This window comes from Brassica napus, chromosome C3 (assembly GCF_020379485.1).
Source record: "Brassica napus cultivar Da-Ae chromosome C3, Da-Ae, whole genome shotgun sequence".
In the NCBI taxonomy this organism is placed as follows: Eukaryota; Viridiplantae; Streptophyta; class Magnoliopsida; order Brassicales; family Brassicaceae; genus Brassica; species Brassica napus.
Window position 1 is genome coordinate 66,578,797 of NC_063446.1, and position 54,322 is coordinate 66,633,118.

Genomic DNA, 54,322 nt, shown 5'->3' on the forward strand with positions numbered 1-54,322 from the left:
ATCCTTTTAACGACCCTCTTGGGATGATTTGAGGGGTGTGGAAAAGGAGTTTCGTCTATTCGGCATAGGATAGTTATACCATTTCCACGATACATATCAATCTTGCTATTCATATCCCTGATCAGGGAGCTTGTAACAATAATAACCATAGAAAGACAAACAACTTATCAGAAACTATACCTACAGTATAAGTGTTAGGATTTCGTTACTTACGCAAATTACAAACTACGAACCTTATCAGCTGATGGAGAAAATTTCTTTATGATCAAGTAAACCTTTCTCTCCCAAAGCTGTGTCTTTAGATTGGGAAAGCTTTATAAAGAAGATTTCTTTTGCTTCAACCTGCACATGAAGCAATATGAGAAACCACGTAAAACGTTTAATTCAGTAATACATACAAATGTCGCTAAAATTGTTTTGTTCGATAAGCATGTATCAGAGTCTCAAATGAATAAAACCGGAATTCATGTAACCATAAAACAACATTGGTGAAAAACTCACCTTTGTTAATCAAATAGAGGAGTTTCGTGATGACCTACCAAATTTCATTTGGAAACATCTGGTAAGATAGCATATAAAGAGAGGAGGATAACAAAAACAACAAAGAAGACGTAATACAAATGATTTAGTGTTTACCTGCAATCACCTTCTACTGTCTACTATGATTTGCTGTAGTTTCAAACCTCAGAAATAGAGGCTGGCTTCATGTCGCCATGTTCACCTTCCTCATTTTTGGCTGTGAAGATATGATGTCGTTGGAATATGTAGTATATCAACGGCAACATAAGGCCACTGACTCCACTGGAGACTATTATGTAAGACCATTGGAAAATACGGAGTTAGATACTTAAATGCATGCTGCTAAAAACAGTTAATTAGCAAAGAACTGAATTATAAAGTACCATCCAAATCTTCTGCACCATGGATACTTTTTATCATTCATTGATCTGTGATTCAACCTACCCATAGAAACAAAAACAATGTGAGGCACATAATGACCAAAACACCAGTTTTAAAAAACATTTAAAGATATTAGAAGACAGCGAAACGTTAAAACAGTCTTGAAAATGAACTCTCAAAGCCATAGTTAGGTGCAAAGAAAATAAATAAGAAAAAATAACATATAGACACCATTTGAGAGAAGCAAAACAGATTCATGGCACATATACTCATTAACATACCAGGCACTGAATCGGATTTCTCCGCATGTGATTCAGTTGAGTCCTCGATAGGTTCCAAAATGAAAACTTTTTTTTCTTCTTCTTATTGGTTATGGTGCAAGCTGAGATGAGAAAACCATTAAAACGACGAAATCAGACAAACAAATTTCAAAAGACCAAATTTAACTTGAGCTATATCATAATATGAAAGGATCTCTTACACAACAATTTACTCCTTAATCATCTTTCACCTCCTTCATCTCATTATTTTCATCAGCCATTATTGCTACAGAAAATAATTAGAAAAAAGAAAGAAAATAAACATCAGAAACCAAAAAAAACTGAACTTTTTCAATCTCTTTACTCACCAAAGAGAGAATGATATTGTCGCTAATTGGTAAGAAAATCTCAACAAATGAGAGACAATGAAGAACACGAAGATGTAGGAGGAGAAGCGGAGGCTTTATGGATTAGCCTATCTAGGACTTATGGGTTGAATTGAATTAGGAAGAGAAACTGTGGGAGGTGAAACAAAATTATTAAGAAAGTATTTAAGAACATAAGTAAATGATCGAGAGTGGCTTGTGATCATGTCAGAGAAGTTACCATGATTTGCAAGGAGTGGAAGCGCAAGAGTCGATCATCAACATTGTTAACGTCTAAGAATATCAGGGTCGGAGATGTGCTTTTTAGATGGGCCAATTATGAATATAATGAGCCCACAGGAATGTCTCGTTCAAAATCTGGTCGACTGAAGCTTATATGACGTGGCAAAATAATGCTCTTTGATTGGTTGAATTTATTAAGTGACGTGGATAGCTTTAGAGTGGAGGATTGGCAACTTTTAGTATTGTAAGATAATACAAAACTCAATAATACATAACTAAAATAGAATATATATCACTAGAAACAAAAAGAAGCCCTTTTGTCAAAAAGAAGAAGAATACATATCACTATTAGAAAAGGGAAACTAGAGCACATATACTTACAAATAAATAAATTAAGTTTGTACTCATAACAATCTAGAGGCTAGAGTGTTATGTGTATTGTATAATATTACATTACATATCCTTGTTCAACCACAACTGTTTGATCATACATGCATTTCTCCTCTTTTTCTTTCCTTTTTTTCTTCTTCTCGCCTCCCAATTTTGTTTGATATGTATATTTTGTATCATATATAATTTAACCAAATAAATATGTTTTTAAAAATATACAGATTTTTCTATACATGTTATAACTTGATTTTTTTAGAACAGATTTAAAAAAAACTGTCGGACAGAAGATTGTACTATACTATATCTGAATCGTGTTAAAATAAAATAGTAAATTTGATTTAACGTATATTCAAAACAATATTTTGTTAATTCCTATAGTATAATATTCTATTTATCGCAATAGTATAACTCTCTCTCTCTCTTATCTGCATATCAATTGGTGACAACTTGTATTGTGGATAATTGTTAAAGGGTGAGGTCTTGGGTTCGAGGAACGACAAACGTACCAATAACCTACGTGAGGGAGTCAGTGAAGGCTCACAGATGAAGAGTTAGGGTCGGTGATTTGTAGGGCCAGCCTGAAGCCCACGAAACGGGTTGCCACAGTGACATTTCCATTGCCAACTCCAATTACTTTCACTGGAAGAGATAAGACAAGCTCATCAGTGCTCTATTAGGAGCGATATTAACATCAATCTAACCCCTTCTGTCTCGTGCTACAACTGCTTCCCAAATCTGGGAAACCCTTATATCTACGCACGCAAAACCGAGCCGATGGTATATTAAACAACTAAGGCAACAAATCAAAGACTAGAAAAAGAGAAACAAGACAGTGGATGAATATATGTAGGGCTTTATCACTTGATTTGATCAACTCGCAATTCTCGAAAAGGGTTCATCATGAAGACCAAATGAAGTTTGTGACTGATGGTGTGTCACAAGACTACAAGACTGTCGCTTACCAGATAGATAACACAGATACAACTCCTTCTCTCACGGAGATTCATAAAAGATTTCTCAATCATGAGGCAAAAATCCAGTCGTTCAATCCACGAACAACACTTCTCCCTACCTCAGCCAACATGGTTTCACACTGAAGCAATAACACCAACTATCGTGGCTCCTACAACAGCAAGCAAAAAAACAACAGGAACAGCAACACAAGAAACAACAACTGGAAGTACCAAAACAACGAGAGGACTGAGATATATCAATCTCGTCCATACCTAGGGTGGTGCCAACTTTCTGGCACACAAGGTCACAATGCAGTAGCTGCTCTCAACTTCAGTCTTCAACTCGGAACAACAATGACATGATTACCCCATGGCAGCCAAGAGAGAATGTTTTTGTCAGACCACAATACACAACCAACAACTGGCTTCTTGATTGTGAGGCCACTCAGCACATCACAAGTGATCTTACAAACCTATCTTTTCATCAATCCTAAGCCGGAAGTGATAAATTTCTCATTGGCCATGGTTCAAGCTTAGCGATCTTGCACACTAATACCCTCCATATCTCGTCCTTTATCCTTAACTAATATATTATGTGTTCATATTCATAAAACCCCCATCTTAATTTACCGATTATGCAATTCCAACCATGTGTCTGTTGAATTTTTCCTGACTCATTTCCATTGAAAGAACGCAGCACGGGGGGTCCCATTACTCCAGGGGCAGACTAGAGACGGTCCCTACGAGTGTCCAGTAACTTCATCCAACATTCATTCTTTTTTTGCTTCACCATCACCAAAACCAGCTTAAATAAATGGAATGCTCGCTTAGTCCATCCAAATTCTTCACCATCACCAAAATGGAAGCACGGGGTCCCATCACTGTCTTTTTTGTCTGCTATCTTCTACCACTAGACCCTTTTTCCCCTTTCAAAATTCAATTTTCTCACTTTAGGTTCTGAGATCAATACAGTGAATAACGTATTTCCAGAGACAAAAAAATAGAGATTAAAAGAAATGGTGAAGACTCGAATAAACAGGACAACTTGTCTGTGGAGGTAAAATGTTTGAAGTGGCTAATAGACTTGCGATGCTCCAATGTCTATGATATATCTCCCAAAGTAAAAATCTAGACACTCCACACTAAGTGTAATTTATTAGTTGACTTGGTTTGATTTATGTTAGGGTTTAATCGACAATACATTTTTTGTTTGATTGCAGACGTATGTTCAATATCTTGAATAGTAAAGGCATTACAGAATCTGGAGAGAACAAGAAGGTTTTACTCTTGATGGAAAGTGTTTGTTTGCATACCACACAGCTTATATCAGGCTGAAACAAAAATCATATATTCAATATGTATTGATCGGGTTTAGCATCCTTTTCTCCGGAGAAGCGATCCGTCTTATCTCCCACCTCTTTTTTAAGAAGTGTTTCTCTCCAAACGTTAAATGGAGGTGTATGCCCATATTATAATCGTTTTTATATCTTGTGTAGCAGTCCGTTTGGAGCCGAAGATGCAAAAGATTTTGTTTTGATGATACTCCGAGGTGCGGATTGGATATCAACGTTACATTTCAAAGTGATTTTTTCAAGCTTCTGACGCTGGCGAGAATCTTGTTTCGATGCATACGAGACTCTCTCTGAATTTGCAGTCATTTTATCTGAGAGGTTTCTCTACATATCCATCGTTTATGATTTATTGTATTTTGATGTAGAGTTTGGTTAAACTTTCTTACTAATCATAGTCCTTACTTCTTAAGAACTAATGAAAACCGTGTTACAAAACCAAACAACCACTCCCATAGTCCCATGTCCACCAAGATGATCATATATACATTAATTAGTTCATTTTTCTATGATAAGTTGAAGTTGCTAAAATATTTTCCCTAGAACTAAAAAATTCAGAATTAGAATAAGTGATGTCTCGAATTAGTTTTATGCCTAATTAGGAAAATATATTTTAAAGTTAATGATATAGTTTTAAAGCTAATATTTTATCTATATATATTAAATTTTTATATTGAAAATAAGTAATGAATGGCCGTTTGGTGTAAAAAATAAAACCTTTTGAAATTATAGATTGTAAATTCACAAGTAAGTAAATTTTCAATTTTAAGTTTTAATTTGTACATCTATTTAAAAAATGTTAGATTTTTATTTTAGGAAGCCTTATTTGGTTGCTCTATTTGCACACGCTAGAAGATTGCCCCCGTCGGAACATGGGGTTGATTGTTCAACAAAATCATTTGAAATAAATTAAGAACAAAACACATGAAACATGAGAATAGAGAACTCGACAAGTCCAAGATTCAAAAAGACTTCTGATAAAAACTGAAGATATTTGAATTTCAATATTGGAAATTTGGAATAGATTCTATTGGGCTTGGAGGCTTTGAATCAAGGAGACACCGTAACTTATCGGAAGAAACTTAGAGCATTACTCCACTTATACTTCTCATACTTCTCCGACAATCTATTCATTATAATATGAAGGGTTTTTTTTTTGAAAGATTGACTCAAAACTCAAAGTAAAACCTAAAATTAACTCATATTTTTTTTGGATTTTCTTTTGTTCTATTCACCCCACAAGCTCATATAATTCACGAAAATGCCATCAATTTTTTTTTATTTTTTTTCCGAAAATGATATTTTTATTCTCTCACCCTCATTATCTTCAAATAATTACAAGATTGTCATTGTCATCAATACCCCAACCACCATGAACAACCAATTTGAAGCTCTTAATGCACCTAAAATCGATTTACACTCTCTCTTTCTCACTTGTTATGAACTAAAAACAACATCTCTTTCACTTTGCCTCCAAATTCATCCAAAAAACTCAAGCTTTTGATTCAAAATTTTTTTATGGTTGATAGAGCCATTCAAGCATACTACTCTTGGTGGGTTACTTTCGTTTGAGATTCTGGTGGTTGGAAAAGACTTTGTGTGCTAAGGAAGTCATCTCACTAGTTTAAGGTATGAAATTGAAATTTTTTCCAGATCTGTTCGTGTAGAAGACTTGCCCGTAAGTAATCTGGCTGTAGAAGACTTACGGGTAAGTCTTCTGGTCAAACGGATGACTTACTTTTAAGTCGTCATCTTTGTTTGTTAAAAAAAAATCTAGAGAATACCTTATACGACTTACTGATAAGTCGTCTAGGATAAACGGGTTAGTTTTGTATTTGACCGAATTGTGTCAGATATTTGGCTTTTCCTGGATGACTTACTAGTAAGTCGTCTCCGGGAAAACAAAAATTTTAATATTTTATTAAAGCTGGACGACTTATATGTAAGTTGTCGCAGGTTACTTTTGTAATTGGAAAATAAAACTTAAATATTTAATTTTTCCCAGACGACTTACGCGGAAGTCGTCAAGTAAGACGACTTACTTGAAAGTCATCTAGGATAAGCAAAGTCGTCCAGATTTATTTCCTAAATTATGGTCAAACCTTGCTTATCTCGTATGACTTTCTCGTACGTCGTCTGCCTGGACGACTTTCAAGTAAGTCGTCTGGGTAAAGTTAAATATTTGAGTTTCTTTTTTCGAATTGCAAACTAACCAGAGAAGACTTACAAATAAGTCGTCTAGCTTTAGTAAAATATTGAAATTTTTGTTTTCCCGGAGACGGCTTACTGGTAAGTCGTCCAGAAAAAGTCAAATATCTGACACAATTCGGTCAAATGCAAAACTAACCCGTTTATCCTAGACGACTTACTAGGGTTTTTTTTAACAAACAAAGCTGGACGACTTACTTGTAAGTCGTCCTATTTAAAATTCAATTGCAAAAGTGACCTGTTTGGACAACTTACTGGTAAGTCTTCCAGACGACTTACTGGTATGTCGTCCGCGTCAATGTTTAGTAAACTTTCATTTTCTCTATGTTTACTAATGTGTTTTATTTTGAATTTTTGTAGATGATGCGTCAGTTACATGCAGTGTATGGAGAATGATTGTTGAAAGATTGTCGTTGGGATTTTGTGGTTGATAATGTCAAAGGAGCGAGAATCATTTTTTTGGGGGAAGGTTCGACACATACTGAACTTCTTGCAATGGCTCAAGAAGATTATAACCTGGACATGAGCACATAATCTGTGGAGATAACCTACTCATTACCAGCAGAAATGATGCAGGCTCTAGACACCCCTCCTATTCATGTTACAAGTGATAGACAAGTTCGAAACTTGCTCGAGATAACCAAAACGCATGGAGTACGGCTTTGTGTATCAAGACGTAGCAAAGTGGAAACGGTTTCGGAGTTCAGGGAAGAAGATGATGATGATGATTTGGTTGGAGATGAAAATCATGATGGGGAGGAGGATGCTGGTATCTCTATTGTTGCTGAAGCGGACGAGAATGTGAGGATTACAGTGTTTATGGAAAGTTTGAAGATGAGGATGAGGAAGATGATGATATGTGTTTTGAAGATATTAAAAAGATTGAAGGAGGAAGATCGAATGGTAACATTATCTATGTCAACCAGAGTTTTGTTAGCAAGGATGCACTGCTTTCAGAGCTGCGGCTGACAGCAGTGAGGTTTAGGTTCTCCTTCAGAATATACAAGTCAACGAAAAATCTCCTTGTGACAACATGTCCGGTTAGTGGTTGTCAATGGAAGGTCAGAGCGAGTGTGAAACATGGGAATACACGTTTTGGGTAACAAAGTATGTGGAAAAACATACATGCTCAGTGGGAGACCGGCTCGCTCAGCGGAGACACTGTACTCCGAAGTATGTTGGTAGGCTTTTCATTGATCGTGTTGGAATCATTGATGGGTTGAATCCGCAGCATATCACTGATGCAATGAAGAACATGTTTGGCATGACGCTTGATTACACTACTTCATACAGAGCAGAAGATGGGTATTCGCGTCTTCATCATATCTCGAGCAAATTTCCTTAGCAAATCCTGATTCTATCACGGCTATAGAACTTTATTCTATCAATAGATTTAAGTATCTATTTCTCTCTTTTGGAGCTTCTATCAAAGGTTTTAAGTATCAGAGAAGGGTCATTGTGGTGGATGGGACTCACCTAAGTGGGAAGTATGGAGGTGTTATGTTAGTTGCAGCCGCACAAGATGGGAATTTTCAGATATTTCCATTGGATTTTGGGATCGTAGATGCTGAAGATGAACCTTCTTGGGAATGGTTTTTCACAAAATTAGCTAGTTGTGTATCTGATGAGCAGCCTCTGGTGATAGTCTCCGACCGGCACGCGGCCATTAAAAGTGCGTGTGATAAGGTGTTTCCTTGGGCAACCCGAGGAATATGTTATTATCACCTTCAAGATAACATTGTCAAAAAGTATAAAGGGAAAAATCTCTTGTACTTGGTGAAAGGTGCTGCTTATGCTCATACGGTTTCAGATTTTGACCGGTACATGGCTGAGATACGGAGTGCAAACCCGGACCTTGCAACGTATTTGGAGAAAGCCGACGTCAGCCTATGGTCAAGGGTTTATTGTCTGGGGGACAGGTACAACATAAAAACATCGCTGAATCTATTAATTCCGCTTTGAAGCGAGCTAGAGGATTTCCGGTTCAATTCCTGTTGGAGTTCATAAGGGGAGAAGCTAGGAAAGTGGTTTTGGAAAAGGAGAGAAGATGCTTTGAGTCTCCCAACTCAACATAGTCGAGGTGTTGAATACTTTCTTGTTGTTCGATCGGAGATAGCGGATACGATGACGGTACAACCAATTGATGGATGGCGATTCTTTGTGAAAGGTGGCAAAATGGACTGTGTGGTTTATTTGAAACATGGAAAATGTGATTGTGGTGTCTATGCAGTGAGAAAATACCTTGCTCACATGCTATAGCTGCTGGAGCATCTGTTGGTTTGCATATCTCCACACTTGTATGTCTAGTGTACTCAAAGGATTTTCTGTTTGCAGGATACTCAGAGAATATATATCCTTGTGTTGGACAACAAGTTGAGGAACGCACATGCTTTCCTCCGGAAGTAAAGCGTGGTCCGGGAAGACAGAAGAAATCAAGATGGCAATCTTGGTTGGAGCTATCCAGGATGAGAGGACGCAAACCCTGGTAGCAACACAGGGTTTATAGATGCTCAAAATGCAAGGAAACTGGCCATACGAAACCATAATGTAAGTCGTCCAGTGTTTAGTCTTTCAGAAGACCTTCAATTAAGTCGTCCAGAAGGTCGTCCAGTTAGTCGTCCAAGGTTTTTTCTTCCAGAAGACCTTCAAGTTAGTCGTCCAGTGTTTAGTCTTCCAGAAGACCTTCAATTAAGTCGTCCAGAAGGTCGTCCAGAAGGTCGTCCAGTTAGTCGTCCAGGGTTTTTTCTTCCAGATGACCTTCAAGTTAGTCGTCCAGTGTTTAGTCTTCCAGAAGACCTTCAATTAAGTCGTACAGAAGACCTTCAATTAAGTCGTCCAGTTAGTCGTCCAGTGTTTAGTCTATGTATTAAAAATTTATGTTATGAACTTATCTGTGTCAACTTCTTTGTCAAATTGCACTACCAAACAAATTTGAGATGGTCTTGCCCTTTATATTATCCGAAATATTGTTACAAAAGGTCACTGCTCAGAAGACTTTCCAGATTACTTATAGTTAAGTTGTCTAACATTCCAGACGACTTAACTGTAAGTCTTCTGCGCAGAATATAGTTACAAAATAGGGATCAAATTCAAATACAAAATAGGGATCAAGTTCAAATATACACATCAGCCTAATCTATCATACAAAATAATCTAACGTAGCCTGTTTATCACCCGTCATACGCACCCAGGTTGTCATCATTGTCTTGTTTTCGAACTCATGCGCGGCAAGAAGCTCTTGAAATATATCCACCGCCATCTTATCCCTCATAGTCTTCCCGTTGGCCTTAGCAAAGTCTTTTTTACTAAACTTTATCCCAAGAGCATGACATTCAATGTACTTTAGAGTGTACACGCAACAATCACCAGCTTGGGCCGGAGTCAGAAGTCAGAAGATATCAGACGACTTACTTGTAAGTCGTCTACGTAGAAGACTTACCAGACGACTTACAAGCAGTGTTTTTAAAACCAGACCGGAAGCTGAACCGGAAATATTTTGGGTCACGGTTCAATATGGTTCGACCGGGTTAAACCTGGTTCAATATTATGGTTTAATATTTTTTAGTATGTAAATATAAAAGTAATATTAGTAAAAATGATGCATAGTTAAAATATTAATCAATTTTGAACATAAAATATTATAACTATAAATTAGTTTCTTGTTTATATGGATGATTTGTAGATTTTTGATAGTTTTAGTGGTTTTTATTGGTTTAATATCTTTGAAATATAATCCGGCTATGTGGCCGGTTCATGGTCGAACCAATTACTAGACCAACTCGGCTATATAACTGGTTCATGGTCGAACCCGGTCCAACCATCGGGTTGGTCCGGTTTTAAAAACACTGCTTACAAGTAATTCGTAGACGAATTAAGTCGTTTGGTAAGTCTTCTACGTAGACGACTTACCAGACGACTTATTGGTAAGTCGTCTACAAAGAATACTTATCAGTAAGTCATCTAAGTCATAGCAGAAGACTTACACAGTCCTCCAGCCACTCTAAGGAGGTTCAGAGGATTTGAAACCACCAAGTTCTACTTTTACGTGGTTTTTTATCGAGAGGTGTTCTATAATGACTGCAAACACAAAATGTTGAAAAGCAATCAGTTTTTGTAGACAAAAGCAAGCTATTATGGGAAAAGCAAACACTTACGGACAAGCTTTCAACCAATCAGCGAGCTCCTTCAACTTCTTCTTGTCAATTGGTGCAAAAGGATTATAGCCTGGATAAAGCTTTTTGTTTGGAATGATCACTCTGGCCGTGTTATTTGCCGTATAAGGAGATTGCTGTGAGGCAGCAAGTTTCATTGTTCGATCACTCTTTGCACGGAAAAGTGCCAAAGCAACATCCCTCTTTTCCCGATATCTAGCATCCTCCTTCTGTAAATCCAAAACAGTGGGTTGATTTTTGTCCAATAGAACAAGGCTCGGTTCTGGAGCTTTATCTTTCGAGGAACTAGCATCTGCGGGCACAGCTACGGGCACAGCTGCGGGCACATCTGGACCTTTACCCTCCGCCAAGCTCTTCCTTCCCGCGTTCGTCCCATTAACACTTTCACTCTGCAATATACAATAATAACCAAAGATCCATTTCAAACAATAATAACCAATGAGTGTCTTCAAACATGAAACAAAATACATATATAAAATCCATACACTATAAACAAAGCACACATGTTCTGACATACAAGAAACAAAGCAAATGCAACATTTCAGTTCTTATTCTTAAGACTTTGTCTAGTCAATCTCTTGTTGGGAGAGGATTCGTTACTAACCCCGGGTTCGAGCGTCGGTTTAGGTGGAGAGGTAGTGTTTTGAGGTGATGTCCCTTTCCATTTTGTGGTGATACCAACCTTCTTCTCCACAGCTTCCACCCTTTCTGACAGATATTTGATCTCCTTAAGGCACGTCCCAAACCCTTCCCTCATGGCATCAGCTATTTCCTTGAACATGGTTTTAATATCCTCTTTGGTCAACCCACCAACAGTCGTAATCACCTCTTCACCAGCCTCTGCAGCTGCCTCTTCACTAGCCTCAACAGCTGCCTCTTCACTAGCTTCTGCAGGTGCCTCTTTACGAGCTTTCTTCCGAGGTCTTGGACTGTCTTCCTTCACTACCTTTTTCTTTGTTGGACTCACAACCGCCGCCTTTGTATTGACCCAAGTACCGGTGACTTCCCAGCAATCCATGGTCCACTTCCACGGTTTATTCACAAACATGAGTTTAATTATGTTCTCCGCGGGTGTGTCCTCAACATCAAACTCCCATTTGGGAAACATTTGACCAATGTCCTTATGAACAAAGTTGATCACCCTAGTCTGCAGTAAATAGAAGTTATGAACTTAGATATTTGACAGATTAAGAAAGATAGAAAGAAAAGACTTCGCAGACGACTTATAATTAAGTCGTATGGAAAGTCTTCCAGTTGGATGACTTAGTAGACAACTTATAATTAAGTCGTCTGGAAAGTCTTCCAGCTGGAAGACTTAGTAGAAGAATTATAATTAAGTAGTCTGGATAGTCTTCCCAGAAGACTTAATTATAAGTCTTCTACTAAGTCATCCAGCTGGAAGACTTTCCAGACGACTTAATTATAAGTCTTCTGCGAAGTCGTCCAGATTGAAGTAAATACCTGACTGAGGATAGCCTCTTTAAACTGTCTGCATCCTTTGCGACCCTTGTAAGCCAGTATCGGTGGAGACGGATTGTTTGGGAGAGGATTACCAAAAGTAACACCCAATTCCGGAAGAGCTGTGTACACCCAGACCTAGAGAGCTTACGCAAACCCATTAATAGTGTAACAACCCGAAATATTTATGCCCTCCACAGAGTCCATCAGCACCTTAAACGCGACTCTCCCCCATGGATAATTCTCAAACTGTTCTAGCTCCATCACTAGCCTTGCCAGACTAACCCGTGTAGGGGTTTAATACTTTCTCCCTTCAATGTATCCAGTGAAGATGGCAAGGTACGCGAGCCGCTTGCGATCATCCCGAGACCACCCTTCGCATCTCTCAAGTGCTGCTATTATTTCCTGAGTAGATGGCCCAGCTTCGACATGAACTCCCAACTTCTCCCAAAAAGAAGCCAACTCATTTGTAACAACAGAGTGGGGTCTCTCAAGGTCCTCGATGTACTCGCAGTATAGACCAGTGAGGTTTTCAAACTCTAATAGTGAAAACCTCACAGGTTGTGGACCAACGAGACTCCGAAGCTCATACTTCTTCTTTATGTCTAGCTGGAAACCGAGCATGTAGTGAACCAGCCTTGAAGCCCAATCAAATCCCAGCTCTTGGAACTTGATCAAAACTCCCAAGTTCGACTCCTTCAGCTTTTTCATATTCGTCATCATGAAGAGCTTTCTTTAAAGCAGCATGGAACGTCCAACAAGTATGATACGAAATGCTATGCACTGCGGGGGGCTCTTCCCCTAATGTATATATCCTATGGGGGAGTTCTGGCATCTCCATTTTTTTTTGCCTGCAAAACAATCAAAGACAACCATCTCAAACAATCAAAGACTTATAATTAAGTCGTCTGGCAAGTTTTCCAGCTGAAAGACTTATAATTAAGTCGTCTGGCAATTTTTCCAGCTGGAAGACTTTCCAGACGACTTAATTATAAGTCTTCCAAGACTTCCAGTTTTATGTTCATCTTTTTCTCAATCAATCACTCGACATTAAGAGATATAACTTACCGGCGGCGGAGTTCAACGAGAGGCCTCTGAGAGAATGCACGCTAGGGTTTCCTCTCGGATCTTAAATAGAGGAAGCGGCTGTGAGAACGGTGGTGAGAACGACGGTGATAACGGCGGAGAGATAACCGGCAGCGAGAACGATGGATTAGAGAGAATCGACGAAAATCGCCTTCGAAATCGCCTTTGAGAGAAACGGCGTTAGGGTTTTCTGATTTTCGCGAAACTGTGAATAAAAAAAAAGAAAAACCCCTTATATATGGCCTGTAAATAATCCGGTTAGGTTTAAAAGTACATTGTAAAATTAAAGGTTCGGTCCGGTTTGGACGACTTACTAATAAGTCGTCTATTGAATACTGTACATCAGACGACTTACTAGTAAGTCATCCCAGACCCTAAATTTAACCCCTAAACTAAATTAACTAACTAACCACGTTATAAAGTTGTAGTTCTTCTTAAATAGTGTTTACTATACACAGAAATAAACACACTTAGGTAAATTTTAAATTTTTCAAAAAAACATTTATGCATTCCAAATTCTAACCCTAAGAACACATACAATACTACAACATATGTTGGCAAAACCTAAACTAAAGAATATCATGACTCACTACTTTCACTTATCTATGTTGAAAACAATTAAATTTTGTTATATCTTAATTTATCTCTTAGAACATATGTTAATTATATGAGTTCAATTTTTCACTTATCAAAATATTTTTTACAAAAATTTTAAATTATTTCTAAGTAGAACTAGACCAGACGACTTACGGGGGTTAGAAACGTAAAAAAAATTCGGTTTTTTTATTTGTTCACAAGGGACTGGTTGTAATTTCAATAGTCTTTTAGGTTATTTTTGCATTTGATTCAAGTTTGGGTTTAACTTTGTGTTTGAAATCATATTTGGCAATTTTCCCTAATATCAATGCATCGATTCCAAATTTTGTTTAACAATTTATTCATTTTCTTTTAAGTTCTATCTATTTATAAAGTTAACAACAATGGTATTTTTCTTCCAAAAACTTTATCTTGCCTATCAAATTTTATTGTCTTTTTTAACCAAGTATCTTCTTTATTACAAAAGATATATAAAGAAAAATCATCTCCATAACCAACATTCTACTCCGTTACTTCCACCAAAACAGTCTAAATCAAGCAACGGAGTAGAATGTTGGTTATGGAGATCTGGTGGTAGTATACGTCACAGGATAATTGAGCTGTGTCTTCTTCACGGAGAAGTTACAGTGGAGGTCGTCTCATCCCATGCACTGACTTACGGAGCAGCGTTGCTACCTTTAACGCTTTGGACTAGCCGTGAGAACCTACCTCAATGATTCCATATATATATATTATATATACATAGATATTTATTTATTTATCATTACTTTTTATTTCTTCAGTTTTATGTTTCATTGTTGAACAATTCTGAGTTTTTGTTCAGCGCGTAGTGATGAAGGTCTGTCCTGGTGGACACTGAATTTGTATTTAGTTTCATAGTAGTTTATGTTGTATATTTTGCGTTCATTTTTTTTGTTTAACCAGGTGTTGACCTTGCGGTCCACCACCTAGGCCCGGCGCCAGTCTTCGTTTGGGTCTTGCGGTCCTGGACACGCCTCCCCCTCCCCGCAAGTCGAACAGCCTACTTTCCAGCCCCCTAAGAGGCAGTACCGCTGGACTACGAGGTCCTGGGTTATATTTTGCGTTCATATCATCATTTTTATCTGCAATGTGTCGTAAATTCTAAATATTTTTTCATCCACCAAATAAATATATTTCAGTTGATTTAAATTTTTCGTTTGATCAAAGTTTTGATAATTTTAAAATAATATATTTTTATATTCGTTAGTAGATACTGTAAAATAAAAAAAATTCAGATTTAAAAAAAAAAGGAAGATTTAGATTTATTTTCCAATTCGTTTATTCTTGAAAATATCAAAAGACATCATATGTGTAACTTTTGTCGATTAAGCGGCATCAATCAGTTGCGTACAGCAGAGGTAATTGGTCTCGGAACAAGTCAATACTGACAGCAGACACAAAGTACGTAAATCATCGTTAAACCAACTAACCGAACATTCCTACTCATCAAATAGTTTAATCACTTAAAGCCAGATCACCAGAAGCTATTAGGTTCATTTAAGAAATTGATTGCTTTTATTGACTTAGAGTATTCTGTTTACGTATTCAGAGATTGGATTGCAACGAAGTTAAGAAATATACTAGGTTTAACATAACGTTTTCTATATTCTATCACGTACAGTTGTAGTTCATGTGCTAGTTCATGTATTAAAAGAAGTATCTTTTGTAAGAAATTTATTTTAGTAAAATACCAAATGCGTTTATTAAAATTTTAGTAGCTAAGGTGCTAAAATTTATCCCCACGTTTTACTGTCTCCTTAAAATGCCAACGAACTCTATGGACTTCACTTGCGGACCTGTGGTCTCCAACTTCTTTCCAAATCAATGTTGACTCTTTACTTTTCGTACCAAAGCATATCCACATATTATTTTACTATCTTTTCTTGTTTTCCAATTTTTAATTATGGACAGTCACCTTCTAGCAAGTTTTTTTTTTTTTTTCATCGACTTAAACAGACTCATACAGACTCTGTAAACCAAACTGGAAGATATTGATCCATGTGAACGACGAAAGACGGCTGATTCCTGACACAACCTGCTAGGCTGTCCGCCTATTTTGCGTTCTTGGTACATGGACAATCTCTGATCAGAAAAAATTTTCTTTCAGAACTTTAATATCTTCTAAATAACTTGCGAAAGCTGGTCATTCTTCTGGTTCTGAAACCATCTTCACCAATTAAGAACAATCCGTTGCAAACGTAACCTGAAACTGACGTAAGTTCCTCATACATTCCATTGCCCAGAGTAGTGCTTCCATCTCCGCATGGAGAGGAGAGAGACTAGCCCGAACATTCCTCGCCCCCATCAGCCCATCAAAACCTTCTAAAGTACTGAACCAACCCTGTTCGGAGAAACCATCATTCTCTTTCCAGGAACCATCTGTGAAACACCTTCTACCTGAGATTAACGGTAATGACATAACCTCTGCCTGTGATACTGTCCTCTATTCCTTTGCTATCTTCGCTTCAGTCCAAAGTGTGGACTCTATTTCTGCCAATTTAAGCGTATCCATAGGATCAATATCCAGATTGCTAAAAAAATTATTATTCATTCCTTTCCAGATGTACCATAGAATCCATGCAAACTGATGATCATCTAATTGCGGAGAAACTCTCCAGAAAAGATGATCCATGTTTGTAAAAAGAGACCTTGTTGGGAAAATAGCTGGATTTGATTATATCTTTGTAAGAGCCCAAACCTGTAGTGCTGAAGGACATTCAAAAAACACATGGTTAATTGATTCCTCGTCAGCTCTGCATCTTGCACAACATATATCACTAGTTATCCCTCACGCTTCCAAATTTTTCTTGACTGCTACACATCTTGTTACCAATTGCCATAGAAAATGTTATATCTTTGGTGGACACTGTATTTTCCAGCAGAATGACTTCAAAGCGTCTACTGAAGGTCCAAACATTACTGGTGATCTTTCCCTGTCTGGGTAAACCCGTTGTACCTGATATCTTGATTTGACCGTATATTTCCCATTATTTGTGAAATGCCAACCATCTCTATCTACCATCTGGGTTCTACTCAGAGGTATATTTTCTATAATTTTCACATCATGTGGGTCCACTAAAGCCCGAATTGCCTGCAAGTTCCAATTTCGCGAAGTAGGATCAATGAGATAATCCACTGTGAGGTCTGGGTAATGATTGTGTTGGTTTTTATTAGCTGGTCTCGGGCGAGTGGTTGGGAGCCAGGGATCATTCCATACCGACATAGATGATCCTGATCCCACCCGTTTAATTAGTCCTTTGCTTACCAGATATTTATCAGATGTGATACTCCGCCAGCCATATGACGGAGAGTGAGCGAATCGGTTCCAAGGGTGATGCATTCCTGTAATACCAACCTTTGAAAAAGCGAGAGAATAAACTATTAGGCTTCTCAATCAAACGCCATAAATGTTTACCAAGCATCGCTGTGTTAAAATTAGTGATTTCTTTGAACCCCAATTCTCCTTCCTCGTTGCTAACACATACGTTGTCCCATGATTTCCAATGCATTCCTCTTGTGCTTCCCCCTGGACTCCACCAAAATTGTGCTACCGCGCTTGTCAATTTTTTTGCGGTTACCTTACGTAATCGATAGCAAGACATCACATGATTTGGTAATGCCGTAACTACTGATTTAATAATCACTTATTTTCCACCTTTTTTGAAAAACTTAAAAGTCCACCCGTTAACTCTTTTGTTTAGCCTATCTTGCACAAAGCTGAAAACTTGAATTTTTGAGCCCCCAAGATTTTCTGGTAATCCTAAATAAGTTTTCATTCCTCCAAGATTCTGAATACCCAAAATATCCCTTAATTTCTGCCTAATTGATTTCTCGATCTTATGCCCAAATTGGATCGAAGACTTATCAAAATTAATGAGTTGACCTGATACCATCTCGTATTCCTTTAAGATCCTAAGAATAGATTGACATTCTTCTCTTTGGGCTTTACAGAAGAATAGACTATCATCCGCAAAAAGCAAATGAGAAATTGATGGACATGCTCTGGCTACCTTCATACCTGTCAGATGTTTCTCACTCTCCGCCTTTTTAATATTTACAATCAAAGCCTCAGCACACAGTATAAATAGATAAGGAGATAAAGGATCTCCTTGTCTTAACCCACTCTGTGGAATAATGAGACCACGTGGTTGGCCATTCAGTAGAACCCGATATTGAACTGATGATATACACACCATCATTAGCTTAATCCATTGAAGATCAAAGCCCATCTTTTCTAGTAAAGCCTTAATAAAATCTCATTCTACTCGATCATACGCTTTACTCATATCCGTTTTAATTGCCATATACTTTCCTTGACATGCTTTATTAGTCTGTAACCCATGAAACATCTCATGGGCTATGAGAATGTTATCAGTTATCAACCGCCTAGCCACAAAGGACGATTGAGTTTCTGAGATGAGGGACGGAAGACATAATTTTTGCCGCTGACACAATACCTTCGATATAATTTTAGACCCGACATTACATAGATTAATTGGCCTCAGCTCTGTCATTTTTGTTGGCCTCTCCGTTTTTGGAATGATACAGATATTAGTAATATTTAACCTTGGGTCCATTTCTCCGGAAACCAAAAAATTGTTTACCATTTCTACCAAATCATTCTTAATAATATGCCAGGAATGTTGAAAAAAAAGAGCTGTCATGCCGTCCGGCCCTGGTGCCTTTTCTGGGTGCATCATAAATAAAGCCTCTTTAACCCACTCTCAGTCGCTAACCTCAACAATCGTTGGTTCATCTGAGGAGTGATACCCTTTATTACCTCTGCGAGAAAAATTTCGAACTCTGTAGGTGAAGTGGTACTGAATAGATCTTCAAAATAGTCTACAACCACTTTCTCCACCCCATTATCCTCTGTAATCCAATTCCCCGAAGCATCATGTAATCCATCGATCCTATTACGAACTCGTGTTTGCTTAGTTAAAGCGTGATAAAATTTTGTATTAAGATCCCCAGAAGAATACCACATATTCATACTTTTCTGATACCAATAATCTTCTTCATCCTTATATGTCTCTTGTAACTTCCTGGACACCTACACAATATCCTCCTGAGATATAGTATTATTTGTTTGTACTTCTTCGAGAGCTTTCTGTAAATCATTATTTTTTCCTTTCCGTATGGTGGATTGTTCTTCCGCCATTTTGCAATTTCGTGGCGACAGTTGCTAATTTTTGCCACTATATCATCCTCTCTTCTTACACTATGATCTGACCAGCCCATTGAAATGGATTCCATAAGGCCCTCTTGTCCAACCCATCTCTTATCAAAACAAAATTGCCCTTTCCTCCTGGGAACTTTATCTTCTAGGAACGCCACCACTGGCCGATGATCAGACGCCACCATCCCTAAATATTCTGTATACGAACATGAGAATAGAATATGGCACTCCTCATTTGCTAAGGCTCGGTCTAAACGACATCTAACCGTAATTGTCCCTTTTTCTTTTCCTCTTCGCCCTTGCCATGACATTTTGTTACCCCAGGCCGGAAACTCCAACAAGCCACTATTTCTTATCATATCATTAAAGGGAATAAACGAATCCGCATTTCTCAGAGCTCCTCCATCTTTTTCATGATTTCCAGTAATCTCATTTAAATCTCCAATAATAAACCAGGGTTCAGATCTTGAAAGTCCATACCGAGTTAATCGTTCCCATACTTGTTCCCTCATTTTTTTGGACCGGATCTCCATAAACAAATGTTAGAAACACCCTTTTTCCCAACACTACTGCTTCCACATCTCTCATCTGGTTACTTGAATATAGAATCTTAATCTGGTACTCATTATTATAATAAAGTGCTAATCCACCACTCATTCCATTTGGATCCACTGTAACCAGATTATCGAATCCCGAGTGAAGTTGAAATCTCTGTACAAAGTCAAACTCCTACTTTGTTTCTGATAAAAATAAAAAATCTGGTTTGTGTTTGTGTCATATCTCCTTCAGATAACTCATAGTTCATTTACTTCTCATTCCTCGACAATTCCAACTTAGAACCTTCATAAAAAAAAGGTTAAGGATTTGCACCCATGATATAACCAGCCAGGTATAAAGAGATCCGGAATTGACCTTGTATCATAAATATTCTCATTCCTATTTCAAAACAATACATATTGTTTTTTGTGAGAAGACAATACGTTACTGGAACAGCAAACGCTAGCGGTAGCCATGTCCTTTTCAAATGTCTTGTTCAAACCGAATATGCTAACTCCAAAACAAATAAAATTTCCAAAAAACCAACTAAGCCGCTCTTCTTTTATACTACCAAACCACTCATTTACTTGAAACCAATAAATTTCCGTTCGACACATTTTTTGATATGTTTGGTGTGATGAAACCAAGCACACTAATCCCGTCAATGTTAATGAGATAGCCAAAGCTTGCCTCCAATGACCAGAAATAATCTAATACCACGTAGATAAAGAAAACCATAAAGCCTTTTCTTGATAATAAAGCATACAAGAAAAAGAACTAATCCCATAAATTCTGATGTATGCGGCTTGCAACAAAAAATGATACCACCAGTACCAAACTAACAAACCGTTTTTATTCCTTTTAGAAACCTTATTGAAAGACCATTCCAAAGCCCAAGATAACAAGAAACAACCATACACCAACAGAAAATCAAAGATAAAACAAGTGCAAATGCTCAAAGAGCTTATTGAAACTGTAAAAAAAAACCATAAACCATAACATGCCCACGTAACTTCTCTAGCTTAATTACTTGATTCATGGATCTTTCGCTTGCTTTGCAGGATCATGTTTTGGAACTTATGCGCCCTTAGAGTGATCACCATGACGAATGCCTGGTTTGGCTACCGTGCGTTTGGCCGCCATCAACTGAGCCATCTTCAACGTGTTGGAAGCTGCTGCACCTAGAGACGGCTTAACCGCCTTTTTACGTGTTCCCTGCCTCTTCTCCATCTCTCCAGTAACCCGGTCTTTCCCTTTCATATCCTCCATATGCTTCTTTTCCTCGAGATCCTCCGTCGCAACCTCCTGCATTCTAACATCTTCCTCTATCTCCTAATCAAAAATCACGTGAGACTCAGTCTCCAAACTCTCCTTATTCCCGATACTAGCAATACCAATGTGATGTTCTTCCAATCCCATACCCACATCAGATACTAAGTTATTACCTTCCACTAAACCCAAACCCATATGTTCCAAGTCTAGCTCTTGTTCTCCACCAGAAGGATTCGATATTACCTTAGGTAGTTCTCCTTGAGTCTCCATTAACTCAACAAGAAAAGGTTGGGAAGGTTGTGCCTGATCTTGTACCTTCTCCTCCTTATGGTTTGACCTCTCCATCTCTTTGATCTCGCCTTCTTCATTCCCTTCCGTTCTAGCCTCACTGCGAGCTGCTCTTTCACCTCTCGGGCCTGCAGGAAGTCTTGTGTGATCATCTTGATAGTGAGTCCTTGTCTGCTCCCTTCTGAAGTTCTTATGACGAGAACTTTCCTCCTCTCCACGGTGGCCACTTCGATGATTTTTGTTGTTGTAAGATTTATGCTCTCTATCCGCAGCCCTGACCCACTTTGTGTCCGCTTCCTCAAACAATTTATTTTTATATTGGTTGAAATATGGTTAGGTGTATAGGTAGTTGTGTTTTTAATATAGAAAATATACAAAATTAATTGTTTCTTCAATATGTGTGCGTAACCAAAACGACATTGAAAATGAAACGGATGGAGTATTTTATAGTTTCTGAAAGTAGTCTATCTATCTATCTTCTCAACAACAATTTTTTTATCTAGTGACTAGGCCTGGGCATTTCGGGTATCGGTTCGGTTCGAGTAGTTCGGATAGGGGCTAGAGGATCCATTTTAGTACTTGACCTATTTTCAGTTCGGTTCGGTTCGGATAGTTTCTGGTTCGGTTCGATTCGGATAGTAAATGTAGGAACCGGAAAATATCCGGAAAAAGTTCGGTTCTCATTTGGATCCGGTTCGGGTTCAGATAGTTCGGGTATTTCGGATAATTTGGATAAAATATCGGTTATTTAGGGTAAAATATCAAATAATTAGGATGATTTAGATAAAAAATTTGGACATTTCGGATTACTTTGGATATTTCGGATAAAACTATCCGGATAGTTTCGGATACTTTCAGGTAGTTTGGATACTTTATAATAATTTAGTTATCTTCAAATATTTTCAGATACTTTTAATAGAATTTTAAATTAAAAATATATATTTAGTGATGTTATATGTATATATAATTAATATTTTTTATATATTCGGGTACCCGTTCGGTTCTCGGTTCAGTTCCGCTTCGTTTTGGTTATTTCGGATAAAAAATATAGGAACCGTTCGGGTATTTGAGGGTATTGGTCCGGTTCCGGTTTCGGGTATTTTGGTTCGGTTCCGGTTCGGTTCTTCGATATAGGTTATTTTGCCCATGCCTACTAGTGACTATAGAAATCGTTAGTCCTTGGCAATTTAACCTGGACCCGAAAACCCGAACCGGAACCGACCCGGATCCGGACCGAAAATTTATAAGTACCTTTTGGGTCTAAATGTTTTTACCCGAATAGATCCGAAACCGAAAGGAACCGACCCGAATAGACCCGGACCCAAAAAGAAACGACCCGAATAGAGCCGATAAGAACTGATTTGTACCCGACTTAAAAACATGTATATCTAAAACTATGATGTTTTTGTGTTATATTATATATATATATTATTTTATAATTTAGTTGAAATATCTTTTGTTAACAACATTTATTATTATTTTGTAATATTTTTAAAGTAATATGAAGCTTTAAAATGTAAAATTTAGAGTTTGAAAAGTTTATTTTAATTATTAATAGTTCCATTAAGTTATTTTGTAAAATTTTAGATATATATGACAAATATCAACTAAATTTGATGGAATTGAGTATGTCATGTCTTTTTCAGATCCTAAATACCCGAACCCGACCCGGACCTGATATGAACCCGAAAAATTATGGGTATTTTAAGTATAGACCCGAACCGACCCGGACCCGAGAAGAACCGACCCGAACCCGAACCGAAAATTTCTAAGTACCTATTGGGTCTAAATATTTAGGACCCGAAAGAAACAGACCCGAAAGGAACCGGGCCGAACCCAACCCGAAGACCCAACGCCCAGGCCTAGAAATAGATGTTCATAGAATGAAAAAAGTTCTTTTATTATGCGTGTCCCCTTTCCAATAACGTAACGATTTTTCTTTCAGATCTTTCTTTTTTGGACAAATTTCATATCTTTCTAATAACTTATAATTAGTTAAATAATCACATGATGCTAATTATACAAATTTTGTAGCTTGTGTCGTGTAAGGATATTACGAATTATACATACTCAAAACTTGACCATTTTTTTAGTACAATGGTATATCTATAATTTAATGGTTGGAAATTTGGAATCTTCAAACACAAATTAACCAACGTTTCGTTAAGAATCAGTTGATCTTTTGGTGTAGGTAAAGTTTTGTCCTTTGGTGCTAAGGCCATGCCATTTAGCTGTTTATCACTAAAGTCAGATAGATGTGTATAGCTTTGGAGTACGTGTCATTTGTGACTAACAAAAAAAACGGACAAATCTTCAAAATAGCACATTTCTAAGTTTATATCACAAAAATAGCATTCAAAAACTAAAATGACCAAAATAACATTTTATCTTTTGAAAATTTTAATTTTTTTATTTTTTAAAATTTGAAATCTTATCCCCAAAACCTCATTTCTCAACTCTAAACCCTAAACCCTAAATCCTAAACCCTAAACCCTAAATCCTAAACTCTAAACCCTAAACTCTAAACGCTAAACCCTAAACCCTAAACCCTAAACCCTAAACCCTAAACTCTAAACCCTAAACCTTAAAAGCTAAATTCTAAACTCAACCCTTTAACTCTAAACCCTAAATTTGTGACTTTTGATAAAACATTAAGTGCTATTTTTTGTGACTTTTGACTTGAGTGCTAGCTTGAGAAAAAAACTTGATTTAGTGCTATTTTTTTCTTTTTATAAAAAAAAACCAACGAAGAGTTGATTACAAAAAATACCAAAGAGATAGCAATTGTGAAGCAGCTCATGAATCGACATTTTGTCTCGTCTTGTTCTTTGATAGCGTTTGCTCTAATTTCTGTAACGTGTCCTTCTGTGTGTCACACGATTCATTCATATAATTTTAACAATCATTGTACATGTATCCCATGAAACGGTATATGCATATATACACACACACTTGCACTTGCTTGGTGTCCTAACCCAAACAGCATCTGTGTGATGATCTTGAAAATGAAACTAAAGAATCTCTTGCCAGTCTTTTCGTTTTACCTTGTAGGCTTTCATGTTGTGTCTCCACAAAGATGTGGGGAAACTGGGAATTTTATACCACATGATAAGTATGATACAAACCGTCACACTCTCATCTCTTCTCTCGCTTCTAATGCCTCAGCTCGAGGTGGCTTCTACAATGCTTCGCTTGGACAAGGATCCGATAAGGTGTATGCTGTTGGGTTGTGCATCCCAGGTGTTGAACCAACGGTCTGCTCAACCTGTCTCGAACGTGGTTATAATAGGTTAACAGAAGTATGTCTTAACCAGACAGAAGGCCTTGTCTGGGAGGCCAGAGGAATTCTCTGTTTGATACGCTACTCCAACCGTTTCTTTTTCGGTTTGCTAGAACTGAAACCAAGTTATGAAGTGCACAATAGTGCAGACATCAGATACGAATTTCCCAAGTTTGATAGTTTGTGGAAGAACTTAACAAGTCGTATGATAGCTAGAGCAACTTCATCGTCATCTGAACTTAAGTACTACGCAGCTGAAGCAGTACCTTGGACAACTTTACAGAATATATACGCATTAATGCAATGCAATCCACTCATATCTTTGGGGGAATGCAACATCTGTTTAAGACAATGTGTCAGTGACTATGTATCATGTTGCCATGGGAAGCAAGGTGGTATAGTTTATCGTCCCAGCTGCGCTTTCAGGTCGGAGATTTATCCTTTCTTTCAAGCTTTTAACCTTACTTTGGCGCAACCCCCAACATCTCTCTCACCTTCGGCAGGCCAGAGGACTAATACAACCAAGAGAGGTAAGTTGTCTTATGTTTTCCCATGATTTAAACATATTAAAACATTTGATGGTTTTTGTTTCTTCGTGTCAGGTGGCGAGTCAATCTCAGTTGGAATTATCGTGGCAATTATTATTCCAACCGTAGTAATCTTCTTTGTATTACTTGCTCTAGCATTTTTTGTTTGCAGGAGGATGAAGTTAAAAGCTTTTAATCGCCAAGGTGAGTTGTTTGGTGTTTTATTTATCCTTTCCTTTATCATATGGGAGTCTGATTTGGATTTATTTCTTGATGTATTTGCTTTTAACTTCGAGTAAGTACTACTGCGCACTGATGTGCACTTGCGGTTAAAACCTGACTATATTAATTCCCATCGTGTGCACCTTCCTGAAATATGGTATAATCCCACAATTTTAATGGCTCTGCAAATTTACATAATGTTTTATTTGTAAGCCGAAAATGAAACTGATAGTACTGAACCATACATATACTAAATTTTGTAATAAACTTCACAATAACTCTGCTTGTCTTTTTTTCTGTAGGGTCTAGTATTGATAACCATTCAACAAATCCACTGCAATTTGACTTCAAAACAATTGAAGCTGCAACAGATCAATTTTCAGAGAGAAATGTAATTGGTAAAGGTGGATTTGGAGACGTTTACAAGGTACATATTGTTTGACTGACCAGCCAGTTTTGTGATTTTCTTAGAAAGTTTCCACAAGGTAATTACATTGTCTGATGATATTGTCATATTCATTATACATAGGCCGTTCTTAAAGGGACAGAAGTTGCGATTAAGAGGCTGTCAAAAGCATCAGGACAAGGTGCAAGAGAGTTCAAGAATGAGGCTGTTCTGGTGGCAAAGCTTCAGCATAGAAATCTAGTTAGGCTTCTAGGATTCTGTGTGGACGGGACAGAAAAGATACTTGTCTATGAGTTTGTGCCGAACAAAAGCCTTGATTTCTTCCTCTTCGGTAAGTCCAATTTAGTATGCATCTTTGTAAAGCTATAGCTTGCAGAACTTAATATGTGTGGTATACGCAGGCCCTTCAAAACATGACCAAGTGGATTGGAAAACTCGGTACATGATCATCGAGGGTATTGCTCGAGGAGTTCTTTATCTTCATCAAGACTCACGGCTCACAATCATTCACCGTGACCTCAAAGCAAGTAACATTCTGTTAGATGCCGATATGAACCCAAAGGTTGCAGATTTTGGAATGGCAAGGATTATGGGGATGGACCAAACTCAATCTGATACGAGCAGGATCGTTGGAACCTAGTAAATACGGTTTCATTTGATTGCTCCTTTTGATTAATCATTTTTGTAGTATGTAGTCTTAAGTTCTCTCTCTGTTTTGTTTTTTATTGTCCCAGTGGTTACATGGCTCCTGAGTATGCAATGCATGGCCACTTCTCGATGAAATCAGATGTTTATAGCTTTGGAGTCATTGTTCTTGAAATTATAAGTGGTCGGAAGAATAGTAGCTTTTGTCAGCCGGATGGTAGCAGCTTGGTCACATATGTAAGTATTAGCTAACCAAAATTCAGAATTAACTTTCCAAAACTGAGTATTCATTCATCGACTGATTATTATTTTAGGCCTGGGAGCTCTGGAGAAAGGGGTCACCATTAGAAATCGTTGATCCAGCCATCATGGAGAGCTACCAGCGTAACGAAGTTATAAGATGCATTCATATTGCACTGTTATGTGTTCAGAAAGATCATGCCAATCGCCCGGGAATGAGCACAGTCATCTTGATGCTCACCAGTAACACAATCACTCTACCTGTCCCTGAAGAACCTGGATTTGTTTACAAAAGTGGAAACAGTGCAAACAGTTCTTTCCTTTGGTCGGTTGACGATGCGTCGATCACTCATTTAGAACCTCGTTGAAGATCCAACTATTATATCCAAGTTGGATTATCCAACTTATACATTATGTCCCAAGTCCAAGGTATATGTGATAATAATCCAACATGTTGATTATCTTTGTCTTTTTTTTTAAGCGCATTGTCTGTAACTTCTATTATTATATGTTTAGATCTCTATCCCAGCATTATGGTCATTTCATAATTGTAATATTGAACCAAAAGTATGAAGTTAAGATTATAAAGGTATGTGTATTTGTTTATTTTCTTGTTGTCCTTTGTAGATTGGCTTGTATGGTGGTAATGTGATATGCAAGCTAGTTGGGTCATCCAAATCATATTCTGGTTATAGTGGTCTCAAAGATGACAACATCAATTTTATATCTCTGAAAATGTGAAAATGGTCAAATGATATTTGATTTGTCCACACAATTAAAATTTTCTAGTTGATCATTCGGTGAGGCTTAGTGGAGGTTTATACGAAATGTGTCACGGTTAAGTCTCGTGGATCCAGCCTTTATCGCTCAAATATGGACCTGTTTAGGACTCCTCGAGAATGTAAGAGGCTAATCTGATAAAAATTTAAAGTGTTTAGTAAAAATCGAATTTTGATGAAAACAGAGAAAATGATGATGATAAAACTCGGACCAGATGATATAGAGAAGTGACTCGACTTGTAGATGATCATGTCTTATATACATAGCTACATATACTTCTCGTTACAGTTACATACAAACATTTGTACAACGAAACAAGCTTTACACTAATCCTCATTACCACCAGTTTATTCAGGAGTCAAGCATGAATGTAAGCATTTCACTTCACCGAGGATATAAATCTGTGAACGAGACATCGGCAACTGACCAAGGAACAGACTTGCTTTTCATAGATTGATCTGAATCAAGCGGGTCGTTTGTGGATCTACTCTGAAAGAAAAGACCTGGTTCACCAGGAACCGGCAAAGTAACAATGTTGCTAGTAAGCATCAGAACAATGTTCGGTATGGTCGGACGGTCGACAGGATCTTCTTGCACACATAAAAGACCAATGTGGATGCATCGAACCATTTCAGTCATCTGGAAATTACTTACAAGTACTGGATCCATGAGCTCTAAAGGTTTCCCATTCTTCCAAAGCCTCCAAGCCTTAAATAATTATCAATCATTCAATACTTGATTTCCAAAGCTATACACATCAGATTGTAAGTGATGTATATATGAAACTTGATTGCTGATAAACTTACATATGAGAGCAAGTCATGTGCACCGTCTGCCTGGTAAAAGCTACTATTCTTCTTGCCGCTTATTATCTCAAGTACTGACACTCCAAAGCTATACACATCAGATTTTGTTGAGTATTGACCTTGCATTGCATACTCGGGAGCCATATACCCGCTAAAACCAACAACCAAACTTTAGTATTTTCGCAAAAACATGAATAAGAACATCAAAAAATTCGACTTAGGGGGAAGACTTACTAGGTTCCAACTATCCTACTTGTATTTTCTACAGTTTGGTCTAGTCCAAAGATCCTTGCCATTCCAAAATCCGCTATTTTGGGATTTATATCTTCATCTAGGAGAATGTTACTTGCTTTGAGATCACGGTGTACAATTGTGAGCTGTGAATCTTGATGAAGATACATAATCCCTCTAGCAGTTCCTTCAATAATCTTGTAACGTTTTGTCCAGTCCAGCTCACCTTTCTTTGCATGATCTGTACACGTTCATATATTACTAGTACCACTAAATATTTGCGACCTCAAAATTCAAAAATGGCTAAAAGAATCTGTTAATGCAACTGACCAAATAGGAAGCAGTCAAGGCTTTTGTTGGGCAAAAACTCGTAGACAAGTATCCTTTCTTCTCGTTCTAGACAAAACCCAAGAAGCCTAACCAGATTCTTGTGCTTAAGCTTTGCAACAACTAACACCTCATTCTTGAACTCTGCATCACCTTGTGCTGATGTTTTCGACAGTCTTTTCACGGCAACTTCAGTTCCATTTGAAAACGTACCCTACCATTTTCATAAGAATCATCTTGTTATCTAAATGTATTGTCACTCATGGAAAATACACAACATTAGGTGCAGTTAAAGGACCTAAAGAGCACCATGTAAACCTCGCCAAATCCACCTCGGCCAATCTTGTTACTCTCTGAAAAATTATTTGTTGCAGCTTGAATTATTCTGTAATCCAGTTGCAGTGAGTCTACACTTGCTATTTCATCTCCTTTTACACAATGAAAAAGTTAAGCATTAAACACATTAATCAGACCCAATAAAATATTGGTCATTACATTAAACTTTACCATCAAATGCAGGCGCTGTATCATAAGCCTTCTTTGTCCTCTTTGCAAGGAAACAATAACCAGCAATGGAAAGCAGAAGCGCAACTGTAATAGCCACAACAATGGATACCACTAACACCTTTGAGTTCCTACTTTTACCTGCTTTCCAAAAATCGTTAGATAACAAATAGAAAATTAAAAAAAAAAGACTTTCAAATAACACTAAAATAAGTTTGTCACAAAAACAACAAATAAAAAGAGAAAAATCTAAAATTATTCGACAAATGAGAAAATTTCAAGATGGATATAAAGACAAAAAAGTTGTTTTAGTTATTGATGAGATTTACCTTAAAATCATCCAATCTTAAATCAGCGGCTTAAAAACAGAGGAAGTAAAGAGAGCACTGACCAGGTGGTGGTGGAGCTGTGATGGTGGTTTCATTGTAGAATGGATAAATCTCAAATCTTGAATTACAACTTGGCATAAGAAGACTTCCCCCTATACTGTCAGTTTGTAACTCATTGATGGCCTTTTGCAGACAAGTTAGACAGTCTCCTCTCGTCAGATCAGGAGTGCACTGAACCAGTCCGTACACGGTCTGTGATACTGTAACACTAGCTTTTCTCACAGCGAATTTTCGAGGATTTGCCAAGGCATCGTTCACGGCTTGGTTTAAGGTGGACATGACCACATCGTTGAACCGTTCAAATTGGCTAGACGTAACATTCGTGTTGTTCCTTAATGTCTTTTCGCCGCCGCCTGAAAGTGTGGTCGATAGAATGTTACCGTCAGAGTATCTGAGCATACACTCATCGTAATAGAGCACGACTTCTCTCTCGTTCGGACACCGGTTGAAGATGTCTTTGACGGAAAAGGCGACGCAGCTACGGCAAACTTCAGGAGAGAGATCTCCACGGCAAAGGAATAGTCCAGTGACTCTGTCGGGTGCTTGTCCCGACGTGGCGTTTTGGAATCCGGTGGAGTAGGAGGCGTTGAGGGAAGAGAGAGAAGACAGAAGGGTTCTCAGATTGGTGAAGTAAGTGCTGTTTCTTGAATACGTTGTTCTTTCGTAACACATATGGTAAATATATGTATGATTTTGAGCGCATACTGTGAAGCTTGCGAGGAATGAGAAGAGGAAAAAGACTATGAAACAGGTGTAAGAAGACATTTTTTTGTTTAGGTGTTCTCGTTGTCCTTTTTTCTTCAAGCTTTGTAACAGCGTGATGTTCAAATATATAACATATATAAAATAAAATTCGTCAATATAGTTTTTAAAACCATTTTAAACACTAAATTTAGGTTTAAATGGTTTTGTTTAGACTTCATTGATTACTGCATTCACCAGACATACGACGATGTTTGGGATAGTGGAGTTACTAGATAGACTGCTCTGCAATAAAAAAATAGTTTCACTGAAAAAATTACTCCTACAATCATGTTGCATCTTTTTGTATTTGTTGGCATTGTCAATTTGTCATTTGACTCATATCTAGTATTTTGAGACAAAAAAAGAGCATTGCTTACCAAAAAAAATATCAAAGAGATAATAATAGTGAAGCAGCTAATGAGCGATTGTATTTGATCTTTGCGTCGTCGTCTTTGATAGTGGTGTCTGCTTTATGCAATAAATTGGGAATTTTCCAATTCGTTACCATTTCGCTTTCACTTTCTTTGTGTTACTTTCGTCTGATTTTTTTTGGTTTTTCTTATTGCAAAATCCTTCTGTTTTCCCACATGAATATACGAGAGACTCTATTACGTGTTTTTATGGGTGCCACACACTGTTTTTAAAGCAGACCGACCCGGTAGTTGGACCAGGAACCGGTCACGTAGCCGAATTGGATCAAATATTTAGTTCGATCATGAACCGGTTAAATAGTCGGATTGAATCTCAAAATTATTAAACTTTGTAAAAATCATTAAAACTATCAAAAATATATAAACTAACCGTATGAACAAAAATAGTTTACATGTATAATGTTTTATATGAAATCTATTTATATTTTAATTATGTATCATATTGACTAACTTACTTTTAAATTAAAAAATACTGAACCAAATTACTGAACCAGACTTGATCCGATCAAACCATATTGAACTGTAACCCAAATAATTATCCAGTTCAGCTTCCAGTCCGGTTTTAAAAACATTGGTGCCACATGATTCATTCATATATTTGATTGCAACAATCATTTCATAAATACTACTCTCCTCTATATTTCAAATATTGATGTTTTAAGTTTTTTTTTCACACATATTAATACAAACCAGATACATTTTATTATTCATTATTTTGTTTTAATTAATTTAAAGTTTTATTTGTTCTCCAATAAAATTTTACTGTTTATATTTATGTCTTTAGTTATTATTTTTATATAAAGAAAAATGTGTTAATTAAAGTGTTAAACACCAATTTTCAAATACAAATAGAAAAAAAAAAAACCAAAACATTGACCTTTTATTTTATATTTACTGCTCTTGATGTTTACTATATTTACTACTCTTCACTCAACATAAATTGCAGATATATTATAAATTTTGTTAATTTAAATATTTTTAGTAAGAAAAAACTGTTGGCATATCGTTGATACTATTAATGTTTGTAGAGTTGTTAAATCATTTACAAGTGACTTTTTGAATAAGTGCAATATAAATATTTTTGGCGTTAAATATTTTTAGATGTTAGAAGTTTTGCAGCAGATAAAAAACTGTTCACCCATTAATTTTACTCAAATTTGAACATAAAATAAACTAGTATATATGGCTTTTATCTCCAAATCGTTTTAAACAAATCTATAAGCTGGATTTTTATCTCATAATTTTTAACCTTGATAAAGTCATTATTATTGATGAGGTTAGATTTCAGTCCAAAAATATAGCTAGAAGAAATTTATGAATTAATCGAGTCCATAGAGTACTAATGCACAATGAAATCAACAGCTGATTTTTATACATAGTATTTTATGGAGCACTGCTTAGGTGACTACATATCGTACATACTGTAACACATTATACAGATTGATTTAGAATATTTTTATTTTAACGCTGATTTATTATATGATATTACAACCAACAGTAATACATGTAACTTGTAACTGCATCACCCGAGAATCTTTAGCTAAGACATTAATCATGACATGGGAGTACGAAGACGAGAGTAGAATATAGTCAGATACTTCCTTTGTTCTTTAAAAAAATAAATTCCTTTGTTCTTTAAAAAAATAAATGTATTTTCACACATATTAAGAAAACACATTAAAGATACATCTTTTTAAAAAATTATCAAATTCTAATATTTTTAATCAATAGTTTCTCAATTAATTAATTTTGTTGGAATTTATAATTTGTATATAAAAAACATAAAAAATATATCTTTGTAATACAATTTTTTTTCTAAAAGCTTTTATCTAACGTAACAGAGGGAAAAGGTTATACTGGGTCATATATTAGTCACCGAGGAAGGTTTTCAGTTGAGGCCCATCAGATATAAAACAACGAAATCCAGACTTAAAAGATAAATAATGATTTCTGATGTCAAAAAAAAAAAGATAAATAATGATTTCAAGCGTACCTCCCACAACGGAAGCATAACTACGAGACAGTCATCTTTGGCATAGTATAAAAGAAGAATATGGTCTAGCATTTAAAGATACTTACATGGACGGGGTCGACTCTTGATCTTGAAGATGAGTGCCCTAAGCTAGTGACTTCCATTGCACATTAAGAAAGGGTGTTTAGCTTAAGGTCTTCCCAAGTGGAAGAGCCTATAGATGCAAAGATCAGATGGACGTTCTGATACAGACGCAAGTACAGCAGCGAATGGAGCAGAGTCTGCAATAGAGAAGTGTACGTGCGGATGAACAAGTCAAAATGAAGATTGCGACTTGAAGAAAGGATTGCGGACCAAGGCGAAGTTAATGTGAAGACATCTTGGGAGCAAGCTTGAAGAGATTCACCTTGGAGAAGGGAGATCTCACAATGGAAAGTTCTTAAAGACTTTAGAGAGATTTTTAGGGAACTTACCTTATTTGGGTAGATAGTGAATATTGGGAAGATAGGCGTGGATAGCCGACTTGGCTGTATTGTATATATAGTCATACTCGACATGTGGATTAGGGTTGTCGAGAGAATTGTATTCTTAGCATAAGAGTGGAGTTCACTAAGCTCGTAAGCGAGTGAATAACACTAAGGGTTAAGAGGTAAAGGTTCTAGAGATCTTGTATTCGATCTTAGGACGTGTGAGACTAGGGGAACAAGTCAAGAAGGGTCTTGATCTTGTTCGGGTTCTGTTTAAAGAGAGACTTGTAAGTTCACTTTAAAAGAATACTAATAATAACACATATCTTTGTAGAGATATTCTCTGGTGTACTATGTGCTTTACTTTGTGGGTTAATTCTTGCATTTACAAGTGGTATCAGAGCGGTCACCCGTTCGATTATATAACAGGTGAGATCCTGCGGAAGAAATGGAGAACTATCATGAGCTGGTGTTTTCTTAATAAAGATGTCATCGCGTGGAAGTCTGTGACAACTGGATGGTCAGAACCAAAGGTCAAGGACGAGAATGGTGTTGAATCCAACAAAGAAGAAGAACATTGGACCGAGACGGAACTCAAGATGGCGAAGTTCAACTCCAGAACACTTTCAGCTATACATGCAAGTATTACGAAGAAGCATTTTGAGCTGATTCAGGGATAGACAGCCAAGGAAGCATGGGAAATACTGCAAACTCATTTCGAAGGAACTTCAAAAGTGAAGAGCTCACGGTTGGATTATCTAGCATCCAAGTTTGAGAATCTCAAAATGGGAGAACATAAGTCAGTTGAAGAATTCAGCTCACAACTCAGTGGCATAGCTTAGGAATCCTTGATACTGGGAAAGAAGTACAAGGATAAGAAGCTGGTCAAGAAGTTCCTAAGGTGTCTACCATCTAAGTATACCGCGTACAAGGCAGCTATGTCAGTCTCTCTAAACACAGATGAGAAAAGCTTTGATGAAGTGGTGGGGATGCTGAGAGCACATGAAATGAAGATTGACGGAGGAAAGAAAGGAAATGGAGTCGCACTAGTATCACAAGAATCAGATGACGATGGTCGAGTAAGTATGCTAGTCAGGCGTTTTGACAAAGTCCTTCGTAGAGCCGAATCAGGTCAAAGAAGAGGAAGTACATCACGACGTGCTGCAGAAGGTGAGAAACAAACATCTGAGTCAGAAAAGAACGATCAGAAAGCGAGGTTCAGTGTCATGAGTGTAAGTGGTATGGACACTACAAGACTGAATGTCCAACTGTCCGAAGGAGCGAAATCAAGTGCTACAAGTGCAAAGGAATTGGACACACTCAACTGGAATGTGTCAATGATCAGAGGAGTTGACGTGAGAAGTCGATGTTCGGGATTGATGAAATAGACTCAGAAGAAGACAGTGATGAAGAGGACCTAGCTAATTTCGTAGCATTCATTGGCATCACAGAGTTCGTGGAAAGAGAAACTGACACTGACGATGATCAGTCAAGCGCAGACGGTGATGATGGAATTGACTATCAAGAACTGTGTCAGACAGTAGTTCAGATTGGTAAGGAGAATCTATGTCTTAAAAAGGAAAAAAAGCTTGTTGGAAAACACGGTGATAAATCTTAGAAAATAACTCGGTGATGGAAGAAAGAAGGAGGCAAATACCTCAGATCTGAAGAAGGAGAATGAACGGCTTGTTGTCCAAATTGAAGTACTAGAGAAACAAGTGAAAAACGAGAAGGCCCGATCGTCTGACTTAAATGCCAAGCTGGAACATCATTACATGACTGTCAGGATGCTCACTGGGTCAAAGGAACTTAATAAAATCTTGAGTCTGGGGAGACAGGATCAGACTCCTCGAGGTCTAGGATACACTGGGTATGGAAAGAGTGATACATGACCCATCAAATTTGTCCCAAGCTCCAACTCCGAGGGAAGAACAACAAGTAAAGGTACTACCTCAAAGATTGTTGCTGGGAAAGTTAAGAATCTCCAGAAGGTGCTACGACCAGAGATTCAGCAGGAGAGAGGATGTTACTACTGTGGAAAACCAGGTCACATCAAGAAGAAATGCTATCACTATCAGAAGAAAGTAAATCAGTTGCTGAGACACGGAAAGTACTGGTGGAATGGCTCTCGAAATCAAGTCTGGATCAGGAAATCTGATTTAGGACATACGACAGTGAAATCTACTCAACGACCTATCCACAGAGGTCTGAGATGCAGCATGGCACTTGTATCAGAAGCAGTGACATTGGTGTCCGAAGATGAAAATCCATGGTACTTCGACAGTGGATGTTCTCGCCATATGACAGGAACACACGAGATTCTCAGAGATATAAAGCCACTGAAAGGAGGACGAGTCACACTTGGAGATGGAAGCCAAGGAGCGATCAAAGGCAAAGGGAAGACAGTTGAATCCAGACCGCCTTTGAAGGATGTGTTCTTAGTCAAAGGACTAAAAGCAAACCTAATCAGCATCAGTCAACTATGTGACGAAGGGTTGATGGTCCAATTCACAAGCAGAGATTGCACAGCTGTGAATGTGGAGAACAGAGTCATGCTACATGGAGTACGATCTGCTAACAACTGCTATGTATGGCAGAGGGTACAACAGTGCTTTGTTGCACATGATGAAACAAGTCTGTGGCATCAAAGACTTGGTCACATGAATATGAGGCATATGACTAACATCATCAAGAAAGGTGCAGTCAGAGGCATTCCTCAGCTGAAGGAAACAGAGAAGATAGTATGCGGACCGTGCAATCAAGGAAAGCAAGTCAAAGTCCAACACAAGATGATTCAAGATATTCAGTCAAAGGATATGCTTGAAATGATACACATGGATTTCATGGGTCCTATGCAGGCAGAGAGCATAGCAGAGAAGAGGTATGTTATAGTTCTGGTTGATGATTACTCAAGGTTCACATGGGTCAGATTCATTCGTGAAAAGTCTGATACACTGGAAAGCTTCAAGATCTGGTTTCTTCAAGTTACAAATGGGAAGAGACGACTGAAGCAGATTCGCAGTGATCATGGGGGAGAATTCCAGAATGAAGCCATGAGTAACTTCTGTGGACAATACAGAATAGTTCAGCAATTTGCTGCACCCAGAATTCCTCAACAAAATGGAGTGTTAGAAAGGAAGAATCGCACTCTTCAGGAGATGGTGAGAGCTATGATGCATGGTAACAATGTGCAGCAGAGGTTTTGGGTAGAGGCTATTAGCACCGCATGCTACATCATAAACCGTGTATATGTCAAGAGAGGAACTGTCAAGACTCTGTATGAACTGTGGAGAGGTAAAACACCAAACCTCAGCTACTTTCACGTTTTTGGGTGCAAGTGTTACATTCTGAACGACAAAGAGCATCTTGGCAAGTTTGATGCAAGAAGCGATGAAGGCATGTTCTTGGGGAACTCAGACAGCTCAGCATTCAGAGTCTACAACTTGAGGTCCCTGATGATCATGGAGTCAGTAAATGTCGTGTTCGATGATGTCACAGCAGTTCAATGGGAAAACGATGGGGAACAGAAGACGGATACACCATCGGATGCATCAAAGGATCCATCAACTGAATCAACGAATGACACATCGCCACCTTCAGAGTTAACTCAAGAGATGAGTACTCCAAATGTTCACAGAAATCACTCATCAAGTGATGTTATTGGCAAGGTGAATGAAGGAAGAAGAACAAGAGGTGTGAAGATCAACTTCAGAGAAATGGCGCAGTCTGCGTGTTTTGTCTCAAATATTGAGCCGAAAGACCACACCGAAGAACACTCGGATGAGTTCTAGATCCAAGCCATGCAGGAGGAACTAGAAAAGTTCATCAGAAATGATGTATGGGAGTTGGTGGAGAAGCCAGCTGATGGTCACATAGTTGGAACTAAGTGGATCTTCAAGAACAAGATTGATGAGAATGAAATTGTGGTCAGAAACAAAGCAGGATTGGTGGCCCAGGGGTATTCGGAAATCGAGGGAATTGATTTTGAAGAAACATTTGCTCCAGTGGCTAGATTGGAATATATCAGACTGTTCACTGGTATGGCGTGTATCAGGAACTTCACAGTGTACCAAATGGATGTTAAGAGTTCATTTCTGAATGGGGTACTGTATGAGGAAGTGTATGTGCATCAGCCTAAGGGTTTTGAAGATGCAACTAATCCTGAGTATGTGTACAAACTCAACAAAGCCCTATACTGGTTGAAGCAAGCACCTCGAGCATGGTATGAAAGGCTGACAAACTTTCTGGTTGACAAAGGCTACATTAGAGGAAGTGTTGACAAAACACTGCTTGTGCTGAAGAATGAAACAGGGATGCTGGTGGTTCAGATCTATGTTGACGAAATCATCTTTGGAGGAACATCTAAACGACTTGTAGATGCTTTCACTCGAGACATGACTAAAGAGTTTGAAATGAGCGTGGTGGGGGAGTTGAAATATTTCCTCGGGTTCCAAATTCAGCAGACAGAGGAAGGTGTTTTCATCTCGCAAAGTACCTATGAAAAGGCATTACTGAAAATGTTTCAACTGGATCATTGCAAGGAGGCAAAAACTCGGATGAGCTCTACCAACAAAAGTTGCAAGGATGATTAGGGTGAACCAGTGGACACGAAGCTGTACAGAGGAATGATCGGGAGCTTACTTTACCTTACGGCTAGTCGACCAGATTTAAGTCTGAGTGTGGGGATATGTGCTAGGTATCAAGCAAAACCGAAGAAGTCTGACCTGGAGGCAACTAAGAGAATCATTCGATATGTCAAAGGCACGATTCACCTTAGGATCTACTACTCAAAGGGATCGAATGAAAATCTTGCTGGATATTGTGATGCAGGCTGGACTGGAAGTGTAGACGACCGGAAGAGTACCAGTGGGGGGGATGTTTCTTTCTAAGAAACAACTTGGTTGCATGGCTGAGCAAGAAGCAAAACTCTGTATCATTTTCTACAGCAGAGGCAGAATACATTGCTATGGGAAGTTGCTGGACGCAGATGATGTGGATGAAGCAAATGTCTGCTGACTATGGCATGGATACTGGATCATTCCTGGTCTACTGTGACAACAAGCGTGCAACCGACATATCAAAGAACCCGGTGCAACACTCAAGGACCAAGCACATTGACATTCGACATCACTTCATCAGGGAACTAGTCGATGAACAATAGTTAGTGATTGAACACGTTGTCACATAATTACAACTAGCTAACCTTTTGGCTAAACCTCTAGATCTTGACTGTTTTGTTATTCTTCGAAACTTCATTGGGGTTTGTGAGATGTAACAAGTTTGTGTAAGTGTACAGGGGATGACGGAAGGGCTGATGCAGAGGCACCCAAAGCTCAGATTTTGTCTTACATCAGAAGCGAGTAGTGGAAAAGAGCTGCTGAATATGCCGTCATGATCTCAAAAGGTACAGGTTTCACATCGAGAGAGCAATCAAGCAACAAGGGGAAGAAGATGTTCTATGTTTCCCATCATCAAAAAGGGAGCACAAGAGAACTCTTAGAAAAGAAAAGAGAAAGAGAAGAAAAGAAGTAGCAACCCCCCGCTCTCTCATGACGAATAAAGGTTGAAAACTGAGTCAGGACATGATAAAGGCATATTTGTGTGAAAGCTAGACATGAAATAAGCTTGATGATCAGATGATGATCTAGTAGAGCAGAAGGGTGCATCTGTAGCAGAAGCTATGTCAGCCTCTGGATCACTCGACGAACAGTTGTCAACGGGAAAAGGTAAAAGAGAAATCTTTCTGTACTTAAAGAATTGATAATTAACCTGTGTGACACGTGTTCTCTCATTGCTTGCATGTTTGACGTACTAAATGTTCTTTTGTCTAAGTGGTTGTGTCAGCAAAAGTCATTGAGTAATGCTACTAGTCTATGTCATCAAGTGTCACAGTGGAACAGTGAAGATTCGGCCCAATCAAGTCTTGCGTGGACAATACGTGCCGACATCAGAGAAAAGGAAAGAGAGATCGTGTGAGACTAAATGGAAGATTTCAAATTTTGAAATTTGAAAAACTTCCATTTTAGAGAGAGTGGGAGATATGGTGAATATCTAGGAGATCAAGGTTGTTTGAGCGGATCTGTGCAGGTACTTGAGAGGCATCCAAAGCTAAAAGCAGGAGATTGTAGATGCAAAGATCAGATGGACGTTCTGATACAGACGCAAGTACAACAGCGAATGGAGCAGAGTCTGCAACAGAGAAGTGTACGTGCGGATGAACAAGTCAAGATGAAGATTGCGACTTGAATAATTGATTGCGGACCAAGGCGAAGTTAATGTGAAGACATCTTGGGGGAGCAAGCTTGAAGAGATTCACTTTGGAGAAGGGAGATCTCACGATGGGAAGTTCTTAAAGACTTTGGAGAGGTTTTTAGGGAACTTACCCTATTTGGGTAAATAGTGAATATTGGGTAGATAGGCGTGGATAGCCGACTTGGCTGTATTGTATATATAGTCATACTCGACCTGTGGATTAGGGTTGTCGAGAGAATTGTATTTTTAGCATAAGAGTGGAGTTCACTAAGCTCTTAAGCGAGTGAATAACACTAAGGGTTAAGGGGTATAGGTTCTAGAGATCTTGTATTGATCTTAGGACGTGTGACGCTAGGAGAACAAGTCAAGAAGGGTCTTGATCTTGTTCGGGTTCTGTTTAAAGAGAGACTTGTAAGTTCAATTTAAAAGAATACTAGTAATAACACGTATCTTTGTAGAGATATTCTCTAGTGTACTCTGTGGTTTACTTTGTGGGTTAATTTTTGCATTTACAGAGCCTGCATCGTTATTTGTGGGCGTGGAGGCCTGCGTTCCCGCGGCTTCTCCCAAATTTCCAGTTTTTTTTTTTGTGAAATCCAAATTTCTAGTTAATATTCGGTTATGTTATGAGTCTTTGATTGAGTTGAGATCTGCAAAACATGTGCTTGTAAAATCTTACATATACTCGACTCTGTTTTTGCTGATTGTAGTTTGTGTTATACAAGCGAATCCATTTAGGCGTTAATAGAGTTGGTGGAGTTAAAGAAACCACAAGTTGCTTCTTTCATGTTATATTGCTTCCTTTTTTTACCATATTAGTAAGGGTACCCTTTTAATAAACATGGAATCATTTTTTCCTCATGAAATCATTTTTGTTTTGATCCAATCAATTGCAACAGCCACCGGTTGACTCAAGAAAAATCTTCATACGAGTCAACGCAACGGACTTTGATATGATCGGTTGCAAATCATCTATACATTTATATTCAGATCATTCAAAACGATGGAACAGGTGAGCTAGACACAGTATCATTGGAGGGATTACTCGAGAACTTTTTTTTTACCCTCATTAAGATTCATGGCTTATAATCATAAACGTGACATCGAAGAAAGTAACTTTCTCCTATATGCTGATATGAACCCAAAAAAAGTAGATTTTGGAAGTGACATGATTTTTGATTTATGAAACTAGCTAGTCCTCAACGAGGAGATACAGAAGTAATCGGTGCATCATCAATTGAACATAGAACAGGCTTATCCATTGATGGACCACCTGCTTGTTCCTGATTACTCTTAAAGAAAAGTCCAGGTGGTCTAGGCACTGCAAGGGAGATAGAGCTAGTAGTAAGCATTTGAACTATCCCTGACATGGTTGGACGATCTCCAGTATCTTCTTGGACACATAATAAAGCGATATGGATGCATCTACTTATTTCGTTTCTTTGATAGTTATCTCCAAAAGACATATCCACGAGCTCTAATGGAGACCCCTTGCTCCATAGCCTCCAGGTCTATTAAACATTGTAAGAATTCAAATTAAATTAAATATAATTTATTTCTTTAGATTATAACTATCTAGACTTACATATGTAACCAAGTTGCAAACACTACCATCCATCTGATAGAGGCTGCTGTTCTTCCTTCCGCTTATAATCTCAAGAACTAAGACTCCGAAGCTATATACATCTGATTTCATTGAGAACTGGCCGTACATGGCATACTCGGGAGACATGTAACCACTGAAATGGTATATAAAAGTTTGAGTTAATAGAAGGATGATAACATTATATGCACTGAGTAGATGGAAAGAGCAAAAATTACTAGGTTCCAACTACTCTTCTCGTATTGGCTTCGGTTTGGTCCATTTCAAATATTCTAGCCATTCCAAAATCTGCAACTTTTGGGTTCATATCAGCGTCCAAGAGGATGTTGCCCACTTTGAGGTCACGATGTATGATTGTGAGTCGTGAATCTTGATGGAGATATAGAATCCCTCTAGCTATTCCTCTAATAATCTTGTACCGTGTATTCCAATCCAGCTGGCTATGCTTACTAGAGTCTGTGCATATACATAGTTAGCATGTCAAACATTGGTTCAAAACGACATATTTTTGGCTAAGCATTGGTTTAACTTTACCAAACAGGAAATAGTCAAGACTTTTGTTAGACACAAACTCGTAGACAAGTATCTTCTCTTCTCTCTCCAAACAAAACCCAAGAAGCTTGACTAGGTTTCTGTGCTGAAGCTTTGCCACAAGAAGGACCTCATTCTTGAACTCTTTCTCGCCTTGTCCTGATGTTTTTGAAAGTCTCTTCACGGCAACTTGTAGCCCATTAGGAAGTGTCCCCTAAAAAGATAGTGAACTACACTTAATTAACCACACCTTATTTAAATCTCTTCTATTAGAGATTCCCATATCAGGAACAATAGTGATCTTTGGTTAACGTATAAGTGATGCTGTAATCCTTCACTGATTTTAGGTGTGAGTTTGACTCATTTCTAATATGGTATTAGAATAAGGTTTGCCTCAACAAATGATCTCTCACCTAAATAGTTTCTTATTTATGTAGCATGTATAAATTGTTATTTTGTTGTGGTATTTCCAAGATGGTGGGTTTGGGATGTTTCCACATCTCAAGAAGACAGAGAGTTCCATATGGGAACAAAAGTGATATTCGGGAAATATATATGCTATATGGTAATCTTCTACTCTTGAGTTAGTTTTTGAGTGTGAGTTAGATTCATTACTAATATTACATCAAATAAATCAAGAAGCTCAATGAAATAGTTATACCTTGTAGACTTTTCCAAACCCACCTTGACCGAGTTTGTTACTTATCGAAAACTTATCTGTCGCAGCTTCAATGACCTTAAAATCAAACTGCAGTGAGCCTGCAGTTGTAATGTCGTCCCCTTCTGCAAGAAAAGAAATAATCTCTATAAAACTCTAAGCAGCACAAACAAATATATTTCGAATCCTTACCATCATCTGCAGCTGTAGAGTCATAAGTCTTCTTCACTCTCTTTGTTACACGGTAGCTTAGAACAGCCCCAAGAAAAAGAACAAAGACAGAGAACGGCACACAAATTGCTAAGATTATCACCGTCCAATCTCTTCCTTTACCTGCCAAAGTATTACATCAGACATGACACATGGTTTCCAGAATCTTGAATGTCACAACCCGAACTAAATGAAATATTCATAGAGATTTTTTTACCAGGCGGCAAAGGAGGACCTGAAACCAGGGGAGGACTATTTACCGGCGGAGAGAGACTTGTCACAAAGATTTCATTGTAGAAAGGATAGAGCTCGTACCGTGAGTTACAACTCGGGACAAGAACTCTTCCTCCAACACTGTTGAAATAAAAATCCTTGATGGACCTTTGCAGACAGGTTACACAATCTTCACCTGACAGTTCAGGATTGCACTGAACCGAAGTGTAAATGGTCCGGGACGAAGTGAAGTTTGTCTTGTTAGCCGCAAACTTCTTCGTTGTGCTATTAGCTGCTTCCATTGCAGATTTGTTAATCAGAGCAACCACTGCATCGTTGAACCGGTCGGACAGGTCTTGGTTTTCTGTAATCTTTTGAGGGTTCCAAGTGATTATTCTAGTTGTGGTTACAGCATCACTGAATATATTCCGGTCAGAGTATCCAAGCATGCACTCATCATACTGAATCAAGAACTCTTTCCCTCCTGGACATCGATTCGGAGCATCTTTCGTGGCAAATAGGACGCAGTCACGGCAAGCTTCAGGCGAGAGGTCTCCTTTGCAGAGATAGAGTCCGAATACCATGTCATCGTTTTGACCCTTTGTGAGGCTCTGTGATCCTATGGAGAAGAAAGCAGTGTTGGAAGAAAGAGAGGTCAAAAGGGTTTGGAGATTGAAGAAGTAAGTTGCGTTTCTTGATATTCTGTTAGTACATTGCTGGCTGACATAAGTCGGGTCTTGTAATTGTGCAGAAGCCCTCAGGTATGTAATGAAGAAGGCGAGCAGGAAGAGAGAGTTTAATGAGGTATAACCAGGCATTATCCAACTTATAATTTCTTCTGTGGTTTTTTTCTTTATTTTTCTCTTTCCTTCATTGGGTTTATGAGTAACAATGATAAAAATCAGATCAGCTAGCCAGTCTGAAGTTAAGACCATCTCCAACTTCTTGTAAGTCAAAGTCAACTCCAAGAATAACATCAACTTTTATTGTTTAATTAAAAGAAAACAGCTAATTAACTATTTAAATTATAGAAATAATAATGTGAATGAGAAAATGAGAGAATTAAAATATCAGTCTTCTTCTTTGACGTCTACTGTATTTATCTATTTATTAGTAGAAAGAAAAGGAAACTGGACTTGAATATATAAAAAGCAATGTTTTTAAACCCGACCCGGACACTGAACTGGACGACTTACCGGGTCGCTGGGTCACTGGGTCGACCGCGGGCGAACCACGGGTCAATAAATGAATTAATTTTATTATATAATAATATTTCAGCTATGTAAATAAAAATATAGAAACTAAAGTTTAATATTTTCTAAATGTTTTTATAAACATAAAATAATAGTTTGGATATGCATATTTTTATGTTTAATAACATTCAGAAAATACTTAACTTTCATTTCTATATTTTTATTTTCATTTGATATACAAAATATCAAAAAATAGTTTAGACTATTTATAATTTTGTATAACAAGGTAAGAGTTATGACATCTAAAAAAATCAAGACATAAAATTTATAAATATTTAAATGTTTAATGTGAATAATAAATTAAATTTCAAATACAAAATAAACAAAAAGTAAAAAATCATTATAATAAATTATCAATAACGGAAATAAATAAACACCAAATCACATCAACTAGTTTTGATTTTCTCTACCATCGTTCACTTTATTTTCTTCAAGTGACATAGTGAAATCTTCATTAAAATCTAAAAATCACAAATATAAAACTGAAAACACAAATATAAAACTGAAAAGGAAAAACCTTATTTTTTTTTTGTCAGTATATAATTTCTTAATTAAAAATTTAGAATATAAAATATAATCTAAAAACATAATTAAAATTAAAAAAAGAAGTAAAAATTATTTATTGGTTCAACCAGTGGTTCAACCGGTATCGGGTTCTGGGTTCTACTGGGTTTTTGTGGGTTTTTGCAGATTTCTAAATATTGAGTTTTTCACAAAATCCAAACCGAATTTTTTCTGGGTTTCCGGGTTTACCGGTTCAACTGCGGGTCCGGACCTGGTTTCAAAACACTGATAAAAAGGTTGGAGACTATTCTGCTAGGCACGGAGACTTTGTATGACTAGGACGTACCGTTTACTTTTTTTTTTTCTTTCTGATCAACTGACGTACCGTTTACTAACTTACCAGATAAGTAACAAATAAACAGCTAAACATTTAGTGGGGACTTATTAAATTGGTTATTTGGTAGGATTTTATTTTTTGTCCAAATCTCACCTTATTGGATTTAGTATTTACAAAAGTTATCTTAAATCCTTGCTTATTGGATCTATCCAGTGTTTTGAAACCCGACCCGGACTCGCGGTTGAACCGGTAAACCCGGCAACCTAGAACAAAATCGGTTTGGGTTTTGTGAAAAACCCAATATCTAGAAACCCGCAAAAACCCACAAAAACCCAGTAGAACCCGGAACCCGATACCGGTTGAACCACTGGTTGAACCAATAAATAATTTTTACTTCTTTTTTTAATTTTAATTATGTTTTTAGATTATATTATATATTCTAAATTTCTAATTAAGAAATTATATACTGACAAAAAAAAGTTAGGTTTTTCCTTTTCAGTTTTATATTTGTGATTTTTAGATTTTAATGAAGATTTCACTATGTCACTTGAAGAAAATAAAGTGAACGATGGTAGAGAGAACCAAAACTAGTTGATGTGATTTGGTGTTTATTTATTTCCGATAATTTATTATAATGATTTTTTACTTTTGGTTTATTTTGTATTTGAAATTTAATTTATTATTCACATTAAACATTTAAATATTTATAAATTTTATGTCTTGATTTTTTTAGATGTCATAACTCTTACCTTGTTAGACAAAATTATAAATAGTCTAAACTATTTTTTGATATTTTGTATATCAAATGAAAATAAAAATATAGAAATGAAAGTTAAGTATTTTCTGAATGTTATTAAACATAAAAATATAGATAGCCAAACTATTATTTTATGTTTATAAAAAAATTTAGAAAATATTAAACTTTAGTTTCTATATTTTTATTTACATAGCTGATATATTATTATTATATAAAATTAATTCATTTATTGACCCCGGTTCGCCCGCGGTCGACCCAGTGACCCAGCGATCCGGTAAGTCGTCCGGTTCAGTATCCGGGTCGGGTTTAAAAACATTGGATCTATCATTTATACAAACTCTATCAAATCCACCCTTATTGGAAAAGAAGGATTTCATCTATAAAACATCTCAGAAAGTATTTGGGAAGTATTTGAAAATGATTTGTAGTTATTGTGTGAACAGAAATTCCATCGTGTGAGGTGGTATTTGAAAAAAATTCACAGGTTTTCTTTTTCTTAACTTTCGACCTAATTTCTTTTTTTTTTATTCTTGGAGAACAATAGATACAACTTTCAGTCCCTTTGTCGAAGTAATCTCCTTTGTCTCTTCCGGTGGTGTAAACAGGAATAAACCGGAGATGAAGAAGATGACCGATATGATCATGATTATTAGGAGAATATTGGACTGATTTTGCCGTCTAGGTCGAAGTTTGTGTTGGATTGGATAGTTAATGGTGGTGGTCGTGAAATTGATGAAGGATAAAGGAGAATCTGAGTTGTTTTGCTTTCTGAAAAAAACCCAATTTATATTTGTCCCCAGAATTTTTTTGAAAGAAACCGAAAATTCAAAAAGATGAATCAAGCTTTGTTGTTGTTGGTTTCAAAAAAGGAAGTTTTCACAGAAAAAGAGAGATACAACTACTCTATTTTTTATTCTTATGGAATTTGTTTTGTAGCAGGAAAGAGATAGCGAGAGTGATGAATCTATATTATTAAAATAGAAGTATTCATTTGAAAATATTTTTACTTCATTAATTAAACTCTTTTTTTTCTTGTCTTTTTCAGTTGCATTTATGAAATATCCTAAAACGAATAAAACTGCCTAATTTATTACTTGTCTTTTCAGTTACATTAATGAAATATGCTTAAATGAATTTAAACTTCCTATTTTATTGTTTGTCTTTTTCAGTTACCTTAATAAAATATCATTAAATAAATTTGGACATAATATCATTTAATCAACCAAAAAAACTCATGAGTTATCCTTACGTCCATAATTTTAATAATGGAGATTTTTAAAAACGTGCATCATTAAAATGTTACCTAAAACATGCAGCACTAATATATAACATGCATCAATAAAACTAGAATTTGACTCACACAATTGTACGGATATTATTTTCAGTTGATTAAATTTAAAAATAATTATTTATTCAAAAAATATTTAAGAATGGCTATGTTTTTAAAAATTATATAGTATTATTTGCTCATAACTCATTTGTCATTTGATAAATTGTTAAAAAGAAAATTTTAGCATAGTATAACTCAATTGTCATTTGCTAAATTTATGGTTTTTATTTATATTTTTTATTATTTAATTATAATATTTTCATTTTATATTTTAAAGATAAATGAATTTTTTTTCGAACAATATTTTTGTAAATGTATTTTTTAAAAAAATAATCAATTAAAATTGTTATTATCATTGAATATCATTATTTTTTACATAATTTGAGTTTTCGTTTACATCAAAACTTATCATATTTTAGGATAATTTTAATTTAAAACGTAATTTTCATATTTTTCATACAAATTCTAAAAATATTTTTTAATTATTTTGTTATAATTGTTAAAAAAATATTAAGTTGCATTTCAAATAAAAAGGTAAAGATATTAAAAATATTCTAATTAAAATATGTAAAATTTAATATAGTTTTAAGGAAATTGTCAAAATAAAAAAAATTACACATAAAATATTCATGATTTTTGTTAATTGGGTGGATCATTATTTATATGATATCGCGCACGAAAGAAAAATTTATGTTTTTAAAATTATCTAATTAACTCTATACTCGTTTTTATAGTTTTTATATGATATCACACATTTGTAAAAAAATAGATAGTTTAAGATGCAAAAAAAAAATATATATTTACTTAATGAATATAATATGAACGAATATTACAAATACATCATTTAATAAAATAAATAATCAAAAACTGAAAATTCATACCCGCGCTGGCGCGCTGGTCAGGATCTAGTAAAATAATTAAAGGTTGGACCATTGATGATGACATGAGAAATTCTTCATTCAAGATTTTTTTTCATGTAAGAGGAGAGGGTGTATGATTTTTGTTTCTGTGTCATGCCGTAAGGTCAAAAGAGAGCAAGAGGAGATAAATATGTAAGCTTTAGGGGAAAATACAAATTTTATAGAGAGAGATGAAGCCAATGAAATGATCTTCTGTGGTTGTGATAACTTATGGTATACCTAGCTTGTTTTATTTTGTTTTAAAAACATTTTTTAAAAATCTTACAAATCACCAGTCTCTTAGAAAAAGAAAACCAAAATCATACTTTTAAATTTTTACCAAAAACTTCCAAATCTTCCAAATCCTTATCAAAATCTACAAATTCTATCCAAATTACACTACATCTAAAACTCCCAGAATTTTCTCAAACCCTCACTCCAATAAGACCCCCTTAAAAAAAATTTACATCTAGATGCACTTTCTCACATTCAAATTACACTACAAGACACTTATAACTTGAGACGCACTTTCTTTTGTCAAAAAGACTCTTATGACCCTAAACTAAACAAAATCTCTCTCCTTTTCTTATTTCATTTTATTATTTTTCTTATTCTACTTTGTGTATTTATTTACTTTTATCTCAAGTTCTAAAATATATTAAACAAAATAATTGTCATAATAAACTATATATAAAATTTTCTATCTTTTAAGATCCATGTTCATATATATATTATATATATTAATGTGTAAACAAAATGTGGACGTGGACACGAAAGCGTGAATAACAGAATTATAAATTAGTTGTGGACATGAACATCTTAACAGAATTATAAACTAGTTGTGGATATGGACAATATTCATTCGATTTCATTCATCATCTCGGGATCTAAATTCAATTCTAATCAAAATTACATTCATCCACATCATGACAAAGCGCAAATTCCTTAGATCAGAAATCTCTAACATGCAAGATCTATTACTCTCTGACAAAAGGTAAACGCTTCTTCGATTTTTCTCTCCGCTCATACTCACAATATCATCTCTTTCTCATCTTGATTGAAGTTTAACTGCAGATAATTTATCAATTGAGCTGAAGAAGCCAAGTGTTTGTATTGGAGATAACAGAGTCTGTGTCCACGTTTTATGGTATAATTTTAGTAACATGAGTCCATGTCCACGTATTGTTGTATAGTTTTATGGAATCAAAACAGAGAGTTTGTCCACGTATCTACTATAAATCACCTATCCACAACTGTCCTTTCTATTAAGGGCAAAATTATCCACAATCTGTTGCTGGCCCACAACAAAGTGTGTCACATGTAAGAAGTGTCTCTAGATGTAATAAAAAGTCAAAAACACTACAAGAAACCAGGGGGATTCTGATGGCCGAAATCGTCAGAAATTGGTCGGAATAGACCGATTCCGACGAATTTCTGACGAACCAATTCGTCGGTATCTTTTTGTCAGAAAAAAGTATTCGTCGGAATTTCGTCAGACCTTCCGACGACTTTCTGACGAATACAGAGAAACTTCATTCTGACGAACTTCCGACGATATTCCGATGCAGACACACGAGACCAGAGTTTATCGGAAAAACTATATACCGACAGAGAACGTTCCTCGGACTATTCCGACGAACGTAGTCCTCGGAAAATTCCGACGGACTATGGTTCGTCGGAAGATACAGACGGAAGGGGTCGTCGGAATTTTTCGAGGAATCCTCTCCATCGGTATTTTCCGACGAACCATAGTCCGTCGGTATATTCCGACGCCCACAATTCGTCGGAATATATCAATTTTAAAAACAAATTAATTTTGGATTTTTATATATATTTTTATATTAAAAATTAATTAATAAATAAATAAAATCTGAAATTTAAAACTAATAATATTATAGAATTTAATTTCATACAAACCGAAATAGAAAAAAAACATTCAGAAAGTTTAAAATTCATACAAACCGAAATAGAAAAAAAAAACATTCAGAAAGTTTTAAAAAGCAGAAAAAACTAAGAACTCGAAGACATCAAACGATCTAGCTTCTGCATTATCTCGGTGTTGAACTTCTTCTGGGATGCCAGCTCAGCAAGGATAGTGGCATTCCCCGAACGGATAGTGGCATTCTCAGAAAGGATAGTGGTGTTCTGCTCCTCCAATGCCCCAATCCGTTCATCTTTGTCATGTAGCTCCTCGAGGATCATGGGATCGGCATACGGAGCTTGCGAAGAAGATGCTGGATACGAAGAAGCACGGCGGGCCAACCCAACTAAACGGCCTCCTTTCCTTTTAGGAACCACCTATAAAAATATTTAAAGTTAGTAAATAGGGACAAGTTAGTAATCGACATTATAAAAAAATATATTAAAAAAAAATTACCTTTTCAACCATCTCATTTATTTGCAATAGAGACAAGTGGTTGAAGCTCCCGTAGAATCGCCGTCATCAGAGAGAGGCTGAGATTGAGATGCTATTTCAATCAAATCAACGACACCTTTGATCACGAGGTCCTGAATTTGACCCGTCTTCTTGTTAGAGTGAGCCAACTTAATGAGTTGGAGACGATCAACGGGATTACTGTCATTTGCTTCGATCTAAAAAACCGCCATTATTAGCCAAGGAATATATAAAATATTTATTTAAAAAATATAAAGATAAATAATAATAAAAAACTTACAAGTTCATCCTCCTTAGTAGACATAGAGCAAGTGCCGAGGTTGTGCACATACATACCTTTCCCGCCACGATCGCTCTTCCGGTTCTTGGAGTTCCTAGAAGACGTCTCTGCAGTTTCTTCCTTCTCCCAATGAGCTATCAATTGCTCCCACACCGTCCCGTTGATGAACCGTGGCCTCTTGTTCTTCGGCCAAACTGTCTTCCACGCGTTCATCTGCTTCGTATAAGAGTCTATGGCCTTTTCGTTGAATTTCTTACAGACTATTTCCGTGAGATCGGAGTGCCAGTTGAACTCTTGCTACAAGACAAACATAATTTAATAAGTAAATATATTTAAAAAAAATGTAAATACTTTAAAAAATGAAGAGTTACTACCGCAAACTAACGAAACCACAACTCTCGTTCGTCGGAAGGGATCACACTCCACTTTGAATATCCAAAACGGAGCATGGAGTACATCATCTGGTTGATGCTCCTGCTAATGCCATTTCTCGACTTGGTGAACCTTAAAAAAAAATACAAGTTAGCAAGTTAATTAACGGAAAAAAACATAATACTACAAATAAAAAAAATACTAACCAAGTGCTATGTCCTCGTCGTGGGTTGGGTTGGAGAACCGGGAGATGCTCTCGACCTGGTTGTTGAACCAATAGTTCAATTGGCATGACCCCCGGATCTTGTTGAGCAGAACCGGGAGGGGCAGCGGGAGCTGGAGCGGGAGCTGGAGGGGGAATATATGCGGGAACCGAATTTTGTTCGTGAGACGATCCCGATGCACGGGAACTGCTCACCGAACTACGTCGAAGACGGGCTGCGGGCGGGGTTCATCCTCGGACCTAAAAAAAAAATTAATACATCAAAAATCTTTTCAAATCATTTCTATTTTTAATGTTTTCATTTATATATTTACAAAAGGTTTTATAAACATTTTAAAAAAAACCATTAAACCTTTTATTATACATAGTTTATTACTGGAAACTTATAAAAAATTATAAAAATTTTAAAATTTTTTATTATACATGATTTATATATATATATATATGTATACACAATTATAAAAAATTTATAAATATAGAAAAATGTTGTTAAATATTTTTAAAAAATTTAAAAACGTTTTATTATACATAGTTTATTACTGGAAACTTATAAAAAATTTTAAAAAATTTTTAAAAAATTATTATACATGATTTATATATATATATATGTATACAAAATTATAAAAAAAATTATAAATATAGAAAAATGTTGTTAAATATTTTTAAAAAAATTTTAAAACGTTTTATTATACATAGTTTATTACTGGAAACTTGAAAAACATTTTTAAAAATCAAAAAAGGTTTTAAAAATAGTAAAACGTTTTGAATTTTAACAAAAACAAAAAATAATTCAAAAAAAAAACTAAAACAACAATCCAAACAACAATACTAACTTATTTATCCTAAACTATCCATTCAATCCTAAAATTTTCAATCAAACAACCTAAAATCCGAGATCTAACTTCCAAAACCCTAAACAATTGAGATAAACAAGGTTTGGGATGATTCTTATATGATTTGGGGTTTGGGGAAGAGATATGAGGGTGAGAAGAGGATTCGCCGGTGATGGGAGCTCGAGAATGGCCGGAATCACTGTGAGAGAGAGAGAGAAATCGCGGAGAGGAAGTTTGAGAGAGAGAGAGGCGGAAATACCGAAGAGGCAAGAAGAAGGGTTATTATATCTAACGTTTCCGACGGACACGGGTACGTCAGTATTCCGTCGGTATAATTAAATATATACCAATTGGCGATTCGCGAAAATTTTCACGCGGTTTGGTTCTCCTGGGCAAATTGAAATTCCGACGGAATGTGTGTCCGTCTGTATATTCCGACGGAATACTGACGACCTTTTCCGACGGAATTCCGACGACTTAGTGTTTAGGGTGTTGATTACAAGTTTCTAAATGCAAAATCCAAATCTTTGATAATATATATAGTATTTGCATAAAGATTTAATAATAAAAATGTTTTTATAACATGATTTTACACAACAACATTTTTTGTAGTGTAAGATTATATGAATATGATTGTATAAGTATATGAGTGTTAATATGAGATGTTATGAAAACAATGATATGCATACATAAATATTTTAATGAGTTGTTATATTTGAACGGTTGCGATCTAATACTATACTAAACACTTATTATGTGTTATTTTCATAGTTTTGGCATCTAAATTTATAGATTTTTATGTTTGAAATTTTTTAGAAACACATGTCGTCGGTAATTCGTCGGAATAAGTGATATTCCGTGTTTTTAACGGTTTTAAACTCGTTTTGGAGCAATTAAATGGTCGGTTTTAATTAATGTTTTGGTCTATTTGATGCGTTTTGGTGTTCTTAAGTGTAATATGCAGGTTACTAGATAGCTTGAAAGAAAAGAACGCATTCGGGATTTATTCAGAAGCAAGATGGACCGAACAATGGACCGAATGAAGTATTGATCGCACAGAGCACTAGATCGACCGATCCGGGATATGTGGATCGACCGATCCTAGGCTTTCATACACGAGATCGACCGATCCGGGCCATGTGGATCGACCGATCTCAGGCGCTACGGGCTCCACACGCACACACGAGCTTTTCACTCCTTTTTACCCACTCCCCTCAATAATTCAAAAAAGGAACTCGACCTTTGAGACTCAGAAAAGACCAGGGGCGACCAAGAAGGAGATTTACAAGTTCTAGAGAGAGATTTGAGAGTTTTTGTTCATCTTTTGTGTGATTTGTGAAGATTTGTGAAGGAGTTCATCTCAAAACCATTTGGAGAAGATCTTCTGAACCTTTACTCTGTTTTAATACAATCTTATCATGTTTTCTTCATCAAAATCGTTTTGTTCTTGTTTAGTTATGTGTGAGTAGTCATCTAGTTGGGTTTAGGGGTTCTCATAGGGGATTTCTTGATGTTTTGATTCATAAAACGTGTGTAGACTAAGGGATTACGTTTTGGTTCTTCATCTAATGGGTTTCTTACTGCTTGAACTGAATTGATCACTTAGTTCATGATTTCAGATTGTTTGATGCACCGAAAGTGATTGTTTGAACTTCCGAAAATACTTTAGATGAGCAAAGTGTCCTTAACCCTCGGAAGTTGATGTTATTGCGCTTTGTGAACATATTGAACCTGTTCTTAATGCTTGTTTAGAAATTGAAACTCAGCGGAAGTTAGTGTGGAGATTTCTATAACATAGAGAATTAGCGCTACGGAAGTAGGTTAATTCTAATATCGTGTTTGAGTTCTAGACGGTTCTTAATATATCCCTGTGTCTGCCATTAATTGTATCTTGATTAAAAAGAAATCCCTGAGAATTCCCAATGCCCAACGTTTGTTTTAAAATAGTTTTCAAATCGTTTAAATCATCTTTTTACATGCTTGTTTATGCTTTGTGACACTAGAGAAAATTAAATAAAAACCATCAAAAATATATCTTGATTCGCTGTAGCTATTAACTTGTCTGCAACTCTACGTGTGATCATCGGTCCCTGTGGATTCGATCCCGTATTACTACTGCGTACTTTACTGTGCACTTGCAGTTAGATAATCGGGTTAAAACTCGAGACATCAAGTTTTTGGCGCCGTTGCCGGGGACCATTTGGTCACCCTAGAGTTAATGATCAGTTTAAGACTATAGCATTTTCTTTATTTTGTCTAATGTTTCTGTCTTTCTCTTTCTGTTTGTGTTTTCAGGTGAATGAGCGGATTTCATACTAGAAGCAAAGGATCATCGAATTTAATACCTTTGGAGTTAGAGCTCGGCCGCCTAGAGAGACAAGTGAAAAAGAAAAGACTTGAGTCCGCTGAAGAGGTTGAAATGG

The 54,322-nt window shown here is 36.6% G+C and overlaps 3 protein-coding genes, 1 long non-coding RNA gene and 1 pseudogene across 8 annotated transcripts; 2 read left to right on the top strand and 3 right to left on the bottom strand.

Moving 5' to 3' along the window:
* Positions 1 to 14,897: 14,897 nt before the first annotated feature.
* Positions 14,898 to 21,837, bottom strand: LOC106394785. The gene is made up of 2 exons (XR_007321368.1): positions 21,234 to 21,837; positions 14,898 to 21,050 (listed from the first exon to the last, which is right to left on the bottom strand). It is a non-coding gene; the product is annotated as an uncharacterized LOC106394785 (long non-coding RNA).
* A 2,271-nt stretch (positions 21,838 to 24,108) lies between these two features.
* Positions 24,109 to 27,204, top strand: LOC106394730 (cysteine-rich receptor-like protein kinase 14). The gene is made up of 7 exons (XM_013835289.3): positions 24,109 to 25,088; positions 25,161 to 25,289; positions 25,610 to 25,734; positions 25,837 to 26,044; positions 26,115 to 26,352; positions 26,448 to 26,595; positions 26,673 to 27,204. Exons 1-7 carry the CDS (start codon positions 24,272 to 24,274, stop codon positions 26,964 to 26,966), a joined length of 1,959 nt encoding a protein of 652 aa, XP_013690743.1. The 5' UTR covers positions 24,109 to 24,271; the 3' UTR covers positions 26,967 to 27,204.
* A 394-nt stretch (positions 27,205 to 27,598) lies between these two features.
* Positions 27,599 to 30,505, bottom strand: LOC106390610 (cysteine-rich receptor-like protein kinase 10). Of its 4 annotated transcripts, none has more exons than XM_048752891.1 (7): positions 29,638 to 30,505; positions 29,250 to 29,387; positions 29,061 to 29,167; positions 28,746 to 28,956; positions 28,419 to 28,656; positions 28,185 to 28,335; positions 27,599 to 28,086 (listed from the first exon to the last, which is right to left on the bottom strand). In XM_048752891.1, the coding sequence occupies exons 1-7, from the start codon at positions 30,398 to 30,400 to the stop codon at positions 27,763 to 27,765; spliced, it is 1,932 nt and encodes a 643-aa protein (XP_048608848.1). In that variant the 5' UTR covers positions 30,401 to 30,505; the 3' UTR covers positions 27,599 to 27,762. The 4 variants fall into 4 exon arrangements, with proteins under 4 accessions (XP_048608848.1, XP_013686565.1, XP_013686566.1 ...); XM_013831111.3 differs by having other exon boundaries at positions 29,052 to 29,167; XM_013831112.3 differs by having other exon boundaries at positions 29,061 to 29,170.
* Positions 30,506 to 32,881: 2,376 nt separating this feature from the next.
* On the top strand, positions 32,882 to 33,013 carry LOC125584696 (annotated as a pseudogene).
* A 7,506-nt stretch (positions 33,014 to 40,519) lies between these two features.
* Positions 40,520 to 43,763, bottom strand: LOC106390941 (cysteine-rich receptor-like protein kinase 5). 2 transcript variants are annotated; one of them, XM_048752889.1, is made up of 7 exons: positions 42,721 to 43,748; positions 42,486 to 42,626; positions 42,297 to 42,418; positions 41,639 to 41,849; positions 41,323 to 41,560; positions 41,087 to 41,240; positions 40,520 to 41,012 (listed from the first exon to the last, which is right to left on the bottom strand). In XM_048752889.1, exons 1-7 carry the CDS (start codon positions 43,691 to 43,693, stop codon positions 40,701 to 40,703), a joined length of 2,151 nt encoding a protein of 716 aa, XP_048608846.1. In that variant the 5' UTR covers positions 43,694 to 43,748; the 3' UTR covers positions 40,520 to 40,700. The 2 variants fall into 2 exon arrangements, with proteins under 2 accessions (XP_048608846.1, XP_048608847.1); XM_048752890.1 differs by having other exon boundaries at positions 40,715 to 41,012; positions 41,113 to 41,240; positions 42,721 to 43,763.
* Between the last annotated feature and the right edge of the window lie 10,559 nt (positions 43,764 to 54,322).

Excerpts from the sequence above, each read along its gene's own strand:
- LOC106394730 (XM_013835289.3), top strand. The coding sequence starts at position 24,272 with ATGATCTTGAAAATGAAACTAAAGAATCTCTTGCCAGTCTTTTCGTTT. Across the intron at positions 25,089-25,160 it reads GACTAATACAACCAAGAGAG|GTGGCGAGTCAATCTCAGTT; the intron begins GTAAGTTGTCTT and ends TCTTCGTGTCAG. Across the intron at positions 26,045-26,114 it reads CCTTGATTTCTTCCTCTTCG|GCCCTTCAAAACATGACCAA; the intron begins GTAAGTCCAATT and ends TGGTATACGCAG.
- LOC106390610 (XM_013831110.3), bottom strand. The coding sequence starts at position 30,400 with ATGTCTTCTTACACCTGTTTCATAGTCTTTTTCCTCTTCTCATTCCTC. Across the intron at positions 29,388-29,637 it reads CACAGCTCCACCACCACCTG|GTAAAAGTAGGAACTCAAAG; the intron begins GTCAGTGCTCTC and ends TTTGGAAAGCAG. Across the intron at positions 28,657-28,745 it reads CCTTGACTGCTTCCTATTTG|ATCATGCAAAGAAAGGTGAG; the intron begins GTCAGTTGCATT and ends GAACGTGTACAG.
- LOC106390941 (XM_048752889.1), bottom strand. The coding sequence starts at position 43,693 with ATGTTATTCTTGGAGTTGACTTTGACTTACAAGAAGTTGGAGATGGTC. Across the intron at positions 42,419-42,485 it reads CTCTACAGCTGCAGATGATG|AAGGGGACGACATTACAACT; the intron begins GTAAGGATTCGA and ends CTTTTCTTGCAG. Across the intron at positions 41,013-41,086 it reads TTTGCAACTTGGTTACATAT|ACCTGGAGGCTATGGAGCAA; the intron begins GTAAGTCTAGAT and ends AATGTTTAATAG.